Source organism: Saccopteryx leptura, chromosome 8, assembly GCF_036850995.1.
Source record: "Saccopteryx leptura isolate mSacLep1 chromosome 8, mSacLep1_pri_phased_curated, whole genome shotgun sequence".
NCBI lineage: Eukaryota > Metazoa > Chordata > Mammalia > Chiroptera > Emballonuridae > Saccopteryx > Saccopteryx leptura.
In genome coordinates, this window is record NC_089510.1 from 37,882,342 (window position 1) to 37,940,879 (window position 58,538).

At 41.8% G+C, this 58,538-nt stretch overlaps 1 protein-coding gene across 1 annotated transcript; it reads right to left on the reverse strand.

Annotated features, from left to right (window-relative positions):
* Window positions 1-4,443: 4,443 nt before the first annotated feature.
* On the reverse strand, window positions 4,444-53,553 carry GUCA1C (guanylate cyclase activator 1C). Its single transcript, XM_066347036.1, has 4 exons — window positions 53,161-53,553; window positions 18,582-18,731; window positions 12,571-12,658; window positions 4,444-5,005 (listed from the first exon to the last, which is right to left on the reverse strand). The coding sequence occupies exons 1-4, from the start codon at window positions 53,362-53,364 to the stop codon at window positions 4,851-4,853; spliced, it is 597 nt and encodes a 198-aa protein (XP_066203133.1). The 5' UTR covers window positions 53,365-53,553; the 3' UTR covers window positions 4,444-4,850.
* Window positions 53,554-58,538: the final 4,985 nt, after the last annotated feature.

Below are 58,538 nucleotides of genomic sequence, written 5' to 3' on the forward strand. Positions count from 1 at the left end.
GTGGTGCACTCTCATGAGGAATCCTATTATGCCTCAGATAAGTGACTTTGTATCGGAGACTTCCTTATTTGTATATTAGATTAAAGGTTTTGATTTCTACACTATAAAATGGGGGCACACTGGGAGCTTGCTCTCTCTTGGTTCCTGAGATTAGCATTAGAGAGGAGAGAGCAAAGAGCAGAGAAAGGCCACGTGGAGGAGAGGAGAGAAGTAGGCTAGATGGTGGAGTGCTGAAGGAAAAGCCAGTTTGTGCAGAGTTTGTGCAGAGAGAAGTGTTGGAATCCACGGGAGTCCGAAAGACCAGAGTAACAGGCTTTATTGAAAGGAAGAAAGGAACCCTGCCGGGCACTTCTCCTAGAGGAGAAGAGCACCAGTACTGTAGAGGAATGGTAAAGAAGGCATTCTTGAGGGCTAGGATTGTGAATGAGTGGTGTTTGAGAAAATGTGTGACAGTAATTTACAGAGATTAGGGACTACTGGATGGAGGGGAATTACTGCCTCATTGATTAGGTATAAGGCTTGTACGAGGTGATAAGCTCCTGAAGGTTTTCGAACAGGAAAGATGGGGGTATTGCAGGGAGATTCCATGGGGATGAGTAAACCTGGTTTATGAGGTGGGTAATTACTGGTTTAAGGCCTTAGAAACAGACACAGTTACACATTAAACAAAGACTTCACATATTATGAATAAAGGAATTTAAATGAGCGCGCTTTACTTGTTTCAATTCACTAGAAATATTTTCTGACAAACAATGAGACAAGACAGATTGCTTACTCACATAGCTTAATATGCAGTTCTGTTTTTTAAGTTTTTCGAGATGGCAGGGAGTTGCCAGCAAAGAGGGGAGGAAGAGAGAAAGCAGACGGATGGACAGTGTGAGCAGCTGGATGGAAAGGAGAGTCAGATTCTGCAGGAGGAGAGAAGGAGGTTAAAGTATTGGTGTGGCGCCACATAGTCAGAGGAGTCAAAAGGATTTAGAGCTTTGAGGAGAGAGGAGAGGGCAAGGAGGAAAGAGGCACGTCACAGTTTGTAAGGAAGGAGGAGGGGTCGGAGAGGAGACAGAACTGCAGTTTGTAAGGAGGGAAGAGAGGTCAGAGATGAGACAGGCATCTCAGCCAGAGCCATAGCTTCTAAGGATGGGAGAGGGGACGAAGAACACAGTGGAGAAGGGAGAGGCCCCCGGCCAGCAGGGGAGGAGAAAGAGACTGGTGAAATGAGAAAACAGGATTCAGTGAAGGGAAGGGCTTTCTGGAGGGAAGAGACTCCAGCAAAAAAGATTTGCTGAGAGACTAGAGAGGGGTGCCCCGGGGGTCAGGCAGGAGAAGGAGAGAGTTTGGGAGTCCGCGGAGAAGGAAAGATTAGGAGCAGAGGTTTTAGGTGAGGTTTCTTTGGCCAAAACCGGCCTGTGTGTGGAACAGAAAGTACAGAAATTAAGGACAGGAGAGAAGGGAGAAGAAAGCCTGCACGTAAGGAATTTCTGATGCCCTCCCCGTCCGGTGGCAGAAATTGTCAAGATGTCTTAGGATATTGTAATTGAATGTCCTGTTTTCAGGCCAATGGGAGTCATTGTCTAGTCTGTACTGAGGCCATGCTGTGTTAGAGAAGAAGATTAATTTCTTCAGTTTGAGGTCTAAGAGACCGAGTTTGCTGAGGATTTTTATGAGACATCCTAGAGGTGTCTGGTCAGAAGGCTTAGACTCTGAAGAGCCCATAGTGGAGACAGGTGAGCAAGAGGGGGCGTCCCCGCCTTTTGTCACTGTCCCAAGAGGAGAGAATCTCCGTGTGGGGGAGTCGTCCCTGATAGAGGTCGTCACCACCTGTCAGGGAGCTCCGAGGACGAGAAGTCCGAGAGAGTGGAGAGGTTTGGCTAGGCGCCTAGTCTTCCGTGCAGTCCACTGAGACTGAAAGTCAAACCCCTCAAAACGTGAGGTGTGTCAGAGAAAACCGACCAGAAAGGGGTGTTTTTAGAGAGAAATTTAGAGGCCAACCGGGGAAGGGGAAGGGAGAAACTCCTTACCTTCTGGTCCAGCAGGGGTTCAGGACAGGGTTAGACTGCCGGCCAATCAACCCACAATTACACGTCCAAACAGAAACAGGGAGTAAGCCCGGGACGAGCTGCCACTGCCCATTGCTTCCCTGGTTGTAAGTTTGGACGGCAAAGAGGGATCGTCCAGGCAGTTAATACCCTGTCCCGGGTTTCGGCACCAAATGTTGGAATCCACGGGAGTCTGAAAGACCAGAGTGACAGGCTTTATTGAAAGGAAGAAAGGAACCCTGCCGGGCACTTCTCCTGGGGGAGAAGACCACCAGTTACAGACTAGGGGCGAGTTATATAGTGTTTGGGAGAGCCTGAGGGGATACTGAGGCAAAAGTCCTGGTATGTCCAGAATGCTCCTCCTTGGGGGCTTGGAGCATGTGGGTGTTGAATCAAAAGTCCTGGTGTGTCTGGAGCCCCTGCTTGGGGCGGCTTCTCAGCTTTTTTGAATTCCTCTGTCTCAGGGGCAATAGTCCAGTAAGGGTGAGGTCTGACAGATAAGCGGAACATCAAGAGGGCAGTTTGGAATTCACGTATCTATCAAGAAGGAGATGGTAAACAGAGGTCAATAAGGCTGGTGAGGTAGATAGATACCTTTGATTCTAGGAAACTCAGATAAGTCAGTATCTTTGTGAACACTGAATGAGTGGGTTTTGGAGCCCAGTGTGTGTTTTTACTTGCCCGCTGGGTGCAAGCTAGGATTAAAAGTGATGGCTCACCAGTTTTTGGCTCTGTTGTTTCATTACCAACTGTCTGACTCAAATGCGAACCTGCATGGCCAGGTGGCTGTGATGGTGGCCGTGGCTACTGGCTTTACATTAATGTAAGGAATTATTAGTTAAAAAGACATTGGAGTGTCGCAGAGACTCCTGGGAGACCAGATGGAGTGCATCGAGGGACCTAGGGCAAACCGCGTCACAATCCCCTCTACAGGTTTCAGGAGATGGTCCTGACCCCCAGTCCCTACGTGGATTTATTGATACACACAAATAGAAGCAGAGATGAGAATGAAGAAGTCAGGAAGAGGAACTTCCTTAGAGCAGACAAAAGGGCAAGGGAAGTAACTCCCTTTTTGAGATATCTACCCCACCTATTGATTAATGAGAATTGCTAGTTCTACACCTATTGTGCTGTGTTCAGCATAGTACTGTGGTGTCTCTGACACTGAACTGTGTCCCTCTTCTGTGTCCCTATTCAGGGATCCTACCTTGGAGGACTGAAAAAGCAGAAGAAGGACACTGAAGAATACAGAAATGGCAGGAAGCAGCTGCAACCTTAGGCTGGGGGCACAAAGGGAAGAGATGGGTGTGACTAGAACAAGGAAGCCTGGAAGGGGGAGTGGGTCCAGTTTTCTGTGGAAAGGACTCCAGGTGCCTCAGGAATGTGGGGGTGAGAGTGAAATCAGCTGTCACTGCCAGAGTGGGGCAAGACTGTAATGATCCTCAGGAAGCTCAGAACTCAATGGGTAGCCCACTTTTGGCAAATGAGTGGAGCTGTGTATATGGCCGCAATGATTTTCCTCACATTACTTTTATTTGCGATCATTTTATTTGAACATATTTTACATTATACGACACACTTCTTTGTGAATCCCCTCAAAATTTTTTGGAAACCCTTAGAATATTTCCGCCTCCATCTATACTACTGTCATCTATATATTTTCACCTATACATCCATCTATAACTTTTAAAACTTCATTTATACTTAATTTTTACTGCCCAGCATATCTCATCTTCATCTCCATCTATACTTTAACCTACGCTTTAACTATGAGGGAGACAGGGACAGTCCAATTCTGTCTTTATAGTTTCAATTGTGCGTTTCTAACCCCAATTTGAATATGAAAGCGTAATTAAGAAACTTTTTGCATAAAGACAGCTGACGTCTGCTCTTCAGCCTCCCTTGTTTCCATAAGAAAGCTTTGCATTGAAAGATGGACTAATAGGCCTGTGATATAGAACCCCAAACTTAAAAAGTTCTGACCCATCAAGAAATCCCATTCATCATTTCATTTTTAGAAAGGATATAAAAAAAAATGAAATGTCAGAGCTATAATGTCAGAACCATTTAAAATGTCAAACGCTTGTTGTTGCATAGCCTGGCTGTCTGCTATTCTGATCAAACCTCCAACTGGCATAATAATTACAGATGATGCATTGCATTTTCACGCACCACTGGACCCAGTTTTATAACAAATCAGATAGTAATGTTCTTATTGCCCAGCCCCAAAATTTTCTTCTTTTACTGCATAGCTTAAGACTTTGCCTTTGGAATAGAACATTATCACTGATTCAAGACAGCATTCGGGGTCAGGAGTAAGAAAGAACGACAGAGGAAAAGTTTCTCAATAGACCAGAACTCAGTCATTTATAGTATACAGATGCAACAAGAACCAAGAGGCAATAAACACATTTGCCAAATGCACATTTAATCTAAGAAGAATGTCGAACTGTGGGGACACTGCCTGTATCACCTAGTTTTATTTCAAGATGCAGATTAATTTAGGTGTGCAAAGAAACAAACATATGAGCTCTGTTTTGAACTGATAAATATGGAGACAAGGCTTCAGTTTAATCATCATATTCTGATCTGCTCAGAGAATGAGATTGTATAAACAGAAAAACAACAATGCTTCTATCCAAGATCATTATGAAAGTCTCTGTGGGACTTAAGATGAGTGATACATTCATAAACTGACTTCAGTTATAATAAAAACCTGAAGTCGATAACATGTACATGGGGGAAATTTTGTTTTTTTCCTAATTAAAATCTGGGAAAGGCATTCTCATTGTCGCCATCTGTAGACCAGCCTTGTCAGATGGTTTGAAGGAAGCCTCCTCCTGTGTCTGGCTGCTTCCCATTACAGATAACTTTCAGTACATTGGAAAAGTCGAAGCTCTTAGAAACAATCTCCAGAAGATCCTGATCCTGTTCTGTGCCGTTGATAAATTCTTCTAAAGTCAATTCTCCTAGAAAATGATAAACAATTAATAAGAGGTTTTACCAATACCATTCACTGGTATATATACCATATATTCACAGGTATTATAATTGATATTTTTCTCTTTAAATATTTTTACTTCAACTAGACTCTAAACTCTTTGACTTTCCTTATATAAAAAAAGCATTCAATGGTAGGATTGCTAGTGAAAATAAAGGTGATGAATACAATCTATTTTTTCTTAAAGAACGAGAGAGAGACAGGAAGGGAGAGAGATGAGAAGCATCAACTTGTAGTTGTGTCACTTTACTTGTACATTGATTGCTTCTCATACATTCTTTAATTGAGGGGCTCAAGCTGAACCAGTGACCTTAAGGCTCAAGCCAATGACCATAGGGTCATTTTGATGATCTCATGCTCAAGCCAGTGGTCCCACACTGAAGCTGGCAAGCCTGTGCTCAAGCCGAATGAAGCCACACTCAACCTGGTGACCTTGGGATTTCATATCTGGGTCCTCAGCATCCCATGTCGATGCTCTATCCCAGCGGTCTCAAACTCAACTCAGCATGTGGGCCGCAGAGCAAGATCACAGCTGTTCGGCGGGCCGCACTAGGTCTACAAAAGGCAACTGTTACGCAACACTTTTCTCACTGCAGTTGAAAACAAAAAAAAATCAGTACAACAAGCACAATCGTACATGCAGTTTACTCAGTGTCACAAAACGACCAGAAACTGTAGTTCGCATCACAACTGCTGTTAACTAAGCTAATATCTAGCTAGGATGCTAGAGAAATGAAAAATACAAGTAGGCCCCTAGGCTTACTTAATTTTATCCAAAATATTTTGAACTTCGTGGATTAGTCTGCGGGCCACACAAAATTGTTCGGGGGGCCGCATGTGGCCCGCGGGCTGCGAGTTTGAGACCCCTGCTCTATCCTCTGCACCACCGCCAGTCAGATAGAATACAATCTATTATTTTGAGTTGAGAATGTCAGATAAAGCATCTTTGAACATATATACATTCACATCTTTACATAGTATTAATTACTTGACCTTTAACTTTGAAGATGTACCAAGTCATAGAAGCATGAAAATTGAACATTTTTGAGATCAGGAGGAAATAATTGTATGCAAGGCTGTTTCAATATTCTGAGAAAAAATTTCAGACTGTCCAAAGCTGTGAGGAGGGCTAAACATTTATTCATTCCACATAGAATTGTTGGTCATTAGTTCTCCTCTTTTGTTTTGATTTTTGGTTTTTAATTTTATTACCTTGACTTAAGCCTTGGCTTATGCTGGCCAGTCAGTGTTATAAAAGTACCATATACCCTCATATGCTGGCTGCCTTGGTTTTTTACTACCCTCATTCCACAAGACAACTTTTCAATATTATGGTGGGGATGGAGTAGGGTTTTCTGTTGACTTAAGTTATTTGTATTATAATAATGATTGTATTCGAGTTAAGTGGTCAGATGCAATTTCTGATTTCAAAGAGATTGTACCCAATAAAGTTTGTGGCTGGTAGAAGGCCAGCCAGAGACAAGTCAGATACACTCAGTAACTAGAGAATGTGCATTGGGGAAGAAAGTCAGCAAGAATAAAATAAGGTGTTACCTGTGCCTGTATTTTTTAGTGGCTAAAGAAAAATATTTAAAATACCATCATAGCGATACAAATATAAATCAGCATGAATCATCACATTCTCATAACATACTTTCTTTTTGTTTTCAATGACAAAATACAAAAATGCTTTTTTTTCCAGAGAGAAATCTAATCTTTTCTCCTTATGTTTTTCTTATGCCTTATGTGCAAAACCCCAGCTAACAGTGGGTAGGAACAGGAAGTCCTTCTGTCTCACAGGGAATGTACAGTTGAGGAATGAATCAAAATAAAGTAAACTGAAAATAAAAGGAAGTGAGAAGTGTGTGGGTGGAGAGGGTCACATGGGTGTAGGCATGGTAGAATGGGGTACAATACATATCAAAAGAATAACTGTCCTTTGCAAAGGAAAATCAGAGTTGCTAAATTCCCAAACCAAGAGATTTTTCAAATCTTTAGGAACTCAGCATGACCAAAGCAGAATTAGGAGTGGAGACAGGAGAGCTGAAGTAGATTTTGACCACACAGGTATAACACTTCTCAGTTACCACTGTTGTTCGTGGGAGAAACTGTGTCCACGGGGTTGGGGTGTAGTCACCATGCTGATTAAAAAGCAGTGCAGGGGCCCTGGCCGGTTGGCTCAGTGGTAGAGCATCGGCCTGGCGTGCAGGAGTCCCGGGTTCGATTCCCGGCCAGGGCACACAGGAGAAGCACCCATCTGCTTCTCCACCCCTCCCTCTCCCCTTCCTCTCTGTCTCTCTCTTCCCCTCCGGCACCAAGGCTCCATTGGAGCAAAGTTGGCCCGGGCACTGAGGATGGCTCTGTGGCCTCTGCCTCAGGCGCTGGAATAGCTCTGGTTGCAACAGAGCGATGCCCCAAATGGTCAGAGCATCACCCTCTGGTGGGCATGCCGGGTGGATCCCGGTCAGGCGCATGCGGGAGTCTGTCTGACTGCCTCTCTGTTTCCAACTTCAGAAAAATACAAAAAAAAAAAAAAAAGGCAGTGCACGGCTCCTGGCTGGTTGCTCAGTGGTAGAGCATTGACCCGGCTTACGGATGTCTTGGGTTCGATCCCCAGTCACTGCACACTGGTGAAGTGACCATCTGCTTCTCTTCCCCTTCCTCTCCCTCTTCTCTCTTTCTTCCCCTCTTGCAGCCAGGAGCTTGACTGGTTTGAGCGTTGGCCCCAGAACTGAGGCACTGAGGGTTGGTTGATTTGAGCATCGAGGTTGCCAGGCGGATTCCCATCAGGGCGCATGCAGAAGTCTGTCTCACTAGCTCCCCTCTTCTCACTTAAAAAAAAAAAATACAACTGTAGCAGAGTTTTAAGAGCAGCGGTTTCCTCTCTTTATGAGGATATTCAATTCTCTCCCATCTTCTAAAAGTTCCTGGTTTCCCAGTTTGTTTCACTCTGACCCTCACGGCTTTTCAGAATGTTCCCATCTAACACATGTCTTGCTGGTTAGTCACTCCATGTCTTCCTTTACGTTGTTTTCTTTTCTTTTTTTTTTTTTCTGTTTTATGCTAAATGTTTGTCCAATAACCAGCCTCTTTCATTTCCCCTTCGGCTTCCTTCTGTCTCACTTTACTTTCACTGTTTATTTTTATGAGCCACTTAAGTCTCTGTTGTCCCTGTGCTATTTGACGCTGTGTTAAACACTCAGCACTTAATGTTGTGAACAGCATCTATAAATCTTCCTAAATCATGTCAGCACCCACTTCTAAGCAGCCTGTGGTGGAATGTGGATTGCTCTTCTTCCTGTAGTGAGGCTTGTGCAATTCCACGCTGTCATTTATCTTTTTTTTTTTTTTTTTTTTTGTATTTTTCTGAAGCTGGAAACAGGGAGAGACAGTCAGATAGACTCCCGCATGCGCCCGACCGGGATCCACCTGGCACGCCCACCAGGGGCGATGCTCTGCCCACCAGGGGGCGATGCTCTGCCCCTCCGAGGCGTCGACCAGAGCCACTCTAGTGCCTGGGGCAGAGGCCAAGGAGCCATCCCTAGCGCCCAGGCCATCTTTGCTCCAATGAAGCCTTGGCTGCGGGAGGGGAAGAGAGAGACAGAGAGGAAGGAGGGGGTGGGGGTGGAGAAGCAAATGGGCGCTTCTCCTATGTGCCCTGGCCGGAAATCGAACCCGGGTCCCCCGCACGCCAGGCCGACGCTCTACCGCTGAGCCAACCGCCAGGGCTGTCATTTATCTTGACTTGTCTTGCTGTCCTCTCTGTTTTCATTCTTCAACAATATTTAATATTGAACTTTAATTTTCTGTCTTTGTGATTCCCATCAAGCTCTCCTTGAATGCTATTGTACATAATATAAAAATAATACTAACTTGCTGAATTATAACAATATATGTTCATGGTAAAAAAAAAAAAAATCAAACTGCTGAAAGGTGTAATGAAAAGAAAGAATCTCCATTTAACTTCTCTCTGGCCCCCAGTTCCACTTTATACTGGTAATCAACTCTTGCTAAAATCCGTGTTTATATTTTATAAAGTTGGGCTAGAGGTCTTTCTTCCTAGAGATAACATTCAATATTTTGCTTGTTTCTTCTTGATGTCTTCTTTTCAGACACTCAATCATACTGCAACTATTTCTAGGGAATCTACCATATGCCAGGTAGTGTGAGAGAGCAGGAAATACCAAAGTATAAAAAAATGGAGATAGTTTTCACCCTCATGGAGCCTATAATTCTTCATCTTTTTATTTTTGTAACATTATTTCTGAATTTTTTGATTAATCTTCTATTTTTGACTTGTTAATTACCATGATAATTATGTACAGATTACTTCACAGTTGTTAAGTATATTTTGTACCAATGGATTTGATATTGGGCATTCTTTTGCAAACAGTTTGCAGTCTAATTGGGGTTTTCATATAGATTCTTGAAATATTTCTGGTTGTATCTCAGTGTGTTGTGATATTATCTTTGGTTTCAATATTCATTGGATCATCAGGTACTAATGATGTGCTTGCTTCTTATTTGAGAAATATATATATTACAATCTGGTTGTCTTTCTGTACATATCTTCTATTACATACACACAGACAAATATATAAATATATATATATATATGTTGGCATATAGTCAACACTATTCTGGTGTACTTAATTTAACATCTCTATTTCTACCTGCACTGATGTTTTCATAACAATGATAATAAAAATAATAAATCATATTTAATTAGGCTTGTACAATATAGAGATTCTCCTCGGTGGTACCAACTTCCCCTTTATGTGTGAGTGGAGCACTTTATTCTCCTCTGCTAAATACTGGCAAAATCCTTTTACATTCCTGCAAGTATCAACCTTCTGCATCTTCATTACTTTCTCATTCTTGCCCTCTGATGCACTAAGTTGTCTAACAGTATGATTTTAGCATCTTTTTTTTTTTAATTTTATTTATTATTATTTTTTTTACAGAGACAGAGAGAGAGTCAGAGAGAGGGATAGATAGGGACAGACAGACAGGAAAGGAGAGAGATGAGAAGCATCAATCATCAGTTTTTCGTTGTGCGTTGCAACACCTTAGTTGTTCATTGATTGTTTTCTCATATGTGCCTTGACCGTGGGCCTTCAGGAGAGCGAGTAACCCTTTGCTGGAGCCAGTGACCTTGGGTCCAAGCTGGTGAGCTTTTGCTCAAACCAGATGAGCCCGTGCTCAAGCTGGTAACCTCGGGGTCTCGAACCTGGGTCCTTCTGCATCCCAGTTTGACGCTCTATCCACTGCGCCACCGCCTGGTCAGGCGCATCTTTCTTGATATATGGAATGACCCAGGTGTCTGGGGATGAGATGAAGTAATAGCCTCCAATAATTTCCATGTAAAAGTGAATTCTGCCAGTGTTAGCTCTGCATATGAATTTGCCAAGAAACCATGGTTTATTGACTCTAAAGTAAGAATAGTTTATTTGGTATCTTCATTTTGTAAAAAGCCAGTGATACGTGTTTTTTCTTAAATATAAGTTTTTATCAGAAAAAAAAATTATTTCATGTGGTTAGTTCTACAAGCTAGTCCAGAAATCATAACGCATTCTCTCTCATTTGACATTCTTTCCGGTCAAATAGCCTATTTTTCTAACTCAGGTAACCTCAGTTGTTGCCTGAGCACAACACCTTTACCCTTCCAGATCCGATCCTTTTCCCCTCCAGATTTTTCTACTTCTAGGCCTCTTCCAAACCACAGTCCTCATTTTACTGGTTTCTTGTACTTTGTTCTTGGGAAATCTGCTTGGATAGTAAACAAAGAGTCCTACATTATTTTCTTATTTTCTGGAATATATTGTATGTTCCTTCAAACTAATAGAACTGAGCTTCTTTTTAGAGACACTGCAATCCTCATAGTTCTTCAAAGAAGCTCACCTTTCTTCTATTCCCCTTCTCCAGGATCTATAGATATTTTCGAACATTCTTGACCGGCCTTTTGAAATTCAATGTATACTAAGTCTTAAACATTTGTGATGTCCTATCTATTCAATATTTCCAGACTACTCTTCCTTCAGTCAATGATTTCAGCCCCGAGGGAAAATTGGTTTTATCTCCTCTATTCTAATCTTTGCCATCCTGCAGGACCTCTAAGATTGAAAACGAAAGCAAAGCAGAACAAAAACTACAGCATTTTTCCTGTTTGGTGATCACCATTTTTGGTTGAATATTCCAAATAAAATTTCATTGGCTTCATAAGACCTTCCACTCTCCATTTCTGGTCCTTTCTCTAGCTTCACTTAGCTTCCTTATCAACTCTAGGTAGTCTAAATTTGTTCCTTGAAAGCTTTCACATGAACTAATTTATTTTATTCTCAATCCATAGAACCCAAATACGAGTAATCACACCAATGGCTTTGATCTTGGTAAACTAGTCAGTGAGCATTCTGACTTGAGATTGAGGTGAGGTTAATCTAAAGTTAGGTCCTTAAAAGGAGGATTGATGTAATTGATTATATTGTTTTTCTGAAAATTATACTCTTGTTCAGTTGTATGGCACGTTCATAATGGTGATTTCATTTGAACTTCCTTTCAGCCTCCTCACCATCCTATCCTGCCAGACTAAGCTGTCACATTGACTAGTGCCAGCTGCCGCACTTGACATAGGTCTCTACTGCCCTCAACAGTCCACTATAAGAAGTGACTAATGGTGGGCAGGATGATTTTGTGGAAAACGTTACTGTGGATTGATGACAACCATGGCTGGAGTTTCCAATGTCTCCTATCCATACTTTTAAAAAATTCTTTTGCTGACATTATATTTTACACAATTCTAAGCTTTCATTTTTTTTCAAGCACCATTCCTAGATATGCTGCCTTAATCTCAAATTAATATGCTCACCCAGCCAATGTGTAAGCACTCTCCCTTCTCTTATAATACCTGCATCTTCCCATTTCACACTGCCTCTGAAGGAGTGAACCTTCTCTGATCCAAAGAAGAGTCCATATTTTAGGATAGAAAGAACAGATAGAGAAATGAGCAGAAGGAATAGGAATGCAGAAAAGTTAGAAAGAGCAGAAATAGAGGCAAGTATGAACAACTCTTTCTAGAAATGTGTACCCAAAGGGAAAAAACAAAAATTGGTAATAGAAGAAGATAGCATAATTGAAGGAAAGATTTCCTCAGTAAGGAAAACTAAAGTTTGGTTGTGTAAGTAAGTTAGAAATCTCCGGTAGAAAGGAAATAATGACTAGAATATGTCCCAGAGCAAAGAGCAGGTGGTCCTTCATCTCATATTCTTCCACTTTTCTTTTCTTGTATCTTCCTTTACTATTCTTCATTCTAGAGTCTTAAGCACCATGAGTTGAATATAAATATGGCCAATAAATATTTACTCAATTGAATTGTCCCAACTGGAAAACATTAGACTCTAGGTTAAATTATGTAGCTCAAATAATGTCACAACTAGGGTTCTCCTGAAAGGTCCATGCTTTTGTCTCAATGGCACCACCAACTACCATCTCTTACTTTTGTAAGAAAAGTGAGACCGAGGAGAACAGCTGCCTTACCATCGCGGTTTATATCAATCTTATGAAAGACCAAGTTGGTGAATTCTTCAGGACTCAGCGTTTGCTGGCCATTGAGGGCTTGTACAGACTGCAAAGAGAAGAAATTAAATCAGGGGGTTCAACGCTGCTGGAAGTAAAGACATTTTATGACATTTCTACTTCAGTGTGACAGAATTTGGGGATGTGTGCGTGTCAATTTTGCTCTCTAAACTGTTCTAGCTGTTAAAGATATTGTATGTCACTTCTGAGTAATGAGGATTGGAAGTTAGATGAACTGAATACAGTCTGAAGTTTGATTTTACGCAGGACCAAGGGATTTGTTCAACATATTAGGTCACAAAAGATGCCAAGAGCCCACTGGAGGAAAAAATTGTACTGGTCACTGCCATAACAACCGCAGACCCAGAAAACAGGTGATGTTTCAATTTCAGGTTTATTATCTTTGACCGTGTAGATGGGCATAAAAAAGATGATCTATAAGTATCTAATGCTTCCTTTCTGGCTTCTGAGACTGGAAACTCTGATCCTTTTATAGAATGTTCAACTGGGAAGACATATGCCTTGCAAGAACACTTGATTTCTCTCACACTTGGCCGGCACTTTTTTTTTTTTTTTTTAATCATAAAAGCTGTCAGAGAACTGAGAGAAAATGACATTTCCAGCTTTCTGGAGGGAATATTTAATCCCCCAGTCCCCCTACCTACTCCCACTCCCTTCCCTAGGTGATTAAGTTAACTAACCCATATTTGACATAGAAATTCTTAATAAAATAAAAGAGACACATACAGAGAATAAATTAGTCCTCTGGAATTTGAACATACAAGGAATCTTTAGAAAAACTGGTACAACGCATTGCAATTAGAAGGCATGGTCTTAAATATGACCGTCTCTCTTGCTGCTCCCCAAGCACTACTAGTCCAAAATGCAGCATCAACCGTCACAAAGTGGCAACGCTCCACTCCTGACCTTACGTCAAGGTCTCACAGTTAATTATACGGCAATACTTAAGAGTAATAATGGATACATCTATACAGCATCTTATTAGATGAAGATTTTTAGGGTTTTTCAGTGAATTGGCAGAGACCCCAAAGCCTAGCAATGGGGCTAAGCCTCCAGTATTCCCACATTCTGAAATAATACTAGACCACATCTATAAGCCATAGTAAAATATTACAAAATGTCTAGGATTTGTCTATCACCCATCCCCTGGCAACCTAAAATGAAAGTGAAGGATTGATTGGATGGTGACAGAGTTTGAGCGGATAATATTTATAGAGAGAATGGTCAGTGTGCCCTATTGTCTTCCCTCGTCTTATAGGAGAAGGGTGGTGGGGAGATGAGCAAGCTCAGAGCTCTCTGGATGGCAGATATCTAAAGTCCACTCTTCTTCTGAGGACTCTTGAACCTGCTTTTTATCACTGAAGCTTTCTCTCCTGCAATTCCCTAAATATAAAGCATGCATTTTAATTCCAGTTAATCCTTCAAGGTCTGGGTTTCTCGACATCTACACAATTGCTATTTTGGACAATTATTTCTTGTTCAGGATCATCTCCTGCACTGTATAATGTTTAACAGCAGCCCTGGTCTCTAAACAACAAATGGTGGTAGCACCATACACGCCCCAGCTCCCCAGTTGACAACAAAATATCCCGTGACATTGCCAAATGTCTCCCGGGAAGGAGGGTGAAATTCCTCCGGGTTGAGAAGCGGTCTCTAGGCCTATCTCCAGCTTTCCTCTTCTGGGGTTCCCTCACTTCTCCAAGCGGCTCAGCTGAACAAGATCCAGACAACTCTGGCAGCTTCCTCTCCCAGTGGCCCATAGCTGACTCATGGAGAAACCTAGGCATCTTTCCTCCCAACAAATTCTACAGATGCAGACATTTCCTAAACTTCATCCCTCTTCCCTGTGCTGTCACGTGTGCCTCATTGGACTTTTCAGGTATGACTCAAACACTGTAATACTGTGTTTCCCAAATGCTAGGGTACACCCACATCACAATAGTCTCCTTAAATCCCCATGCTCTTGACTTGAGTGAGGAACCTTACCAAAGAAATCCTTTCCTGTCATCTTTCACAAAAAACCTGCTCTTGCCCTGGCCGGTTGGCTCAGCGGTAGAGCGTCTGCCTGGCGTGTGGGGGACCCGGGTTCGATTCCCGGCCAGGGCACATAGGAGAAGTGCCCATTTGTTTCTCCCCCCCCCCTCCTTCCTCTCTGTCTCTCTCTTCCCCTCCCGCAGCCAAGGCTCCATTGGAGCAAAGATGGCCCAGGCGCTGGGGATGGCTCCTTGGCCTCTGCCCCAGGCGCTAGAGTGGCTCTGGTCACGACAGAGCGATGCCCTGGAGGGGCAGAGCATCGCCCCCTGGTGGGCAGAGCATTGCCCCTGGTGGGCGTGCCGGGTGGATTCCGGTGGGGCGCATGTGGGAGTCTGTCTGACTGTCTCTCCCCGTTTCCAGCTTCAGAAAAATACAAAAAACAAAAAACAAAAAACAAACAAAAAAAACCCCTGCTCTTGACCATTATACCCTTTAAGTGAGATTAAGAGGTAGCTACTTCCTTTGTAAATTCTACCTATCATCTAGTACTTCTTTCAGATCTCTTGATGCCTGGGCTAAATTCCATTTTAACATCCTATTGTCAAGTGTTGAGAGAACTTATATTATACAGTATGGATTACTCTTTACCCTGCTGGTGTTTTTTTCCCCCCCATAATAGAGGAAGTATGTTTGTAGACCACTAATTTTTTATAAGTACATATTCCATTGGATTAATTTATTTTAAAATTTTCCTCTTTAAGTTGTTTTGTATTTTTATCGCCTTAAGTGATTCTGTGATGTAAGTCACAGAACTTCTATCTTTATGATACTAATGATTATTTTTCCTGACATAATGTTGACACTAAAATAAATACGTAACATCCTAATACAAATTACCATATTTCCAAGAATGTTTCATCCATTCATACTCCCTTTGCAGTGAGTAAGGGTGCTCCTTTTTGTGTCCTTGCCAGAAATATTTCTTATTGTTTTTAATCTTTATTAATTTAATTGGAAACAAATATATCCAATTATTAAATTAACATCTTCTCGGTGCTTTTATTATTTTAGTTTCCCTACTTTTTTTCTTGTTCTCTTTCTAAACACTTTCAGGAAGAACTGAATTAGCTACTTAATATTTCCTTTGCCTTGATACTAAATTTTACATTTCAATTAATAAAAATCTATGTATATTTTCTTATAAGATTTAGACAAAATCACTTTTAACATTCTTTCTTCCTAATTTTTTTGAGACTCTAATGACTCTTTCCCTGGCCCCCAAATGGATAACACACAGGCAAAATTTCACCCTCAGTTTCAAAGGTCTGAAGGATGCTTTGTGCACAGATCCTAAAAGAAGAAAACTTGCTCTGAGTACTGCTTTAGAGGCTTCCCCTAACATTTGTATGCTATATTAAATATTCGGGGGCGGTTGTTTTGTTTTTTAAGTGAAAAGTTGGAAGATAGACTCCCGCATGTGCCCAAACCAGGATCCACCAGGCAACCCCCTTCTGGGCCAATGACTGTCAGAGCCTGGAGCTGATGCTCAGGGAGAGAAATAAGGGAGAGATGGAGGGGGAGAGAAGCAAATGGTCACTTCTCATGTGTGCCTTGACCGGGGATCAAACCTGGGATGTCTGCATGCTGGGCTGATGCTCTATCCACTGTGCAAACTGGCCAGGGCCAGATTTTCAGGGTTTAAAAAATAAGTTTGAGTATATTTATTTAAGTAGATACTTTCAAATTTGCATGGGGTTAGTCACTCTATAGCAGGGGTCCCAAAACTACGGCCCCACAGGCCACATGCAGCCCCCTAAGGCCATTTATCTGGCCCCCACCTCACTTCCGGAAGGGGCACCTCTTTCATTGGTGGTCAGTGAGAGGAGCATAGTTCCCATTGAAATAGTGGTCAGTTTATTGATTTAAATTTACTTGTTCTTGGCCCTGGCCGGTTAGCTCAGTGGTAGAGCGTCGGCCTGGCGTGCAGGAGTCCCAGGTTCAATTCCCGGCCAGGGAACACAGGAGAAGCGCCCATCTGCTTCTCCACCCCTCCCCCTCTCCTTTCTTTCTGTCTCTCTCTTCCCCTCCCGCAGCCAAAGCTCCATTGGAGCAAAGTTGGCCCAGGCACTAGGGATGGCTCTATGGCCTCAGCCTCAGGTGCTAGAATGGTTCTGGTTGCAACAGAGCAATGCCCCAGATGGGCAGAGCATCGCCCCCTGGTGGGTGTGCCAGGTGGATCCCGGTCGGGTGCATGCGGGAGTCTGTCTGACTGCCTCCCCATTTCTAACTTCAGAAAAATACAAAAAAAAAAAGAAAAAGAAAAAAAAAATTTACTTGTTCTTTATTTTAAATATTGTATTTGTTCCTGTTTTGATTTTTTACTTTAAAATAAGATATGTGCAGTGTGCATAGGGATTTGCTCATAGTTTTTTTTATAGTCCAGCCCTCCAACGGTCTGAGGGACAGTGAACTTGTCCCCTGTGTAAAAAGTTTGGGGGCCCCTGCTCTATAGAATATTTTAGATTCTTAATTTTGTATTGCACCCTGTAGTATGTATAAAAAAATTCTGAATTTAATGTTTACAAAGTTTGATAACAAAGTTCTTAATACTTTTAAAAAATTTTTTATTTAATTAATTGTGTTTACATAGATTCTAGGGTCACTCCAAATGCATCCCCCCTCCCCTCTATTCCCCTCAACATCTCCCTTGCCCCCTCCCCTTAATACTTTTTTTGTGAATGATCTCTGTGAGATTAAAGTGATAGTAATATTAGCATTATATACTTTTGATTTCTTTCCATATGTTGATTAACTCTACATTTGCTAAAAGTTTTAAATTTTAACAACTTTGTTCATTTGTTGAAGTATCTAGTTAAAATTGTAATTTTACTCATTTTTTTGAATTTTTACTAATATTTCTACTATAAATTATGTTTTTAACTCAGCTCCTTCATCTATAAATGAGAAAATCTGGACCAGATTATTTCAGATTAACTCAGTGTATTACATTCATAATTCTTTTAAACTTCATATCTTCATTTAGGTAGTCTCCCACTGAATCATCTTTTACTCTGAAATTCATTTGATCTCATACAATGATAATAACTATCCCACTCCATTTGTGGAGGGAGTTGAGATTTATAAAAGGAATTATTTAAGGCCCTGGCCAGTTGGCTCAGTGGTAGAGCATCGGCCTGGTGTGCAGGAGTCCCAGGTTCGATTCCCGGCCAGGGCACACAGGAGAAGTGCCCGTCTGCTTCTCCACACCTCCCCCTCTCCTTCCTCTCTATCTCTCTCTTCCCCTCCTGCAGCCAAGGCTCCACTGGAGCAAGGTTGGCCCGGGCGCTGAGGATGGCTCTATGGCTTCTGCCTCAGGCACTAGAATGGCTCTGGATGCAACAGAGTGATTCCCCAGATGGGCAGAACGCCAACTCCTGGTGGGCATGCTGAGTGGATCCCAGTCAGGCACATGCGGGACTCTGTCTGACTGCCTCCCCGTTTCCAACTTCAGAAAAATACAAAAAAAAAAAAAAAAAAAAAAGGAATTGTTTAGCTTCAGAGATGTAAAAAATTGGGGTTCCTGAGCTATCTTTTGGAAATACTGTAATCCAGCTCCTGGAAAGATTCGTCCTCAAGTACCTTTATTCTTAGTCTATATCTCTCGTTCTATAAACCATCTTCTATTTTAGCTGCTCCCTGCAAGACTTTCTGTACCAAGGCAGAGAAAAAATATAAGTTGTTTTCACCTTAATACTCTACCAAATTTGTGAACTTCAGAGTGGACCGCACTGAAAAGAAAATGATTTGCAGTTGTATGCTCAGTGATCAATAAGATAGTGAAACTTCATTGTTTCAACAATTTCAAATGCACATCCCCCCAACAGCCAAGCACACAGAGAGTCGTCACCACTTCAAAGGGAAGAACATTAAATTAACTGTCTAACATCCTGCAAAGGATATTTTACTACTCCACTTACCATGAAGATGTTCAATAGTTCCTTTTTGTCAATAGAACCATTTCCATCAGCATCATACAGCTTAAAATACCACTTTAGTTTTTGCTCCATTTTCCCTCGTACAACTAGATTTATAGCAGCAATAAACTCTAAAAAGTCAATAAAGCCATCCTAGGAAAAGCAAGGTAGAAAGAGAAATAAATATTTAAGAAAAACAATTGTTTTTTATTTGAGAAGTCATCATTTAAAAACAGGGCCTTCATATAATTTAATACAACCCACAAGATTTTAGCATAGAACTTTTTCCTGGTGTTTTTTTTTTTGTTTTTTTTTGTTGTTTTTTTTTAAATTAGGTACAGGTAATGAATATAGAAGCAAGTAACTATTATCAACAAGCCAACTAATAACAAGTGTTGGTGAGGCTGTGGAGAAAAAGGAACCCTCATTCACTGTTGGTGGGAATGTAAACTGGTACAGCTCTTATGGAAGAAAGTATGGTGGCTCTTCAAAAAATTAATAGAACTACCATATGACCCAGCAATCCCTCTACTGGGTAGCTACCCACAAAACTCATGCACCCCTATGTTCATCACAGCATTATTCACAGTGGCCAAACATAGAAACAACCCAAGTGTCCTTCGACAGAGGATTGGATAAAGAAAATGTGGTATATACAGTGTGTCCATAAAGTCATGGTGCACTTTTGACCGGTTACAGGAAAGCAACAAAAGATGATAGAAATGTGAAATCTGCACCAAATAATAGGGAAACCATCCCAATTTCTGTAGGATGATGTGGCAGCATGTGCGCATGCGCAGACGATGATGTAACACCGTGTATACAGCGGAGCAACCCTCGGCCATGCCAGTCGAGATGTGGACAGTACAGAGGAAAGTTCAGTGTGTTCTGTGGCTCACTAAATTCGTATCCGTGACCAAAGTGCAACGTGAATATTGGCGCGTTTATAACGAAGCACCACCACATAGGAATAACATTACTCGTTGGGATAAGCAGTTGAAGGAAACCGGCAGTTTGGTGGAGAAACCATGTTCTGGTAGGCCATCAGTCAGTGATGAGTCTGTAGAGGCTATAGCTACCTAAGGAGCCCTAAAAAAATCTGTGCATGAGCCCACATCGAACTGCACTGAATAGGTATGAAACTGGGAGAGTTTTCCTTTTATTTGGTGCAGATTTCACATTTCCATCGTCTTTTGTTGCTTTCCTATGACCGGTCAAAAGTGCACCATGACTTTATGGACACCCTGTATATAAATGGAATACTACTCAGCTGTAATAAATGATGACATTTTTCTATTTACAACAACATGAATAGACCTTGAGAACATTATGCTAAGTGAAATAAGTAAATCAGAAAAAGCTAAGAACTATATAATTTTACACACAGGTGAGATATAAAACTGAGATTCATGGACATAAATAAAAGTGAAGTGGTTACCAGGGAAAGGGTTTGGGGAAAGGTAGAGCAGAGGGGGAAGTAAAGAAAGACAAATACATGGTGACAAAAAATGATTTGACTTTGGGTGATGGGCACACAATGCAATCAACAGTTCAAATGGTATAGAGATGTTTACCTGGAACCTATGTACTCTTATAAATCAATATCACCCAATTAAATTTAATTTTCTTATTTTATTTATTTATTTTATTTTATTTTATTCAGTGAAAGAAGGGGAGGCAGAGATACAGACTTCTGCATGTACCCTAACTGGGATCCACCTGGCAAGCCCACTAGGGGGCGATGCTCTGCCCACTGGGGCTTACTCTGTTGCTCAGCAATTGAGCTCTTCTTGGCACCTGAAGTGGAGGCCATGGAGCCATCCAGAGTGCCCAGGGCCAACTCAATCCAGTAGAGTCATGGCTGCAGGAAAGGAAGACAGAGAGAGACACAGAGAGAGAGACAGAAAGAGAGAGAGAGAGAGAGATGAGAGGCAGAGGGGTGGAGGAACATAGTCATACAAATGCAGGGCTTCTCCTGTGTGCCCTGACCAGAAAACGAACCCAGGACACATCCACACACTGGGCTGATGCTCTACCACTGAGCCAACTGGCCAGGGCCTAAATTTAATTTTTTAAATAAAATTTTAAAAAATTACTACAGCTAATAAGCAAGGAAACAAAAAGAAACAAGTAACATTAAATATATAGTTAAGTACCTTTTTCGGGAAAATATCTACTTCTAATACCTAAAAACAATGGTTGTGAAATGCCAGGTTGGAAGGCTGAGTCCTCAGCACTGGGCATCCCACAGTGGTTGTCTTCTCCTCAACATCTTCAGGTTTGGCCGTCCACTTAGGGCAAAGACCAGGTACTAATTTTAAACTGAAAGGAAACATTTCAAGTAGCTAAATTCTGTACTCCTTTTCAGAGAAACTGATTGGTCGTGTTGGGCTGATAAACTCCAGGATTCCTTTTAAGGGCCTCATTTTCAGTATGAATCGAAATGTATGAGCTTCCCTTTTTTTCTATAAAGGTTTTTGTCATATTAGTCAATCTTAGAAAAGATTGTTTCAGGGTTGCAAACTTAAGCAGTTTCTCTCATCCTGTTTTAAATTGCTGAAACATTCTCAATTGAAATGACACAGTTGTGTCATTCTTAAGAACGATACACTTCAAACTTTGCTCAGTCAAATGCTCAACTATGTTAAGAAAGGTGGCCAGCTCTGGGTGTGCAACTCACTCTGCTGTTTTCCCAGGAGTTCGGGCACCAACGGTAGCATATCCAGGCCAAGACATGCCGTCAGCTGCACTCTCTTCAGACTATGAAGACGTCGAGTTTGATTTTCCAGACAGAATGTGACATAAAATACCCCTTTCCCTTGTAAATAAAGAGCTGTAGAGTTATTGGTCTGTAAAGTGATAGGTGTTTGCTTTGAGTCTCAAGCCTCTGTGCCTAGTTCTGCCCGGTTTATAAGAACAGCAACTGAGAAACCGCTAGTAGTTCTGGATGTGAAGCAAAGCCTGTTTGGTTGGTTGACACCTTTTTTTTTTCACCTTTAAAAGAGGCAACTACAACATCTCCAATATCTGGAGCCAATGTGGTAATCACTATACCATTATCTCCAAAATGTATTATATTTTTAAATTTTCTATATGCTGTGAATGTTTTACCTCTAAGTAAAAAAATATATCAAAAAAGAAGATGAAGAAAAATATTTAAAAATGAGCTCACTCCATTTGGGTATTAGAGTTTGACATTTTACAGTTGAGGCATCTTTACCCCATCATTAACTTTAATGCTTCGTAGGAGGTAAGATTTCTGCTAACAGGTTGAAGTCTGGTTGAATGAGTCTCCTGGAAGTTTGCTCAAGTATACAAAGCGTAAAGTGGTTTCACCTTTTCTCCATCTGCCTTTCGTATTGCTTATGACCACCACTTTCTTAATCCCTAGTAGCTGAGACAAGGGAAGCATGTTTTTTTGTTTGTTTGTTTTTGTTTTTGTATTTTTCTGAAGCTGGAAATGGGGAGAGACAGTCAGACAGACTCCCGCATGCACCCCACCGGGATCCACCCGGCACGCCCACCAGGGGGCAATGCTCTGTCCACCAGAGGGCGATGCTCTGCCCATCCAGGGCGTCGCTATGTTGCGACCAGAGCCACTCTAGTGCCTGAGGCAGAGGCCACAGAGCCATCCCCAGCGCCCGGGCCATCTTTGCTCCAATGGAGCCTTGGCTGCAGGAGGGGAAGAGAGAGACAGAGAGGAAGGAGGGGAGGGGGTGGAAAAGCAGATGAGCGCTTCTCCTATGTGCCCTGGCCGGGAATGGAACCCAGGACTTCCGCACGCCAGGCCGACGCTCTACCACTGAGTCAACCGGCCAGGGCAAGGGAAGCATGTTTTTATAGAGTTAAAATTTACTTAAAATGACATCATGATATCATATCTCTAGATCTGGCAGAGGGCATAACCGTTATTCTTCAGAAACAGGATTGGCAGGTTCAGAGGATGTGCCCTAAGTGGACGGCATCCGACCAGAGGCACATCTGTTCCCAGCTCTTCTTCCTGTGTCTCTAGAGCTGACCAATCAATACAACTGTTTCCTGGGTGGTCATGTGTACCAAAAGGTCACAGAAGCACCCTCCCTGCAAAGACTGAGCTGGCTGGTCATCAAGTTGATCCTCCAGTGTTCCCATAAAATAACTGATATTTTAGGATGGCTTGTTTCATGTTACAAGACCCACCTCAGTGATCACAGTCTTCAGTGTCACCTGCATGATAAATGGCTGCAGGCTAGACTGAACACTGTTGCCTTTAGAACAGTTGGTATTTTACGATTAGGCACAGTGGGTAGGTGGCCCAAGCACTTTCCAATCCAGGCTCTGAAAGCTCTGGGCAAACGCTACCAGGAGAGGGGCATAAATATTTTTATTGTATGGTTTTAAAATGGACAATCTGCTTAATCTATAAAGTTAACTGTGGGTAGGGAAACCTTTCTACCTGAACAAGTGTAGGCCTTTCAAAAGCTCCTGGAAGCAAAACATTTCCTGTTAAGATTTGGTAAAACTTTGCATTAGTGAGAGGACCCCCGGCCAATGTGATTTAATAGCTTGAGTTACTTGTTGGAGAGGAGTTTAGGTGTATGCTTATTCCATAAATCAGAAAAAATAATTGTCGTCTCCAGTTAACCAACAGATTTCAAGAATGGGAACGAGGGGCTAAGAGTTACAGAGAACTGAGATGTCCTTGCAGATGTACTAGGAAGAATGCGGTAGCGAATGCCCTAAAACGTTTCTTTGAGGCAATCCAGAGGAACGCTCCTCTGTCCAGAGTTCTGAGGTAGAGCCCACAGGAGCCCATAAGGCACCCAAAACTGTCTGGAGATTTCAGAGCGGGGGTCGAAGAGTCTGTATTTTTAAATGCTTCCCAGGTGAGTCTTACGCATCCCAAGGCTTGGAAACCTTGGATCTAAGCTGTTTTTCTTAGCCATGTCTTTCTTTACAGGCAATGTAATCATCAAGCCTTCTCTCCCAGTGGCTATTATAATTGTGACTTATTTTCACATGAATTCAGATAACCTTATAAAACTAATTAGAAAAATTATGACCCATATGGTTTAGTCTCAGAATACTGACATAGTCATACAAATGCATTCCAGCAATCAAAACTGAATTTCAAAATAACAGCAAGTCTTCACTTTCATTTCTGGAACAAACACGAGTGGCACAAAACTGATAGATTTCTTCACAACACCCCCTTCCTTCCCATCTGCTCTTTCTCAGACACCTGCTGCTGGGTCTCCAGCACTCTCCATTGCCCAGGCTCTTCGCTGCCAACTGAGGGCGCAAATGTTTCACCCTCTTAATCCCCCATTTTTTCCTCATAATTCTGTATCACAAAATCCTAAAAAAATCAGTTTTGGCAATGGCAGGATCCTCTTTAGAGGTTGAGGGAAGGTTGTTAATTAGGCACGCACAAAGCCGTTCTAGTAAGCCTCAGGAAAATAAAGAGTTTGGGAGGGCACATACAATATACTTTTAATTTCAACACGTTCATAGACTTATACATTATGTTCTGAGGATGGAGTGGTTTACAGGAAGAGTTAAAACGGGCTCAAGATATGGAAGCACGATAGTTTCTCGGTCCTGAGGGAATTTGGCTCCATTCCTATGTCATGTTACAGAAAGGATTTAAAACAAGAGAAAGAAAAAATGTGTCTCAGGCCTTCAAATTTAAGCTTTCTCATGATCTCTAAAACATGAAAACTATAAGGCAGGGGTCCCCAAACTACGGCCCTCAGGCTGCATGCGGCCCCCTGAGGCCATTTATCCGGCCCCCGCCGCACTTCCGGAAGGGGCACCTCTTTCATTGGTGGTCAGTGAGAGGAGCATAGTTCCCATTGAAATACTGGTCTGTTTGTTGATTTAAATTTACTTGTTCTAGAATAAAAAGTTCAGAAATAGACTGGCACATATATTGTCAATGTTTGAGAAAAGTGCAAAAGCATTTCAAGGGATAAAGGATAGTTGTTTCAACAAATGGTGTTGGAACAAGTGGACAGTCATATGTAATAAAATGTACTTTTGATCCATACTTTGTACTCTATATTCTATACAAAAATCAACACATATCAGATCATAGACCTAAATAAATGTGAAACTTAAGCTATAACTTCTAGAAGAAATTTTTTGTGACTTTGAATTAGGCAAAGGTTTCTTAGATAGGCATAATCCATAGGAAAAAAAATGAATAATTGTCAAAAAATGAAACACCCTGGAAAAAAAATAAATAAATTTACTTGTTCTTTCTTTTAAATATTGTATTTGTTCCCGTTTTGTTTTTTTACTTTAAAATAAGATATGTGCAGTGTGCATAGGGATTTGTTCATAGTTTTTTTTATAGTCCGGCCCTCCAACGGTCTGAGGGATAGTGAACTGGCCCCCTGTGTAAAAAGTTTGGGGACCCCTGCTATAAGGTGTGGTTGTTACATCTATAAAGAAACTATAATGTGTGTGTGTTTTCTTTCTACCATTAAAGAGATAAAACTTTAGAAGTCTAATATAACAAAAATCAGAAAAACAAGGTCCTGTAGGGCTCTGTCCAACAAAAAATCCATAAGAGAAATTTGTGGCCTTCAGGCAAAGTTCATGACCTGCCATCAATCAGTTATTTTTAGAATATGATACATTTGAAATGCAGGTAGCAAGTTGAATTATAAAGCTTATATGCATATGAAAGAACTATTTTCTTATACATTACCAAGTATAAAAGCAACTACATATTTATATTTAAAAAAGGAAATAAAGCCCATGTTTCAAGCACTGTGCTAGTCACTTTCCATGCATTCTCTTTCATTCTAACAGCAACCTCACAGGGAGCCTTATTATTCTTATTTTATAGAGGAGAAGACTGATTGCCAGAGAAGTTAACAGAGCTAGTTAAAGTAACTGAACTGGAATGTGGGTGAATCCAAGATTTAAACCCAGTCAGCCTTACTCTAAGGCTTTTGTTCTTTGTATAACCTGATATTGTCCCCAAAACACATTACAATAGAATGGTTTTTCTGGAAAAGGTGCCCGTAGATGTGAATAGGTGGGGCATGTTCAGTGTAGCACATTGTTCTGGATTCCTACGTATGAACTATCAGTAAACAGCTGCATAAAGTCAGGTAACTGACTGTCTGAGATGCTGCGCTTTGGAGCGTGTGCTGCCTTCATACCTGGTGCTGGCCCAAGTTAAGCTGGCCCGTCTGCTGTAAGCTGCTTAGCCTTAGGGAGACCTGTGAGCCCAGGGCTCTCAGGACTGCCACGGCCAGGCCCTCCCTCACCCTGCCCTGACTGCCATCTGGCTCCACAGGACACAAGTTGTTCATTCTCCTCTTGGCCTATCCTGTTCCCTAGTGTCTCGGGTGGACATTTCTTCTTTCCATTTTGGAATCCATAGCCCCTCTTTCCCACCCTCCACCCTCTAGACAACAGCCTCTCCCTGCCTACAGTTTTCCTAAGACATTTTCCCAGCTGCCCTTCCAGGGCCTGAAGTGTACACACTGGTCCTGCTTTCACTGATCGTGTTCGTAGTCTTCACCCACCCCTGGAGAGGAAGCTATAGCCTTCCCTTGCTGCGCAGCTGGTTCTTGCTTTGGCTCAGCATTTCCCCCTCTTCCGTGCCCCATGCCTGCATGACAGCCCTGAGGAATCCCTCCGTTCCCCCCACCTGTAAAATCCCTGCTAATATCTCACCATGGATATCACCCGATATATCCAATATGGTCCGGCCATCACTCTCTCTCTCTCTGTTTGCCTGAGTGATCCTAAGAAATACAGACATCTGCTTTGGGGGTCTGTCCCAGTGATGAAACCAAGAATTTATAAACTGAATAAAATCATTAGGGTAGCTTGGCTTCATTTCATTGATTAAAATCATAGAACTAAAGCTTTGGAAACAGTCTTTCATTTTGCAGATGAGAAATGGACTGTACTATTAATAATGACAATTACAATAATAATCATGATGACAATGACAACCGTCGGAGTTAATGTCATACTTGCTATACATATAGTGCCAGGCATTGTACTTTACACACATGAGCTCACTTAGCCCTAACAAAGCCCTTCAAGTACTGACCACAAAGCACATCATTCTAGGTCTAGTAACGCTAAAACCATGGAAATAGAAATGATTGCTATAACAACAACTAGTGATAATACCTCATTTGTTCTAGTGTACTCTGTTACTCTCTTATGCAGGAAAACAAATAATTCCTCATCCCAGTTCGACGCTCTATCCACTGCGCCACTGCCTGGTCAGGCAAAATAATTCAAATTTAACAAAAATCCACCAAACAATAGCCCCAGATTCATACCATTTCCTCCCATAGCATTAACTTTCTGCTACTTTTCACAGAATCTCTGTCTGTGAAAAATTCATGAATTGTCACAGCACTTGACCTGAAGACATTTAGATGTTTTCTTTTTTTTTCACGTGACACTTTTCATTGACATTTTACCAACTGTGGAGGGTAAATATAATACAACATAAGAAATGAAATGTCTGTTTGAAAATGGTTGCTCAGATGGTCACAGAAAGCTGGTATAAGTACATTACAGGCTTGATCAATAATTGTCAGTGATACTTAATTTGCATCTTAGGAAGTGCAAAGAATGTAGACAATATAAAGGCCATCTCTAGCATGACAAATATGCATGAATACCTTTTAAATACTTTCATAAATTTTATAAATCTGCGCAGGAAATGTTATGTTCCGCATATATGACCTAGCCCATTTTCACCTACAGGCACTTATATTAAGAGCAAACACAGACTCTATCAGCCGTGGAATTGCTGGAACGTCCTGAGGAGAGACTTCCCTCTGTAAGATGAGAAATATACTCTGACTTGGTAAATTGGTTCTCTAACATGATCTTTATGCAGATCAGACACGGCGGTTCTTCAATTAACCATGACTATACAAAACCTAGGACTCCAGGACACAAGGCATTTCACAATTTTTATCAAATAAACTCTTGATTATTATTAATAGGTTTCCTGGATATATCAGGCAGCCCTGACCATCTGCTCCCAGAATGCAGCCAGCTCAGCAGGTGTCCAACCCACAGTAAATTAGAAGCCAGTCTCCTGTGTTTGAGGAAGAAAGACAATTGTCCGAGCTTGGTCATTTCTGAATGAGCTAATTACCATATGGAAGACCCACCCAGGATGATAGCAATGACAGCCTTTTGCAAGGAACTTCCTCGGGTAGCCAGTGTGGACTTCCTCGTCTAAAAACATGGCTCCTGAAACTGACATTGCAGCAGATAAAATAAAATCCAGCCTCACCCTAATTCAGTCAGCCTGTCTCTTGAGAGTATTGCATTTCCCATGGAAGAGTCTGGATCTTTGTTCTTTCGTGAATAGAAAAGGTGAATAGAGGAGGCAGAAGATGCCAGAATAGATGGTGGAATATATATAGTACTAATATACCAGGTGTAACTTGCTTCAAGGCCATGTTCCTTTACTATGTCTGTAAACAAAAAAGAATCAGAGGAACTGCTTCTGGATGAACTATTTTGGGCCCAGAATCCCCTTTTTATATGTTGCCGGGCTCCAGCCCCAGGGAGGAATCCAGGGGTCCCACAGGAAGAGACGGCGTCGGCACGAATCGAGTGAGAGAGCCGAATTCTTTTCTTTCTCTTTATTCTCTGGTTAGCATTTACTGCCAGGCATCTCTGCCAATGGCTGGTCTAACTTTACTTTTTATGCACACATACTAAGTTACAATCACATGGCATTTTGAATACATCATTGTTTTAGTTTCACTATGGTTACATATTTCTAGATAACAGTTAATTCATATCTATAAGCTACAAGTCAGGTGGTAAGTTATTCAAAGTACAGTTATACAATAACTTGAATAGTAATAACAATATTGGTACAAACTTCTAAAAGATTAGTACTAATTAATAACTCTATTTTACTGTTGTTGTGAGTCAAGGACGCAGAAAGAGATAGCAGACAAAATCATCAAGGACTAGCAAAGGACCACTGCTTGCTCAGGCAAATAGCCTTGAGTTCATGTAGTGTCCTAATTCTTTTTCTACAAGACTACGAAAGGCTTGCTATTTAAGAAACTAACATAGCATTAAGAGTAACTTTTACTTAAAGATACATAGAGTGCACCTGCAAGGTAGCTAGTAGCAACATAATATCAGAAGGCATTAATTGCTATTGCTGCTATGAATCCCACCACATTCCTCTCCTTATTCTTGGAAAATACAAAAATCTCATGAGAATGTTTTACTGAGAAAAGCCCAGCAACTGCCTTCAGTGACAAAACAAGTCTTTTAACAAAACATTCTTTTTTTTTTTTTTTTTTCATTTTTCTGAAGCTGGAAACAGGGAGAGACAGTCAGACAGACTCCCGCATGCGCCCGACCGGGATCCACCCGGCACGCCCACCAGGGGCGACGCTCTGCCCACCAGGGGGCGATGCTCTGCCCATCCTGGGCGTCGCCATGTTGCGACCAGAGCCACTCCAGCGCCTGAGGCAGAGGCCACAGAGCCATCCCCAGCGCCCGGGCCATCTTTGCTCCAATGGAGCCTCTGCTGCGGGAGGGGAAGAGAGAGACAGGGAGGAAAGCGCGGCGGAGGGGTGGAGAAGCAAATGGGCGCTTCTCCTGTGTGCCCTGGCCGGGAATCGAACCCGGGTCCTCCGCACGCTAGGCCGACGCTCTACCGCTGAGCCAACCGGCCAGGGCCTAACAAAACATTCTTTACTAGCCAGCTGCACTCCTATCCAAGGCCACGCAACAGGCCACTCCACTACACTTTACCTAAGATTCTAATGTCTAGTTAAACTTTATTTATTTACTATATTCATACACTAGTTAAGTTCTAACTTTATTCTTTCTAACATGATTAATAAGAAGAAATTCTCCTACAAACTTAACCCTTTATGAGGGATATCATGGCCAGCCTCTTATGTTTATGAGCCCAGTTCAAGGGGCTTATAGCTTTTCTGTGCAACTTACACCTTCTGTCTCATTTCCAAAGAAATTACTACAAATCTACAGGGAAGGCCCTGGCCGGTTGGCTCAGCGGTAGAGCGTTGGCCTAGCGTGCGGAGGACCCGGGTTCGATTCCCGGCCAGGGCACACAGGAGAAGCGCCCATTTGCTTCTCCACCCCTCCGCCGCGCTTTCCTCTCTGTCTCTCTCTTCCCCTCCCGCAGCCAAGGCTCCATTGGAGCAAAGATGGCCCGGGCGCTGGGCATGGCTCTGTGGCCTCTGCCTCAGGCGCTAGAGTGGCTCTGGTCGCAACATGGCGACGCCCAGGATGGGCAGAGCATCGCCCCCTGGTGGGCAGAGCGTCGCCCCTGGTGGGCGTGCCGGGTGGATCCCGGTCGGGCGCATGCGGGAGTCTGTCTGACTGTCTCTCCCTGTTTCCAGCTTCAGAAAAATGAAAACAAAACAAACAAACAAAAAAAAAAACAAAAAAAAAATCTACAGGGAAAGCACGGTACTATTATCCCTGTGCCATAAATAATAGCACACACCCAGGAAAGGGGGGATATAAGGCCAGATTAATTCAAAAGATTAAAGGAGGAAGTATCGTTGTGCCTTTCCTTTGCGGTGACTTTGTCAACCCGCAGCTGTTGGTCTTCACTGCGGTGACTCTATCAACCAGTAGCCATCGATCTTCTTTTGCTGTGACTTTGTCAACCAGCAGTTGTGGATCTTCTCCTGCTATGACCTAGTTAGCCAGCATTAGTGGATCGGCTCCCGACAATATGTATCCATGGTACACAGCTCTTTAGTGGCAGAACTGGGCCTAGGACCCAATTTTCTGCCACTTCAACTGTGGTCTTTCCTGTCTAGCAGCAATGCTCGTTTCTGGCTGCATATTCCAACCATCCGGCAGCTTAAAACAAACAAAACAAAACATTGCTTTGACACAGTTGGACTGAAGTAGAGACCCAGCCACCAGTATTAATTAATTAATTAATTAATTAATTTTATTTATTTATTTTTGGTATTTTTCTGAAGTTGGAAATGGGAAGACAGTCAGACAGACTCCCACATGCGCCTGACCGGGATCCACCCGGCATGCCCACCAGGGGGCAATGCTCTGCCCATCTGGGGCATCACTCTGTTGCATCCAGAGCCATTCTAGTGCCTGAGGCAGAGGCCACAGAGCCATCCTCAGCACCCGGGCCAACTTACCTCCGATGGAGCCTTGCCTGCAGGAGGGGAAGAGAGAGACAGAGAGGAAGGAGAGGGGGAGGGGTGGAGAAGCAGATGAGCGCCTCTCCTGTGTGCCTTGGCCAGGAATCGAACCCAGGACTCCTGCACACCAGGCCAATGCTCTACCACTGAGCCAACCGGCCAGGGCCGGTATTTTTTTTTTAATTGAAATTATTGGTTTACACTTGTTAACACCCCTAGATGCTTCTAATCTGTAGCCAGAATTGAGAAACACAGTTCCGACAGATTCTGTTGAAATATATAAGTTACAATAGCTGAAATTTAAATGTATGTCAGCAGACACAGTTGATTATCTTTAACAGGTACAATAAATGTAACTTGAGGCCCTGGCCAGTTGGCTCAATGGATGGAGCGTTGGTCCAGCATGTGGACATGCCGTGTTCGAGCCCTGGTCAGGGCATACATGAGAAATGACCATCTGTTTCTCTCCACCTTGCTCTCCTCATTCTTTCCCTCTTCCCCTCTTGCAGCCAGTAGCTTGATTGGTTCAAGTCTTGGACCAGGTGCTGAGAATAGTTTGGTTGATTTGAATATTGGCCCCATATGGGGGTTGCTGAGTGGATCCCAGTGGGGTGCATGAGGGAGTCTATCTCCCCTCTTCTCACTTAAAATAATGTACCTTGAATAGCACAGTCTTACTAGACTATGTTATATTATACAGCCTTCTTTTATTCTTTGGGCATTTAGTCTTGGTATAACATTTATCCTCAAATAACTTTTAAATTCTTAGGGGGCACAGAAATTCATGTCTTATACCTACTTATGCACCCTTCTCCCCTAGCCCTCCAAAATTTGTATGTGATTTTTCTACCATTACCCCACCATGCTGGAATAAGATTGAAGACATCTGTGGCCCTTCATCCAGTCTGCTAGTCTAGGAAGAGGCTGAACCATTAGTCACATTACTGGGCAGAGTTTAAAAGCACCCATAAAATATTTGAGACCCATCTGCAACCTTAAAACTAAAGTTAGTACAATGTTTTGTCCTTTCAATCTTTGATTATTTACCTTGTTTTTTTATTTATGATTTTAATTTTTGTTTACATAGATTCAAGTGTACCAACAAATGTATCTCTCCCCACCCCCTTATTCCCCCTCAGCCCCCCATGCCCCCCCAATACCCTCTTCCCTCCAGGATTTGCTGTCCTGTTCTCTATAATGCTGTGTTATGTATATATAATTTCATTAATCTCTTTCCCTTCTCTGATCCCATCTTCTCTTCTACTTTCCCTCTGACCACTTTCCTTCTGGTCCCTTGGATCCCTCCTCTGCCTCTGTTCTGTTGCTCAGTTCACATTGTTCATTGGATTCCTCAAATGAGTGGGGTCATATGGGGTCTCTGCCTGGCTTATTTCACTTAGCATGATAGTTTCCAGGTCCATCCATGTTGTCGTGAAAGGTAAGATTTCCGTCTTCCTCACGGCCATGTTGTATTCCATTGTGTATATGTACCATAGTTTTTTTTGTTTTTTTTGTTTGTTTGTTTTTTGTATTTTTCCGAAGCTGGAAATGGGAAGAGACTGTCAGACAGACTCCCGCATGCACCCAACCGGGATCCACCCGGCACGCCCACCAGGGGGCAACGCTCTGCCCACCAGGGGGCGATGCTCTGCCCCTCTGGGGCGTCGTGACCAGAGCCACTCCAGTGCCTGGGGTAGAGGCCAAGGAGCCATCCCCAGCGCCTGGGCCATCTTTGCTCCAATGGAGCCTCGCTGCGGGAGGGGAAGAGAGAGACAGAGAGGAAGGAGAGGGGGAGGGTTGGAGAAGCAGATGGGCGCTTCTCCTGTGTGCCCTGGTCGGGAATCAAACCCGGGACCCCTGCATGCCAGGTCGACACTCTACCACTGAGCCAACCGGCCAGGGCCTATGTACCATAGCTTTTTAATCCACTCGTCCACTGATGGACACTTGGGCTGTTTCCAGATCTTGACTCTTGTAAACAATGCTACAATAAACATAGGAGTGCATTTCTTCTTTTGAATCAGTGATTTGGTATTCATAAGATATATTCCTAAAAGTGGGATAGCTGGGTCAAAGGGCACTTCCATTTTTAATTTTTTGATGAATCTCCATACTGTTTTCCATAGTAGCTGCACCAGTCTGCATTCCCACCAGCTTTGCAGGAGGGTTCCCTTTTCTCCACATCCTCGCCAGCACTTACTATGTGTTGCTTTGTTGATGAGCGCCATTCTGACTGGTGTGAGAGGATATCTCATTGTGGTTTTAATTTGCATTTCTCTAATGATTAGTGATGTTGAGCATTTTTTCATATGCCTATTGGCCATCTGTATGTCCTCTTTGGAGAAGTGTCTATTCATTTCTTTTGTCCATTTTTAGATTGAATTGTTTATCTTCCTGGTGTTGAGTTTTTTAAGTTCTTTACAAATTTTGGTTATTAACCCCTTATCAGACCTATTGGCAAATATGTTTTCCCATTGTGTGGGTTGAGTTTTTATTTTGTTAATGGTGCCTTTGCCGTGCAAAAGCTTTTTAGTTTCATGTAGTTCCATTTGTTCATCCTGTTCTTTATTTCACTTGCCTGTGTAGATAAATAGGCAAAAATATTGCTACGGGAGATATCTAAGAATTTACTGCCTATGTTTTCTTCTAAGATGTTTATGGTTTCACGACTTATATTTAAGTCTTTTATCTATTTTGAGTTTACTTTTGTGAATGGTGTAAGTTGGTGATTCAATTTCATTTTTTGCATGTACCTGTCCAATTTTCCTAACACCATTTGTTAATTCACTGTATGCTCTTACCTCCTTTGTCAAATACAAATTGTCCATAAAGGTGTGGGTTTATTTCTGGGTTCTCTGTTCTGTTCCATTGATCTATATGCTTGTTCTTATGCCAGTACCAGGCTGTTTTGACTACAATGGCCTTGTAGTATAACTTGATATCAGGAAGTGTGATACCTCCCACTTTATTCTTTTTTTTCAGGATTGCTGAGGTTATTTGTGTTCTTTTTTGGTTCCATATAAGTTTTTAGAATATTTGTTCTATATCTTTGAAGCATGTCATTGGTATTTGAATAGGAACTGCATTGAATTTATAGATTGCTTTGGGTAATATAAACATTTTAATGATGTTTATGCTTCCACTTGTTTGTATCTTACTTGATTTCCTTTAACAATGTTTTATAATTTTCCAATTACAAGTCTTTAACCTCTTTGTTAAATTTACTCCTAAATACTTTATTATTTTTTTTGTTGCAATAGTGAAAGGGATTGTTTTCTTAATTTCTCTTTCTGACAGTTCATTGTTGGTATATAAAATTGCCACTGATTTCTGAATATTGATTTTACATCCTGCCACCTTGTTGAATTCATTTATCTGGTCCAGTAGTTTTTTGACTGACACTTTAGGGTTTTCTATGTACAGTATCATATCATTAGCAAATAATGATAGTTTTACTCTTCTTTTCCAATTTGGATGCCTTTTATCCCGTCTTCTTGTCTGATTGCTGTGGCTAGGACTTCCAGAACTATGTTGAATAAGAGTGGTGAAAAGGGGCACCCCTGCCTTGTTCCTGATTTTAAGGGGATTTTAATTTTTGTCCATTGATTATGATGTTGGTTTTGGGTTTGTCATAGATGGCCTTTATCATGTTGAGGTATATTCCCTGTATTCCCACTTTGCTGAGAGTTTTGATCATAAATGGGTGCTGGATTTTATCAATTGCTTTTTCTGCATCTATGGATATTATCATGTGATATTTTTCCTTCCTTTTGTTTATGTGTTGAATCACATTGATTGATTTGCAAATGTTGTACCAGCCTTGTCTCCCCAGAATAAATACCACTTGATCATGATGTATGATTTTTTTTCATGTATTGCTGGATCCAGTTTGCTAATATTTTGTTGAGATTTTTAGCATTTAAGTTCATCAGGGATATTGGTCTATAGTTTTCTTTCTTTGTAGTGTCTTTAGCTGGTTTTGGAATCAGTATTATGCTTGCCTCATAAAAGGAGTTTGGAAGTCTTCCCTCCTCTTGAAATTTTTGAAATAGCATGAGAAAAATAGGAATTAGTTCTTCTTTGAATATTTGGTAAAATTAGCCTGTGAAGCCATCTGGCCCAGGATTTTTTTCTGTTGGGAGTTTTTTGATTGTTTCAATCTCATTGATGAAATCAGTCTGTTTAGGTTTTCTGACTCTTCTATATTGATTTTTGAAAGATTATATATTTTGAAGAATTTTTTCCATTTCACCTAGATTGTCTAATTTTATGGCATACAGTTCTTTTTTTTTTTTTTTTTTTTTTGTATTTTTCTGAAGCTGGAAACGGGGAGAGACAGTCAGACAGACTCCCACATGCGCCCGACCGGGATCCACCCGGCATGCCCACCAGGGGCGATGCTCTGCCCACCAGGGGGCGATGCTCTGCCCCTCCGGGGCGTTGCTCTGCCGCGACCAGAGCCACTCTAGCGCCTGGGGCAGAGGCCAAGGAGCCATGCCCAGCGCCCGGCCCATCCCCACTCCAATGGAGCCTTGGCTGCGGGAGGGGAAGAGAGAGACAGAGAGGAAGGAGGGGGGGGGTGGAGAAGCAAATGGGCACCTCTCCTGTGTGCCCCAGCTGGGAATTGAACCCGGGTCCCCCGCACGCCAGGCCGACGCTCTACCACTGAGCCAACTGGCCAGGGCTGGCATACAGTTCTTCAATAGTATTTTCTTACAATCCTTTGTATTTCTGCTGTGTCAGTTGTTACTTCTCCTCTCTCATGTCTAAATTTATTTGAGTCCTCTCTCTTTTTTTCTTGGTGAGTCTTTTTTTGTATTTTTCTGAAGTTGGAAATGGGGTGGCAGTCAGACATATTGCCGCATGCGCCCGACCGGGATCCACCCGGCATGCCCACCAGGGGGCGATGCTCCGCCCATCTGGGGCATTGTTCTGTTGCAACCAGAGCCATTCTAGCACCTGTGGCAGAGGCCATAGAGCCATCCTCAGCGCCCGGGCCAACTTTGCTCCAATGGAGCCTTGGCTGTGGGAGGGGAAGAGAGAGACAGAGAGGAAGGAGAGGGGGAGGGGTGGAGAAGCAGATGGGTGCTTCTCCTGTGTGCCCTGGCCGGAATCAAACCCGAGACTCCTGCACGCCAGGATGATGCTCTACCACTGAGCCAACTGGCCAGGGCCACTTGGTGAGTCTTATTAAACGTTCATCTATCTTGTTTACCTTTTCAAAGAACCAGCTCTTGGTTTCATTGATTTTCTGTATTTTTTAGTTTTTTGTTTTTTGGGTTTTTGTTTTTTTTTTTCAGAGAAAGAGAGAGTCAGAGAGAGGGATAAATAGGGACAGACATATAGGAACAAAGAGAGATGAGAAGCATCAATCATTAGTTTTTTGTTGTGACACCTTAGTTGTTCATTGATTGCTTTCTCATATGTACCTTGACTGTGGGACTACAGTGGACTGAGTAACCCTTGCTTGAGCCAGCAACCTTGGTTCCAAGATGGTGAGCTTTGCTCAAACCAGATGAGTCTACACTCAAGATGGCAACCTCGAGGTATTGAACCTGAGTCTTCCGCATCCCAGCCAGACATTCTATCCACTGTGCCACTACATGGTCAGGCACCTCTGTATTGTTTTTTAAGCCTCTATGTGATTTATTTCCACTCTGATTTTTATTATTTACTTCCTTCTACTTCCTCTCAGTTTTATTTGCTGTTCTTTGTGTCATTCTTTTAGATGCAGGGTTAAGTTGTTTATTTGAGCTTTTTCTAGCTTCTTAAGGTATGCCGGTAGTGCTATGAACTTCCCTCTCAGAACTGCTTTTGCTGTGTCCCATAAATTTTGAGTTGTATGTTTGTTTTCATTTGTTTCAAGGAAATTTTTTATTTCTTCCTTAATCTCATTGTTAACCCATTCGTTATTTAGTAACATGCTATTTAGTTTCCAAGTGTTTGAGTGTTTTTCAGTTTTTCCATTGTAGTTGATTTCTAATTTCATGCCATTTTGATCCAAGAAGATGCTTGATATGATTTCAATCTTCTTAAATTTATTGAGACTCTTTTCGTGACCTAGCATGTGGTTTGTCCTAGAGCAGGGGTCCCCAAACTACGGCCTGCGGGCCACATGTGGCCCCCTGAGGCCATTTATCCGGCCCCCGCCGCACTTCTGGAAGGGCACCTCTTTCATTGGTGGTCAGTGAGAGGAGCATAGTTCCCATTGAAATACTGGTCAGTTTGTTGATTTAAATTTACTTGTTCTTTATTTTAAATATTGTATTTCTTCCCGTTTTGTTTTTTACTTTAAAATAAGATATGTGCAGTGTGCATAGGAATTTGTTCATAGTATTTTTTATAGTCTGGCCCTCCAACGGTCTGAGGGACAGTGAACTGGCCCCCTGTATAAAAAGTTTGGGGACCCCTGTCCTAGAGAATGTACCACAAGCACTTGAAAAGAATGTATATTCTGCTGCTTTAGGGTGAAAGGTTCTGAAGATATCTATTAAATTGAGTTGATCTAGTGTGTCCTTTAAGTCTACTGTTTCTTTGCTAATTTTCTTTCTTGAGGATCTATCCAGTGATGTTAGTGGTGTATTAAAATCCCCTTCTATTATACTGTTGCTGTTGATCTCGCTTTTTATGCCCATCAAAATCTGCTTTATGTACTTAGGTGCTTCTATATTAGGTGCATAGATATTTATAATGGTTATATCTTTCTGTTCAATTGCTCCCTTTATCATTATGTAATGACCTTCTTTATCCCTTACTATAGCCTTTGTTTTAAAGTCCATTTGTCTGATATAAGTATTGCTATCCCAGCTTTTATTTTCATTTCCATTTGCATGAAATATTTTTTTCCAACCCTTTACTTTCAATCTATGTACATCTTTTATTTTGAGGTGGGTGTCTTATAGACAACTATGCACAGGTCCTGTTTTCTTATCCATGCAGCTACCCTATGTCTTTTGATTGAAAAATTTAATCCATTTACATTTAAGGTTATTATTGATATGTAGTTGTTTAGTGTTATTTTATTCTTTAAATCTACATTCCTCTTTTACTAATTCCCCCCCCCCTTGGTTCTGTTTACAGCAGGCCCCTTAGCATTTCTTATAGCATTGGTTTGGTTGTAATGAATTCCTTGAGTTTTTTTGGGTTTTTTTTTTAGTCTGGGAAGCTTTTTATTTATCCTTTAATTTTAAATGATAGCCTTGCTGTATAGAGAAGTCTTGGTTGTAGGCTCTTGTTTTGCATTATTTTGAATATTTCTTGCCATTCCCTTCTGGCTTCTAATGTTTCTATTGAGAAGTCAGATGTCATCCTTATAGGGGTTCCTCTGTAGGTAATAGACTGCTTTTCTCTTACAGCTTTTAGTATTCTTTCTTTATCTATTAATTTTTGTATTTTAATTATGATGTGTCTTGGTGCTGACCTTTTTGGGTTCATCCTTAATGGAACTCTCTGTGCTTCTCAAACTTGTGCGACTTTTTCCTTCATCAATTTAGGAAAGTTTTCAGCTATGATTTGTTCAATTGGATTCTCTATCCCTTGTTTTTTCTCTTCTCCTTCAGGAACCCCTATGATGTGGATGTTATTTCTCTTCATGTTGTCACAGAGCTCTCTTAGAGTTTCCTCCGACTTTTTGAGCCTCTTTTCTTTTTGCTGCTCTGCTTCTGTGCTTTTGTTTATCTTGTCCTCTAACTTGCTGATTTGATCCTCAGCTTCATCCATTCTGCTTTTAATACCTTCCAGTGTGGTCTTCATTTCTGATATTGTATTTGTTATTTCTGACTGATTCCTTTTTATTATTTCAATGTCCTTTTTTATACTTGTTATCTCTTTATTTAGGTCCCCGTTATGTCCATCCATTGTTGCTCTAAGATCTTTGAGCATCTTAATAATCATTATTTTTAACTCTGCATTCTGTAATTTGGTTATTTCTGACTCATTCAAATCTTTTTCTGGGGATTTCTCTTGATTAAATTGGTTGCCTTCTCATTTTGTCTGTGTATAAGAAGGGTGTGGCCACAGGAGTCTGATAGGTGTGGCCTCTGTGTTTTTTAGGTGTGGTCTGTCTGCAGGCCTGACACCCCATCTGCCACTGCCTTGGGTGTTTGGGCTCAGGTGTTGCTGCAACCGGCCTGCTGTGGCAGTTGCTGTGCTTTCTACCTCGCCTCTGCAGGCTGGACTGTGTTTGCATGCCCGGGCTGCAAGCCTTGGCCAGGCCGGCCTTCACACCTCCCCCAAAAGCAGGACTGTGCTCATGTGCCTGGGCTGCAAGCCTGGTCAGCCCCGGCCTTCACCCTGCCCCCTTGAGCCAGACTGCACTCCTGCATCTGGGTTACAAGACTTGGCTGTCCTCAGCCTTCGGCTGCCCCTGCAGGCAGGACTGCAGGTGGAACCAGCCTCACTCACCTGGCCCGCAGCTGTGAGTTGGGCTGCTTTCATGCGTCCTTCCACCAGTGCGGCCAACCTCAGTCTCTGCCCCAGCTGGGTGGGACTGCGCTTGCACCAGGCCTCTGTTGCAGCCACCCCAGCTTCCACCCCTGTAGGCAGGAGCATTCGCACCTGGGCCGCAGCCGTGGCCAGCCCCCAGTTTCTGGCCCCACCAGCAGGACTGCACTTCCATGTCCCACCGCCACCTGCCCTCCAGAAAGCACTCAACAGTCTGGCGGGGGGCAATACAGCTCAGACATTAGCACTCAATACTGTATCCCTGATAGCTCACTGCACCTAAGCAACTCTGTTCTGAATGCAGCAGGAGAGCTGTTTGGCTGGTGACCTGCTTCCTTTTGCTGTTATTGCTGGTTTCTGGAAAAATATTCACTTTAGATTTGGGGAATGACTCAGCCCAGGGGTTAGGGTGGCTGTCCTCAAAGTGTTTCTCCCTGTGCCTCCTAGATTATTTTCTCTTCCTGCTACTCTGGTCCTCTCCTCTCTCCTCGTTTCCCAGAGCCCCGGGTGAGTGGTTGTGAAAGAGGTTTTCTGTATGGTCCCTTTAAGAAGAATCCTGGGTCTGAGAAATCTGTCTCTTTCTCGCAAACAATATTCTGGTTTCTTTTGCAACTAAATACTGTCTGTTTGCCTCTTCTAGGCTCTGGGGCTGCAGGCTGGGTCTTCGTTCCTGGGGCCCAGGACCCTCCCCTTTCTGCTAAACCCAATTCCCACTGCATGAGTCCCTCCAGGCTGCCATTCGCTCCCAGGAGCTGGGCAGCCCTCTCCACATTTTCGCTTTTCCTATCAGTCTCAGTGTGCCTTCTTTTTTTTTTTTTGGCTTTTTTTGGGGGGACTTTTTTTTTATTTTTCTGAAGCTGGAAACAGGGAGAGACAGTCAGACAGACTTCCACATGCGCCCGACCGGGATCCACCCGGCACGCCCACCATGGGGCGACGCTCTGCCCACAAGGGGGCGGTGCTCTGCCCATCCTGGGCATCGCCATGTTGCGACCAGAGCCACTCTAGCACCTGAGGCAGAGGCCACAGAGCCATCCCCAGCGCCTGGGCCATCTTTGCTCCAATGGAGCCTTGGCTGCGGGAGGGGAAGAGAGAGACAGAGAGAAAAGCATGGCGGAGGGGTGGAGAAGCAAATGGGCGCTTCTCCTGTGTGCCCTGGCCGGGAATCGAACCCGGGTCTTCTGCACGCTAGGCCAACGCTCTACCGCTGAGCCAACCGGCCATGGCTCAGTGTGCCTTCTTCAGTGATCCTTGGTTAAAGAGTCTTCTTAGTTTAGTCTAAGGTTGGTTTTTCCAGATGATTGTTGTTAAAATTAAGTTGTAATCCACTTTGGTTCTGGGAGGTGGAAGTTGTTATGTCTGCCTACGCCAGCGCCATCTTGCCGCTACCCTACCTTATGTTTTTTGAGATGCATTTATCACAACTCAAGGTTATAAACTCCTTTGAGGAAAGGGACTGATTTCTATTCACTTTCGTGCCTGCCTTTTTTCCACCATGCCTCTAGGTCCTCAATAAATATTTGCAAGTGCAGTGGGATAATAATATAGTGCAATAGGGACTTGACTTTGCTCCTGGTGATCCTCTCTATCAACCAGCCCCCCCCCTATTCAGTAAAGACATTCATTGCTTGAGAGATAAGTCATTACAGCAAAAAGCAGAAATCCAATATTCATTCTTGGCTCTTGAGTTTCAGTAGTTTAAACCATCCAGAATTTAAAGCATAAAATTTATGCCATAAACAAAATATTTGAATAAATACATAAATTAGAGCCAGTGTCTCTAGTTTCTCCTAGCTACTTCCAAACTAGATAAAGATTCCATTGGCTGGGGAGATATGGAATAGGGAAGGAGAAGAGAGTTACAAGACACCAAGGAATGAGGAGGAGGAGAATAAGGGTGCTGCCTTGAAAGGCCAACAATGGTTGAAGGAGTGGATAATAGAAATGCTAGGTGGGTTGGCAGGTATAAAAGCAGAAGCACCTGTGATTCACTGGGTAGAAACTCACCAAGTTTCCCTGAACCTAATATAGCTTGGGAGGAGTAGCTGGTCAGACAATCTTGAGCCAGTCCTCAAAGCTTCTGTTCTTGGAATTATAATGTAACAGAGAAAACTGGATTCAGGGAGCTTAGGTGTACAGAGATAGAAGTTTTTTAAAAGAAGTAAGAGATAAGAAGTGATGCTGTCTCAGCAAATACCAGTGTGGACAGAGGCCTCTCTGACCTCTACTAATACCTCTCTTGAAGGAACAAAGGGAGCGACCCCTGGAGGACAAAGACGCTCAGACAATGTGCTGGAGGAAGAGGATTTATTAGCTGGTGGGGCAATGTGACCTACTAAGCACCACAACGCGAGCTCCCCGAAGTTAGCTTTTAAGTCTTATATACCTTTACAGCTTTAGCTTGCACATGAAAAGTGCCTAATTTCTTTGACTTGTTTGCAGACCTACGTGACTTTCATGTCTCTGGGAGGGAAGGGGGTATGAGAGGAGATTCAAACTGTTTGTCCCTGACTATTCACATACCCCATTTTCTTTGCTTGTGTTGCAAAGTTACATTTCTTCAATACCTGAATATGTGAGCTAAATTGTTACCCGCTATTCAAATTAAAAATAAATTTAAGACTGGTGCAGCCACTGCAGAAAATAGGAGTTCACTCAAAAAAAAAATTAAAAATGAATCTGCCTTATGACCCAGAGATTCCACTTCTTGGAATATATCCAAAGAAATCCAAAACACTAATTTAAAAAAATATATGCACCCCTATGATTACTATAGTACTATTTACAGTAGCCAAGATTTGGAAGCAGCTCAAGTGCCCATTTGTAGATTATTGGATAAAAAAAACTGTGGTACATATACACAGTGGAGTACTACTCAGCCATAAAAAAGAAGGAAATATATATATTTTTTGAGAGACAGAGGCAGGGAGAGAGAGAGGAACATCAAGCTGTTTCTGTATGTGCCCTGACTAGGGATTGAACTGGCAATCTCTGTGCTTAGGGACCATGCTCCAACCAATGAGCTATCCTACCAGGGCTTAAAAAGAAGAAAACCTTATCTTTTGTGACAACATGGATGGACCTGTAGAGAATTATGCTAAGGACAGTAAGCCAGTCAGAGAAAGACAAGTACCATATGATTTTTCTTATATGCGGAATCTAATGAAAAAACTAAAAACAATAAAAACTAACAAGCAAAATAGAAACAGAGTCATAGATACTGAGAACAGACTTACTGACAGCTATCAGAGGGGAGGAAGGTTGTGGGATTGTGGGGGTATAATAGGTGAAGGGATTAAGCAAATAAAAACTCATAGACATAGACAACAGTATGGTGATTTCTAGAGGGAAAGGGTGGGGTGGGGCAGACAGAACAGTGTAAATGGGGAATAAATGGTAATATAAGGAGACGACTTTGGGTGGTGAACACACAATACTCTATAGACGATATATAGAATTTTACACTTGAAACCTATATAATTTTATCAACCTATGTCACCCCAATACATTCAATAAAAAATTTAAAAATAACACATAAAGAAATGTTCTTTAAAAATTTTAAGTGATAAGAGGGGAAATAGACAGATTCTCACATGCACCCTGACTTGATCTATCCAGCAACCCCCTTCTAGGGATGATGCTCACAACCAAGCTATTTTTAGTGCCTAAGGCAAATGCCACAGAACCATCCTCAGTGCCTGGGGCCAACTCACTGGAATCAATCAGGCCATGGCTGTGGGAGGGGAAAATAGAGAGAGAGAGAGAAGGGAGAGGGGAGGAGAAGCAGATGTTTGCTTCTCCTGTGTGCTCTGACTGGGAATCAAACCTGGGACTTCCACACACCAGGTTTATGCTCTACCACTGAGCCAACCAGCCAGGGCCATAAGTAAATTTTTAAATCTCCCTTGAGATAATCACTTTAATTGGGCACTAAGTAAGAATTTAAAAGACACAGTGACCATCCTTGATAGAAATGAGACAAAAATAGAAAGAAAAGGAAAGGAATGGAAAAGTAAAGGTGTATATATAAAAGTAAAGATGCTAAAGTTGTCATTTCCTCTATTATTTTATTTAATTAGTAAATATCTGTTTAACGTCTATTTTATGCTACCATGCTAGGTGCCTGTTCTAGGGAAGCATGTGGGATTTGAAGGTGTGGGGACCCTAATAGTGAAGACCAGGATGGGAGCTCTGGTTAATATGAGAAACTGCAGAAGCAAGTACTGAATCCTATGACTTTCTGGGCTGCTTTCCCTGCATATGTGGGCTCCCTGACTCAGCTTTGGTTCCCAGGCTTTTCTAGGTCAGCAGCCCTGAAGACCACCTTTTTTAGGTGTGGGCTAGCTGGCTCAGCAAGTCGACATCACCGCACGATGTAACAGTTCATGTAATGTTCATACTGTTGCTACTATTGTCTCTAAGCCCTGTATCTACCAGTGCCTGCCCTGCTAGAGCAGCAGCAGCAGAGATGAAGCAAGAATAAAGCATTGAAGCATGCACCATCTTCCTCAGCTCCTTACGCTTTCTTTATCTTGAAGATCTCCCCACCAAATTATCCCCTATAGAGTAGGTGTGCTCTGACAGAAAGGGATGATAAACTTTTCATTTTTATTCTCCATTATTTCTGCACTGTTGTTTCATGAGGATAAATTTATGCACCACGTGCTCTTAAAAAGAGAACGGAGAGATGAAGTGTAAATTGAAGATCTAGTGTGAAGAGAGCAGTGTGGCTGGCGTGCAAAGAGTACAGAATGAATAGCTGTGCAAGGTCCTGCTCTTCAGCAGAGCAGAGGTTCAACTTCATGCATTGTGTACATATAGAGATCAGAGCGCAGGTTCATGCTTAGTACAAGAAGTTGTTTCCAGGGAAGAAGATGTCTTGCATCAGTCTCCAGGGGAAGCATGTGGATGCTTAGGTGAGAACAGTGCAGCACTTGTTGAATTTCACTGCATTTTAGGAACCTATAACCAGCAGCAACATGGAAATCAAAAACTGTTACCTGGGCTTCCTCCTCACCCCCTGAGAATTAGTTGTTAAACATTTCCCAACACACCACCTGTTCTTCCTCCATATTTGCACAGTTGTAGGTCAATTTAAAAGTCAATTTTTATTTTAATAAGTCTGGTAAATTTCATTCTCTACTTAGCCCATTGTTATACAAAATCATTGACTTCCTTATTTTATATAACTTACCAGGCTGACATCTTCTGAACCTAATGGACAATCCATGAGAGGAGAGACAACCAATAATTAGGTGCTTATGAAGTATTCTTGCCAAACAAATGAATTTGAATACATTTATGCTTCTATAGCTAAATACCAGTTTGCAAGTAATATGAGGAATAGAAAACAAGTTAATGAATCAAGAAGGCAATCAACTAAATCTACAGTGCAGTATATTATATGGAACCGCTGACTCATTTTCCCTACCCAATCAATGGCATAAATAGAGCAGGGGGGTTAAGGAACTATTATAGAAAAAACAGACTTAAGTGCCATAACCACTAGTTTCCATGTATGAACCTTGTTGGGATCAAAACTGAAATCAAAAGAATAAAAAAAGTATGCTTGAGGCTCTCAGAAAAATTTTCCCACAGACTGAATATATATAACTTTAGAAATTATTGTCTTCTGAAGGGGAATATAGTCAATATTATTGTGGTAAGTTTGCACAGTGACCGATGAAGACTAGAGGTAGTGTGGTGATCACATTGTAAGCTATATAAATGTCAAATCAGTATGTTGTACACTTGAAACTAATATAATGTTGTATGCCAACCATACTTAAATTTTAAAAATTGTATTACCAAAATAGAAAAAAAATACTGTCATCTTTGTTATGTATGATAATGGCATTTATATTTTAAAAATTCCTTATTGTTATAGATAAATAATGATTACTTGTAGGTGAAATCATAATGTTTGAGCAGTGTTTTTTCTTTTCAATTACAAAAAAATTTCTGAAAAATAGTATATGACAGATGAAGCAAGAGTGACAAATTTTTATAATTGTTGAGATGATGGATCAAAAAAATTCATATTCCCTCTACTTTTGTATATGTTTATCATTTTTATAATAAAAAATGTTCAGGCTGCTTCATTTTAAATTTCAATAGTTTTTCTTGCACTCAGGCTTGCTAATTTTTTTCCAAATGCACCACTGCCCGTATCTATTTTTCTATATTGGATTCACTCTCTCCCTCTTTGTCTATAGATTTCCTCATTTTACTCGAGCACCTGCTCCAGTAGTTGCCTAAGAAAAAATAAGTATGAAGTAAATTTTTTAGTCCTTAAATGTCCTTATTCTCTCATATTTGATTTGGCTTGATATTTACCCCCTCAGAATTTTGGAAGCTTTTCTCTATTTACCTGTACTTCCAGCTTTCTGCATGGATGTTAAGATGCTCAAGGCTATTTTGATGTCCATTTTTCCCCCTTTCTTGAAGATTTTAGAATCTTCTCTTTATCCTTGTTGTTATAAAATTTCTCAGCATATGCTGTAGGCTGATCTTTTTCTATTATTGTACTGGGGCCTTGTGTCTGATAAGTCCAGAACATTTTTCTGGTTTTTTTTATCATCTTACATTTTCTCTGGAGCCTTTTTCTATGATTCTTAGTCATAAGATATTAGACCTAATCATCTCAATTTAAGGAATATATTTGGAGAAATGCTGGGTGGAAGGAAACTGGAAGAAAATCACGAAAGGCTGGGGGAGATGTTTAACCAGAATGCTAACCTGACTCAGGTGAAGGAGAGAGAGAGAGAGATGGAAAAAGAAGATTGGGCAGAAATGTCCTTGACACTCCTTAAACCCACTATTGTGGACAAAACCTCCAGGGAATCCTTGAGTCAAAGTCAACAGACAAGAGTCCCTGTCTTTCAGCAATGTATTGGCCTTATTATTTCTGCTGCACTCAGTCATTGGTGTTAATCTACACTCGGGCATAAGACTCAATGCAAGAACAGTGATAGGTCTCAAAGTGATGCATGTGGGCAATGGTTAGTTGATTGCCTTACCTTATGGTCTGATGTGCCAACGTCACGGCTGCTACCATAATGTACTTTTTTTTGAGCTGAGAGGAAAAAAGATAATGAGGCAAACTTCTGCATGCACCCCAACTGGGATCAACCCAGCAACCCCATCAGGGCTGATGCTCAAATACCAAGCTATTTTTGGCCCTGGCCGGTTGGCTCAGCGGTAAAGCGTCGGCCTGGCATGCGGGGGACCCGGGTTCGATTCCCGGCCAGGGCACATAGGAGAAGCGCCCATTTGCTTCTCCACCCCCCCTCCTTCCTCTCTGTCTCTCTCTTCCCCTCCTGCAGCCAAGGCTCCATTGGAGCAAAGATGGCCCGGGCGCTGGGGATGGCTCCTTGGCCTCTGCCCCAGGCGCTAGAGTGGCTCTGGTCACAGCAGAGAGACACCCCAGAGGGGCAGAGCATCGCCCCTGGTGGGCAGAGTGTCGCCCCCTGGTGAGCGTGCCGGGTGGATCCCAGTCGGGCGCATGCGGGAGTCTGTCTGACTGTCTCTCCTCGTTTCCAGCTTCAGAAAAAAAAAAAAATACCAAGCTATTTTTAGTGCCTGAGGCTAATGCATTCTAACAGAGCTATACTCAGTTCCTGGGGCCACAGTTGAACCAATTAAGTTACTGGTTGCAGGAGGGGAAAAGAAAGAAGGGGAGGGGAGGAGAAGCAGAAGGTCAGATCTCCTGTGTGCCCTGATGGAATTGAACTCAGGACATCCATATGCCAGGCCAACACTCTATCCACTGAGACACTGGCCAGGGCCCATAAAGTACATTTTATAATCATGTGATGTTGAATGTGATTGTTCATGTACTGTGCCTAGAATAGTGTCAAGCACAACATAGGCACTCAGAGAAGATCATCTATTGTGTTAATGAGTGCCAAGGAGAAGCCTGAAATGGTGTAGGATTAGCCAAAGGGATTGTTATAAACCTTATACTCTAAACTTCAGAATGTATTTACTTTTATTTCATGCACTATTCAAATAAGTGGGGTAACTTCAGTACAAGTAAAACCCGAGTTAGAAATGGCAGAGTAAAGAAAATGTAAGCTTATTAGTAAGGTGCAGAAAAACAATAAAAAGAAAACACAACCAAAACACATATTTTCAAAAAAAAATTGTTTTTTGTATTTTTCCGAAGTTAGAAGCAGAGAGGCAGTCAGACAGACACCTGCATGTGCCCGATGGGGATCTACCCGGCATGCCCACCAGGGGGCAATGCTTTGCCCATCTGGGGGGTTGCTCCATTGTAGCTGGAGCCATTCTAGAGCCTGAGGTGGAGACCATGGAGCCGTCCTCAGTGCCCGGGTCAACCTTGCTCCAATGGAGCTTTGGCTGCAGGAGATGAAGAGAGAGTAGAGAGGAAGGAGAGGGGGAAGGGTGCTTCTGTGTGTCCTGACTGACCAGGAATCGAACTCAGGATTTCTACATGCTGGGCTGGCGCTCTATCGCTGAGCCAACCGGCCAGGACCTCAGAATTTTTAACATTAGGAAACGTGGGTAGGCAAGGGTGCTTTGTAGTATTTCATGAATGTATCAATCGATGCTCCTAACAATAAGTGATTTCAAAAAAAAATATTTTATCAGCACATTGAAAAAGCAGGAAAGTATGAAATGCATTTTAAAATTATTTCAATCCAGCCTGACCAGGTAGTGGCACAGTGGATAGAGCATCGGACTGGGATACGGAGGACCCAAGTTCGAGACCCTGAGGTCACCAGCTTGGCGCAGGCTCATCTGGTTTGGGCAAAGCTCACCAGCTTGGACTCAAGGTTGCTGGCTTGAGCAAGGGGTTACTTGGTCTACTGAAGGCCCATGGCCAAGGCACATATGAGAAAGAAATCAATGAACAACTAAGGTGTTGCAACAAAAATCTGATGTTTGATGCTTCTCATCTCTCTCCGTTCCTGTCTGTCTGTCCCTATCTATCCCTCTCTCTGACTATCTCTCTGTCTCTGAAAAAAAAAAAAATGAAATTATTTCAATCCAGAAGAATTAAAACTGCAGAGAAGTTCCATAATAAGAGTAAATCCTCCAGGATTTTGGAGAGCTGATAGTTTATTAATCTAATTAAATATGTGGCGCTTTTGTTTTCCTGTGCATAAGTGCATATCATTTTTTTTTTGCCATCACTTGATAATGAAAAATCATTACCTTGCTCATTGTATGATCTGATTCTGTATTGAGATCCTCACACCTTTCATGCCATTCGTCATACTCCCTAGGTGTAGATGCTTCCTAAGCAAACAAAAATCTCTACGATAAATCATGAATATGAGTGGAGCCTTCAATTCATTTAAATTAAGCTCCTGGGATGGGCTTGGTTGTCGCATGACTGTCAATGGTGCATGCCCCAGGCTGTCTGTTTAGACATAGTCTGGCCTTGCTTCCCCGACAGCCAGCTTCATTGTGACAGCACTTCCTTGTCTCCACCAAGCACTCCTGCTCACATGATCCTGCTCTTGCATATGAACCACTGATGTGAACAGTGCTTTCACAAACATTGGGCTAACACAGTGTGTCCATAAAGTCAAGGTGCACATTTGACTGGTCACAGGAAAGCATCAAAAGATGATAGAAATGTGAAATCTGCACCAAATAAAAGGAAAACTCTCTCAGTTTCATACCTATTCAGTGCAGTTTGATGTGGGCTCACGCACAGATTTTTTAGGGCTCCTTAGGTAGCTATGCTGTATAGCCTCTACAGACTCGTCACTGACTGATGGCCTACCAAAACAGGGTTTCTCCACCAAACTGCCGGTTTCCTTCAACTGCTTATCCCACCGAGTAATGTTATTCCTATGTGGTGGCGCTTCATTATAAATGCGCCGATATTCATGTTGCACTTTGGTCACGGATTCGAATTTAGTGAGTCACAGAACACACTGAACTTTCCTCTGTATGGTCCACATCTCGACTGGCATGGCTGTGGGCTGCTCTGCTGTATACACGGTGTTACGTCATCATCTGCACATACGCACATGTTGCCACATCATCCTACAGAAACTGGAAGGGTTTTCCTTTTATTTGGTGCAGATTTCACATTTCTATCATCTTTTGTTGCTTTCCTGTGACTGGTCAAAAGTGCAACATGACTTTATGGACACACTGTAGTAAAATTAAAATTGCTTTGCTGGGATATGACATCAACACCTCTGGTGAATAAATAAAGAACTTGATGGTAGTTCATCTTCTAACCACTCAGGAGTACTGTCAGGGCCAGAGCAGCTACTAGCTAGAACCGTGATGGCAAACCTATGACACATGTGTCAGCACTGACACACATAGCCATTTTTTATGACATGCGGCCGCATACCAGAAAAGTATGGGGCCACATGCTGAGAAGAACATTTCATCCTCGGCTCCTGCACAGCCAGGTGCAGGAGCCGAGGATAAAACATTTGCTGTAGTGTATTGGCCAAAAAAACAGAACTCCGGCACAGAGTGTCTAGGTCTAGGACTTCCGGTTAGGCCATTAGGGGATCTTTGACCTCACTTCTGGCCAGTGGAGCAGGGAGCAGCAGATGCCCCCAGGGGGATGCATCTCTGGGGGCCCTGTGATTGCCATTACTAGCAACCACATAACCACAGCAACCATCATCCAATCTACTGTTCTGGGGTGTCGTGGATTTCTAACTGACCATCATTACTGAGATAAGTGAGGGGGAGGCTGGGAGAGGCGAGGGCCTGTGCTATGGGTGCCATTTCCCGCCATTAAAAATAGCAGCAGCCATCTTAATTTACATAAGATGCAACTTGCAGAATTTCAAGACAGCATCTGGGCTCAAGTGTTTGTCAACTTGAGGTCCAATCATGAGAATCTGGAAAGGTGCCACTTGGAGAATCAAGGGGAGTGCCACTACAAACAGGAAATTTGGAGTTTCTGGAACCGATTACCAGACACTTTTAGCACCCTGAAAAATATAGCAATGGCTTTACTCACAGTTTTTCCCTCTACGTACTTTTGTGAGATCTTATTCTTAGCGCTAAATAATATCAAAACCAACAAAAGAAACAGATTGACAGCGTGACCAGGTGGTGGCGCAGTGGACAGAGCATTGAACTGGCAAGCGGAGGACCCAGGTTCAAGACCCCGAGGTCGCCAGCTTCAGAGAGGTCTCATCTGGTTTGAGCAAAGCTCACCAGTTTGAACCCAAGGTTGCTGGCTTGAGCAAGGGGTTACTCGTTCTGCTGAAGGCCCACGGTCAAGGCACATATGAGAAAGCAATCAATGAACTAAGGTGTTGCAACAAAAAACTGATGATTGATGCTTCTCAACTCTCCATTCCTGTCTGTCTGTCCCTATCTATCCCTCTCTCTGACTCTCTCTCTGTCTCTGTAAAAAACAAACAAATAACAAGAAAAACCATATATTGTACAAGAAACAACTATGATTTGGTGCTTCCCACTCCTCCCCCCTGCCTTTCTATCTCTCTATCTTATCTCTAAAATAAATTAAAAAAAAAAAAAAGAAACAGATTGACAGATGAAGTTAGTAGCGCTTGCTTGGGCTTGAAGTGTACAAAATACCAACCTTCAATTGAAGATTTAGCCAATGAAATTCAGCAACAAAAAGTCACTAATAGGCAGGTTAAAGAATTCCCCCTCCCCCTCACTTATCTTAGTTCACGGCACCCCACACAAGTTAAATAATATCAAGACCAAAAAAAGAAACCGACTGACAGATGATCAAAGAAGTCACTAAGCAGGTAAGTTAAATAATTAGTTTTTGGTTTATTAAATACAGTTATATATTACAATTATACATTTTTGTTATTTAAACTATAAATATCACGAAATTATGGTTTTTTTCTCGAAGTGACACACCACCCGAGTTATGCTCGTTTTTTTGGTGAATTTTGACACACCAAGCTCGAAAGATTGCCCATCCCTGATCTAGAACAAAAGACTTTCTCTGAGATACTGGCTTACTGGCACACACGGGGGGACAGCAGCAGCCACACATGAATGACAGTGAGAGAAAGAGAGCGCACACAGAACACGCACATAGCATCTTGTCTTAGTGAGTTCTGGCTGCTGTAACAAAAATACCACAGATTGAGTGGTTTAAACAAGTTCTTCAGGCTGGGAAGTCCAAGGTCAAGGCACAGGTAACTTTCCTATCTGGTGAGGCCCACTTCCTGGTTCATCGACAACTGTCACCCCCCTGTGTTTTCACATTGGGGAAGAGAGGAGAAAACTCTCTGGGGGGGGGTCTCTTCATAAGGGCACTACTGCCATGCATGAAGACTCTGCCTCATGAACGAGTCACCTCCCGAAGACCCCACCTCCAAACACCATCACACTGGGGTACATTCAATCTACAGCTTATCTATAACATATGTCAGAGTTAAGAACAAAAGCAGAATCTTTCTTATTTTCCCACTGAATGTAAGCTCCTTGGGGGCTAAGCTCTGTTTGCTTGCAGCTACACTAAGTAAAATTTATAAAGAAAACATAGTCATGCCACATAGGCAGCGCTCAATTCATGTATGATAATGAAGAACAAAAGAAAACAACGTCCTAAAAGAAATCTGTTCCTGACATTGCTACAAGGATTAAAATAGCCATTCATTTTGCACAGGTTTAATTTCCCCCAGTTCTTGGCTATTACCTCCTTTTAAGTCATCTGCATTTTGGCTTTGGAAAGGGCTCAAAGGGCTGTGCTACACGTATGAACAGCCAGTTCTTTTAATTGTATTAAATTCATTATCCCTTCTTTCTCTTCTACCATCACGCACAGCCTTCCAATGTCGTCCGTTTTCCTATGAGCAGTACTTCCCCCTCCCCTTTTATTCTGCACAGCATCAGCACATTTTGAAATATACAGGTCCACAGGTAAAATAACTGAAACGCACAAGGAAAAAGCAGGCAGGAAGAACCGCAGCCTGGAATTTCAGATTACTTTTTCGGTCTATATTTCTATTCCATATTTTCTTTTCTCATCTTTACATTTTATCAAGACATGAAATTAAATGTGCTACAACTCCTTAGGAATAAGTAAATTCAGGACAATAGTTGAGTGACAATCTTTAGAACTAAAACTTATCTGAATTTCAAACTATAGTTTGTTTTTCCCCAAAACTAACTTGGTCAGATTTGAAAAATAAAAGTATTATGAAGCATTCCGACTTTTGATTTAAGCACAAACAACATGTTGGCTAATTTGTACTGATTTTATTGACCAATCTAAATGTGATCATATTTTAAAAAAGAGATTGCTATAATTTGCTTTTTCTATAAAATGTCACCATTGCGCCTGACCAGGCGGTGGCACAGTGGATAGAGGGTCGGACTGGGATGCTGAGGACCCAGGTTCGAGACCCCGAGGTCGCCAGCTTGAACACGGGCTCATCTGGTTTGAGCAAAAGCTCACCAGCTTGAACCCAAGGTCACTGGCTCCAGCAAGGGGTTACTCGGTCTGCTGAAGGCCCGCGGTCAAGGCACATATGAGAAAGCAATCAATGAACAACTAAAGTGTTGCAATATGCAACAAAAAACTAATGATTGATGCTTCTCATCTCTCTCCGTTCCTGTCTGTCCCTATTTATCCTTCTCTCTGACTCACTGTCTCTGTAAAAAATAAATTAATTAAAAAAATAAAATATAATAAAATAAAATGTCACCATTGCATTAAATACTTTGAAAACAGTCTTTGTGAATCAATCTGCACTTACTAGATTTGCTTAAATGATAGCATTAGAATTCCATGCTGAGATTTAATTTGGTTTTAAAATAACTCCCTACATGCAGACCATTTCCAAGGGAGGAAAGGTTAGTTCCCAATTATTTTCATGCCGTCAGTGCTAAATGTGTTTAATAACTCACTTACCTACAAGCTGTGGGTTCTCTGAAGACCTCCCCATTTAGTGGGATGCACATGCTTTACCTCAGGCTATTTTATATTTGAAAAAAGGGAAAATGCAGAATCATAGCCAAATGAAAATAAAAGTTCTTACCTTGTTCATGTCAAAGGTATTATAGACTTGATCAATGTGTTGATTGGCTTTTTGATTCAGACCTTGCAGACCCAAGAGTGTCTTAAATTCATGCAGCGTTTGCAGGCCAGATGGATATTCCATCATAAATTTTCTGTACCACACATAGGTCTCTTTAGCAGGAATTGCTGTCAGGCCATCAGCTATAGATTCGCTATTTCCCATCGTGACTCAGTCTACAGCTTTTTCTCAGGTTGTTTTCAGGTAGGGTCTGTTTGTATTTATTCCGTCACTCTTCACTAAAACTTGAGGCTAACATATGACCTTAGAAAGCTACTCTAAACCTCTTACAGCTACAGGCTAAATAAGAATAGAAAGCCAGTGAGATTAACTCATCTGTGCAGTTTTAAGACTAGGTCATTTACTGCTAACTGACAGGATTGTGCCGTTCAGAGAGAGTTTTCTGTGAAGGGTGGCAGATGAGATACTTAGGGTAATTCTTGCTGTATTGTTAGCCATAAATTCTGCCTACATTATAGAGTGACACAGTGAGGTTTAAGGGAAGAACTTTTTATAGCAATCAGGAAGCCTGGGTTCTAGGCTCTGCCATTTATTAAACACATTGAGACATTATTTATGTTATCCATTCTCATTTCCCCATCTGTAAAATAACAAAAGTATTTGCCTTTCCACACCTAAATATTGTGAAGAAGATAAATTTAGATGAGAAACATTTTTTAAAACCATGGGGAAATTATACAGTCTGAGTTTGTTAAATTAAAAGGAAGTCTATGCATGAACAGACACTTCTCCCAGGAAGAAATACAAATGGCCAACAGATATATGAAAAGATGCTCATCTTCTTTAGTTATTAGAGAAATGCAAATCAAAACTGCAATGAGATATCACCTCACACCTGTTAGATTAGCTATTATTAACAAGACAGGTAATAGCAAGTGTTGGAGAGGCTGTGGAGAAAAAGGAACCCTCATACACTGTTGGTGGGAATGTAAAATAGTACAACCATTATGGAAGAAAGTATGGTGGTTCCTCAAAAAACTGAAAATAGAACTACCTTATGACCCAGCAATCCCTCTACTGGGTATATACCCCCAAAACTCAGAAACATTGATACGTAAAGACACATGCAGCCCCATGTTCATTGCAGCATTGTTCACAGTGGCCAAGACATGGAAACAACCAAAAGCCCTTCAATAGAAGACTGGATAAAGAAGATGTGGCACATATACACTATGGAATACTACTCAGCCATAAGAAATGATGACATCGGAACATTTACAGCAAAATGGTGGGATCTTAATAACATTATACGAAGTGAAATAAGTAAATCAGAAAAAACCAGGAACTGCATTATTCCATACGTAGGTGGGACATAAAAGTGAAACTAAGAGACATTGATAAGAGTGTGGTGGTTACGGGGGGAGGGAGGAGAGGGAGAGAAAAAGGGGGAGGGGGAGGGGCACAAAGAAAACTAGATAGAAGGTGACAGAGGACAATCTGACTTTGGGTGATGGGTATGCAACATAATTGAACGACAAGATAACCTGGACTTGTTATCTTTGAATATATGTATCCTGATTTATTGATGTCGCCCCATTAAAAATAAAATTATTAAAAAAATTAAAAAAATAAAAATAAAAATAAATAAAAATAAAAAATAAAAGGAAGTCTATGGGCCCTGGCCAGTTAGCTCAGTGGTAGAGCGTTGGCTCAGTGTGTGGATGTCCCAGGTTCGATTTCTGTTTAGGGCACACAGGAAAAGTGACCAGCTGCTCTTCCCCCCCTACGCCTCCTCTCTCGCTCTCTCTCCCCCTCCCGCAGCCAGTTCCAGTGCATTGGCCTGGGCACTGAGGATGGCTCCATGGAGCCTCCACCTCAGGCGGTAGAAATAGCTTGGTTGTGAACATGCCCCAGATGGGCAGAGCTTCAGCCCGACTGGGGTTGCCAGGTGGATCCAGGTACGGGTGCATGGGGGAGTCTCTTTATCTTTTCTCCTCTCACTTGGAAAAGAAAAAAAAAGGAAGTCTGTGTATAAGAGAGGAAAATGGGTCAGTGATAACCATATTCTTAGTGGTAGACAGAAGAGCTGTAGATGTAGTAAGCAGAAGAGGGTGCTTTGTAGATAAAGGGACATGCTGGACTGTGTCTTCTGGCATCATCCCTGCCTTTTTTTTTTCCTTTTTTTTTAGCTCTTCTGCCTCTCTAGTCTGCATCTAACCATGCCCTCTCCCTGCTAGTTTTACCCCTTCCAGTTCCCAAGCTGATCATGTCTGAGACAATTGCAGTGAGCTTGAGAACTGAGTGAATAAGCCCCAGAACGGTATCTATGCTCCAGTACTAGAATTTAAATGCCCATGTGGTCCTCAGCTATTTGTACCTAGGAGTAAGAGAATTACATTATTTCTACCTAGGGTCATCTGGTCCCAAGTATGGTTCTGCTCTCCTAAACTGACTCCATTCTCTCCCTCCAATTCCCATCCTGAGACAGCTCATAAGTCTGGTCTGTGCCTTAGTCCCTGTTCCCCTAGTCCTGATTATCTGTTTAAAACCCAGATTCCTCAAGAATTGGAGTCACTGGGGTCTAAAATTAATTGTCTCGGCAGGAAGTGGGGATGGTTAAGGTGAATATGATTTTGCGTCAAACATATCACTGTAGATTTTCAACAGAAAATTTTTAACTTCATAATTAAGAGTTATATAACAAGTACTCAACAATGTCATAGAAATTTAGAACTCAATCATCTGATAGTGTTACCTGAAACCATTAGAGTAGATAACATGGATTTAGTCCTGGGGATTATTCAGTCAGGAAATATGAGAAATATCCTGTTAGAATCTTCAAAAACCATTTCCTGGGACGTCCCCCTTCAGACTCTTAGAAAGTCTGCCAGAAGGACGCTCAGAGACACTGAATTCTTATCACCATTAGCAATTATTGATCACCAATTTTCAGAGGAAAGGAAGAATGGATACTGATGATGGCAAAGAAAGGTAATGAAAGTTTTCAAGGGACCACGAAGATTCCTTGTGGAAGAAAAACTTTGAGTGGGTCAAGGATGTAAGATCCAGAAATCATATTTTTATAAAAAGTTTGCATAATGATTACTTGTTGATACAGGAAAAATAATTTAAAACTATTACAAATAGTATGAGAACTCATATTGGATACAATATTGCTATCTAAAAGTCAGGAGTCTTGCTATATAGACTATTAACCAGTTATAAGATAAGGGGAGAAAACATAATGGGAAAGGCTTCATTATATATAATAAGTCAAAGCATAATTAATTTAACTGCTACTATAGGGCACCAATGAAGGCCTGAACATACAAAATGGTATATTTTGTGTGGTCTTGGGTAGAAAGATATGATATTTTTTAAAAGGCCACTCTCTCTTACCTTATAAAATCATCACAAATCCAACAAAATCAAATAAAATTTGTGGGTGAGAGATGACTAAAAAAGTTAAATGTAATTTTGATAATTAACCCTTTGAGTAGTACGAATGTCTATGTACATGTGCCTCCTGACCATCCAAAGTACGATCGTACATGTGTAAGGCAACATTAAAAAAAGTCAGACGTATGTTCTTCTGTTTCCATAAACTGGTTATCAAACATGATTTTTTTTTTATTTTATTTATTTATTTTACAGAGACAGAGAGTGAGTCAGAGAGAGGGATAGACAGGGACAGACAGACAGGAACGGAGAGAGATGAGAAGCATCAATCATTAGTTTTTCATTGCGCGTTGCGACATCTTAGTTGTTCATTGATTGCTTTCTCATATGTGCCTCGACCACAGGCCTTCAGCAGACTGAGTAACCCCTTGCTTGAGCCAGCAACCTTGGGTCCAAGCTGGTGAGCTTTTGCTCAAACCAGATGAGTCCGCGCTCAAGCTGGTAACCTCGGGGTCTTGAACCTGGGTCCTCGGCATCCCAGTCCGACGCTCTATTCACTGTGCCACCACCTGGTCAGGCTCAAACATGATTTTAAGTTAATAAAACTGTAACTGGAATAAATTTTATTTTTTAAAAAACTCACTCCCGGGGGTCAGCGAGCATGAAAAAAACTCTCTACTCAAAGGGTTAAACATGCAAGGGCACAACAGGAAAATTCTGCAGTATCAAATTACTGACTGACCAACTCTACCAAATAACGTGTCGAAAGTAAGAAAAGAGGGGGATAATCAATCAATGAAAAATGATGATAGAATTTTTTTTTTTTTTTTTTTTTTTTTTAGAACTTAGCCCAAATACAAATAGGAATTTACAACACAATAAAGATGGTTTGAAGATTGATGGGAAAGAATTGATTACTAATTTTAGGACAATACTGTGACTTATCTGGAAACACACACACAAAGTTAGATTTTTAATTTACTCTTTACACCAAAATAAATTTTAGATGAATTGAAGGTTTAAAAATATAATTATTAAAATCATTGTAAGAAAGCCTGACCAGGTAGTGGCACAGTGGATAGAGCATTGGACTGGGATGCAGAGGACCCAAGTTCAAAACCCCGAGGTCACCAGCTTGAGCAAGGGCTCATCTGGTTTAAGCAAGGCTCACCAGCTTGAACCCAAGGTTGCTGGCTTGAGCAAGGGGTCAGTCGGTCTGCTGTAGCCCCCGGGTCAAGGCACATATGAGAAAGCAATGAACAACTAAGGTGCCGCAATGAAGAACTGATGCTTCTCATCCTGTCTGTCCCTATCTGTCCGTCCCTCTGTCTCTCTCTGTCACACACACACAAAATATCATTGTAAGAAAATAAAGAAACATTTCCTTATATTTTTAGCATTGGAAAGAAAGTCCTTTCTAAATTTGACTACAAGGCCCAGAAACCATAAACAAAAAGAAAATTAAACCAAAAAATTTTTAAATCTTATTTGGTTAAAACCACAAAGTTTTTAAATGAAAAATTATAAGAAAATATTTGTGATCCATATAATATAAAAAAAGATAATTTCCCTAATATGAGAATAGTTCCTATAAACCAGTAAGAAAACACCACCCAATAGAAAATAAACAAAGGTTAAATTTAAAAATTCAAATGAATTTTAAACATTAAAAGATTCTCAGCCTTACTCATAAGAAACATGTTAAAGCTATAAGAATAACCACTTTTTATCTATTTGATCAGCAAGATTAGTGTAAAGCCAGTAGGCACGGCCACCATCACAGCCGCCTGGCCCATGCAGGTTCGCATTGGATTCGGACAGTCGGTAAAGAAACAACGGAGCCAAAAACTGGTGGACCATCATCTTTAATTCTAGCTTGCACCTGGCGGGCAAGTAAAAACACACACTGGGCTCCAAAACCCACTCACATTCAGTGCTCACAAACCTACTGACTTATCCGAGTTTCCTAGAATCAAAGG

Excerpts from the sequence above, each read along its gene's own strand:
- GUCA1C (XM_066347036.1), bottom strand. The coding sequence starts at position 53,364 with ATGGGAAATAGCGAATCTATAGCTGATGGCCTGACAGCAATTCCTGCT. Across the intron at positions 18,732-53,160 it reads ATACCTTTGACATGAACAAG|GATGGCTTTATTGACTTTTT; the intron begins GTAAGAACTTTT and ends TGCTTTTCCTAG. Across the intron at positions 5,006-12,570 it reads GATTGATATAAACCGCGATG|GAGAATTGACTTTAGAAGAA; the intron begins GTAAGGCAGCTG and ends ATCATTTTCTAG.